Source organism: Eublepharis macularius, chromosome 3, assembly GCF_028583425.1.
Source record: "Eublepharis macularius isolate TG4126 chromosome 3, MPM_Emac_v1.0, whole genome shotgun sequence".
NCBI classification, from domain to species: Eukaryota; Metazoa; Chordata; class Lepidosauria; order Squamata; family Eublepharidae; genus Eublepharis; species Eublepharis macularius.
Window position 1 is genome coordinate 113,211,645 of NC_072792.1, and position 72,089 is coordinate 113,283,733.

Consider the following 72,089-nt stretch of genomic DNA (forward strand, 5'->3'; position numbering starts at 1 on the left):
TCTCAGCCAATTAGAGAAAGGCAACAAGAAGTTATTTGCTTACCTTCACCTTCTCCCCAGCAGGCATTTTCTACAGTGACTGAAACAGAAAGGTCCGGGTTTTATAGCATCTTCAAGACCAATTAGATTTCCAAGGTATGAGCTTTTGAGAGTAAAAGCTCCAGGTGGAGTTGTTGGGACTACTTGTGTGCCTGGGGTGCATATTTACTATTTTTTTACTGCAGCCCACCCTTTACCCTCCTCCATTTATATCTAGGATGTATATCATTGTCACATCTGCAAATGAGCAGACAGATTGAAATACCATAGACTGGACTGAATTAGGGCTGCAACCCAGTGTGGGACAGCTTGCTGGTACTGTTTTCTGCCTCCCCAATACATCTTGAATCTGGTGTTTTAAAGGCAGGAAGGCATTATTGATTGTTAAGATAATTTCTGCATAACTAATTATTTAATAAGTAGTGGGGAAGTGGGGAGTAGGGAAATTAACCTTGAAAGTTTGGAGATTAACTTTGATTATAGCAATCATGAAGTTGATGGGGCCAGATGATATGGTTACCAGCCTCCTGGTGAAGCCTGGAGGTCTACTGGAATCCAGGCTAAGGAAATCGGTTCCCCTGCTTTGGATGGCAGACTCTATGGCATTATATCCTGACTAGCAACAAATCCCGTTGTGGCAAAAAAATACAACGGGCTCTAGAAAGAGGAGGATGGGCAGGCAGGCATTTGCTCCTCCTCCGTCACTGATTCCAGCTAGTGAAGGAGGGGGGTGGACATTGTCATCTGTTTCACACCTGATCTACCTGATCTCAGCCATGTGAAGGTGGTGGTGGGCTTTGCTACCTGCTCCGTGGCTGATATATGCCAGGTAAAGGGGGCGGGGGAGGCATTGCCACCTGCTCTGAGCCTGATTCCATATACAGAAGTTATAGTTTAATCTAAAGTGCAAAAGTGCAAAAAATCTATTTACAACTTGTAAGATAAATACAAACCAATTTTGACCTAGAGTTCAGAAACAATTTACCCAGCAATTCAAAGCAAACAGAAGATATATTTATAACAACCGCACTGGTGAGACTAACTCATAATATCAAATGCAATATTTATGCATATAATAATGAGGACTTTGTTTTTGAAAAGTATTTTTTCTTCTTTCTTTCAGGTTGTTGGGTATATATAGAAAAGTTCAACCTCAAACTCCCTTCATGCAGGGGACATACAGAGTCAATTACGTTTGCAGTTTTCAAACTTGCATAATCATTTCTTTACACAGATGTAATCATATCATAGGTAGATGAGGTCAAGGATGGAATGGAGCCGACGGGCGTGAGCCAGCAGTATAATCCCGTTTTGTGTGAAAACACTTTGTCTCAGGCTCTTAGTACCATGACAATTTCTACAAAACAATGTACGTTTTTACAATCCATTTACAAAATATTTATACAGAATTGGGGGCCTTGTCAGGTCAAGTGACATGACGGATTGGTCAGGTGGCTACCTGAGGCAGTTTGGGGACTGTCACACCAAGTGGCACAGTGGGACAGCCAGACAGAGATCTGGAGCAGTTTGGGGCTTTTCCGGACAAGTGATCTAGCAAATCAGCAACAGCGGTCCAAGGCATTCAGAAGCTATATTAGAGTCCTGCCTGGCCAGAGGTTCATAACAAAACAGTCTTTTAAGTAACAGATTATAATTTTTTTTTTCAGGTGCAGGCATATTGTGCAGCCCAATCAGGGTCCTCATCTTGAGCAATCCTATTGTGTTCTGGACAAAAAGAAATGCAAAAATTAGCACCAGAGGGACCAGCTGGGCCTTTTGCCTCTTGCAGGCATACAGTTGAGTGGCAAGTGTGGAATGTTATGGGGCCAGCACCTGCCCTTTCTCCACCAGGTCTTCAGAGAGGACATTTGTACTGAGGCACTGGTAACTCCTTTGGGAGAGAGCTTCGGTAAAGGGAAGGTCTGCAGAACAGAGTTACTGCACTGATAAGCCCGTTGTGGCAAAAAAATACAATGAGCTCTAGAAAAAGGAGGATGGGCAGGCAGGCATTTGCTCCTCCTCCATCACTGATTCCAGCTAGTGAAGGAGGGGGGTGGGCATTGTCATCTGTTCCACACCTGATCTACCTGATCTCGGCCATGTGAAGGTGGTGGCGGGCTTTGCTACCTGCTCCATGGCTGATATATGCCAGGTAAAGGGGGGCATTGCCTCCTGTTCTGCACCTGACTACAGCTGGGTGAAGGTGGGCAGGCATTGCTGCCTTCTCTGAGCCTTTCCAGCTGGGTGAAGGGGGGTGGTCATAGCCACCTGGTCCTCACTGGGTGAAGTGAGGAACAGGCATTGCCTCCTGCTCCATGCCTGATCGTGACAGGTGAAGGTGGGCGGTGGGCTTTACTACCTGTTCTGCTCCTGATCCCAGCTGGGAAAAGTGTGTGCAGGCATTGCCACCTGCTCTGCTCCTTCCAGCAGATTGAAGGGGGGCAGGCATTGCTGCATGCTTGGCTCCTGTCTCCGGCAGGGTGAAGACAGGGTGGGCATTGCCACCTGCTCAGTGGCTTATTCCAGTAGGTTGAAGAGGGCGGGCATTGCCACCTTCTCTGCTCTTTATCCCTGCTGGGTGAAGGGAAGAATGGCATTGCCTCCTGCTCTGCACCTGATGCTAGCCAGGTGAAGGTGCGAGTGGGCATTGCCACCTGCTCTGCCACTAATAGCAGTTGGGTTAAGCCAGAGGAGGGCACTGCCACTTGCTCCACTCCTAATACCAGCTGAGTTAAGGTGGGGGATAGGCATTGCCACCTGCTCCGCTCCTAATACCAGCTAGGTTAAGTAAGGGGGACATTATCACCTGCTTCACTCCTGATCCCAGTCAGAAGAAGGAGGGTGGGCATTGCCATCTGCTCTGCTCTTGATCCCAGCTGGGTGAAGGGGGGTGGGCAATGCTACCTGCACTGCTCCCAATAACTGCTGGGTTAAGACAGTGGGTGGGCAAAGTCACCTGCTCTGCACCTGATCCCAGCTGGGTGAAGGGGGGTGGGAATTGCCAAGTGTTCCACTCGTAATACCAGCTGTGTTAAGGTTGGGGGACATTGCCACCTGCTCTGCTCCTAATATCAGTTGTGTTAAGGTGGGAGGGGAAATTCCACCTGCTCCGCCCCTAATACCAGCTGGATTAAGGCAGGGGCAGGCATTGCCACCTTCTCCACTTCTGATCCCAGCCAGGTGAAGGGGCCGGCATTGCCATCTGATGTGCTCTGGATCCCAGCTGGGTGAAGGGGGGATGGGTCACCTGCTCTGCTCCTAATCCCAGCTGGGTTAAGGGAGGGAATTGCCACCTGCTCCGCTCCTAAAACCTGCTGGGTTAAAGCAGTGGGTGGACAAAGCCACCTACTCTGCTTCTGATCCCAGCTGGGTGAAGGGGGGTGGGTATTTTCACCTGCTCTGCTCAGCTGGGTTAAGGGGCGGGGACACATTACCAAGTACATACATAGCACAGTGGTTAAGTGGTTTGGCTGTGAATCAGCACTCTACTGGTTCGAATCCCACTACTGCTATGAGCTCAGTAAGTGGCCTTGGATAAGCCATTCTTCTCAGCCCCAACTCCCCAGCTGCATTGTGGGGATAATAATAACACTACTTTGTGCACCGCTCTGGGTGGGGCACTAATCTGTCTAGAAGCTAGATATATAAGTGTAGCTGTTGTCATTGTCACTGTCACTGTCATTGTCATTGTCGTTGCTGTTGCTGTTGTTGTTGTTATTACATTTGGTATAAAACTATAGTATAAAGATAGCATCCTAACAGGTGCTTTTTTTGCCTCTTTTGACCCCATTTCCTTGGTCAGGTTTTTGCCTACTTTTCTGGCTTTTCTGCAGCTCTTCTTAAGCATTCTCACATACGTTTTTGGGATCAGTCTTTCTTTCTTTATAAAATCATGATGTACATTATTGCTTGTGTATACTTTTTATATGCTCCTAATGCGCCCTCTGCATCCTACATGCTGTACCTCAGGAACATTTTTCAGCTTGTGAGTAGAACTAGACACAACCTTTCATGTCTACTGTTTTGGAGTTATTTAGGGCCCACCTTTCCACTGTGGACCCATCACTGTTCAGGACTGTTTGTATGTTTTATTTCTGCACCTACACCTGTACACATAGCACATTTTGGAACATCTAAAATACTGCTACAACTAGAAAATCTGTAGCATCTTGCTGGCTATGGCACTGTATGATTTATAACTGTTTATGATATGGAGTGTGTACAAATGAATGTCTCTCTCTCTTTGTATTCTTTCTGGTGTGTGCCTTTGAGCAATTCCCTTATTTGTTTATTTAGTAGTAGTAAAACCACACTGACAAAGTTGAGACTTGAATCTTTAGTTCCCCACAATTTCCTAGAGTTAAAGAGAGAAAGCCCATTGCCTGTTCTCCCCCTCCCCTTCTCACTCAGCTGACCTTGTCATAAGATTACCGTGAATGTGAGTGCCACCCATGAGACCCTGGTATATATAGGAATAGAGCCCATTTTATACATTAACCTTTTTGGTGCTGGTATGCACTCCAGATATGTTCTGAGGGACATCTTCTAGGGACAGAGAGTGGACACAGGTAACATGATGCTGAAGAGTACCGCCTTCCCCCACTGACCTGTCAAGCAGCAACAGGTACTGGGGGCCCCCAGGCTGGCACCCCTATTCCCAGCAAAGCTATAAAGCAGAATTATTCTTGAGAGCCGTTGGGGTATGCAATCCTAAACAGGGTAAAATAGAACAATTTTCTAGGATTACATGTTTTTAAGATTGGTGCTCTTGATGTACTTCTAATATTGTTTATATGTATTGTGTTTATCTTCCATTGTTTCTAACTCTGTGAATATCTCATTCTATTGTGTTTTATATTATTGTTGTTACATGCCTTGGGTCCTGAGCTGATAAGAAGAAAGGCAGCAATGAATAAAACAATTCTTGCATTGATTCTACTGGTAATAGCCTACAGGCCAGGAGGGGAAAAGCCAGATACCAAAAATGTGTGAATGATAGAAAAAGAAGGGCTTAATGAGGCTTTAAAGGCAACCCAAGTTTTACCCCAAATTAGTAATTGCTTTCAAAAATAACTAATCTACCTGTTTTGACATGAACAGTGGAATGAGACAGCAACCAACTCATATGCATGGGTTTGGGGAGTGCATTTGCCACTTGTACTCCTAACTGTATTGATTTTTTAATGTATCCCCTGACATGTACACACTTCCACCTAGTCAGACTCAGCAAGAGGTCTTTCCCTCCCTAAAATTCTTTCTGTGGACATGCTTGTTCACATTAATTTATGCCTTCCTTTCTGTGAATTAAAAAAAAAGTGACAGAGTACAGTTTTTCCAGTTTATGAAAGGTAATCAGCAATCTTTGTGAATTTGATCCTTACATATGTAGTCCATGTGTTTGTGGCAGCAATGACTGTTTTGACTAAACTGTGGAGAATATTAGTTGTTCATCAAAGTAATTTCTAATAAAGGACCGTGCATTAATGGAATATCTTTGCCAGCACTATGTTCATGTGATTCTCAGGCTTGCCACTGATTGATCTGTTCATTAAGGTGCCCAAGACAACAGCATTCAGGAAAATAGGAGTATTCTTAAAGCAAATATGATTATAAGCCTTTCAAATTTGACTGTAAGCCTTTCAATTGCAACTCTGCTTCTATTTTAATGGTTCCCATTTTTCTGATGGAGAAATCCTGGAGGGAATATGAAGCAGTGGCATAAATGTTGCCCTCAACCTGATGCCTTTACAAATCACTGTTCATTTTCAAGTCCATGAAAGTCACTCCATCTCCATTGTTTCCCCCTTTTTATGCTTCAATAAGTAACATTTTGTGCTTTCAAAAGGCACAAGCACAAATGTCACGTGAAGAAAAAGACTTGGCACAATATTTCATGAATACATTTTGCTTGGCTATCACCTTCTCTTGCTTCAGTCCCCATCACGAGTGAAAAGCACTTGCTTGCATCTTGAGTAGCAAGCATATCAACAACACTTGTCACATGAAGCTGAATTTGCCTTCTGACCTTCCGTTGTTCTCTTCACTGCGCAGAACACAATTTGTTTTCACTAGCCAGAAACTTGCTTTTGTGGTTATGGCAAGGTTTGTGAAGGATTTTCAATGCAAATGACAATGTCTACTCTTTTCCAGACCCTTCCAAAAGAAAGCCATTCTGTTTCTTAATGACTGCAGGTTATTCTGAAACTACAAGGCAAAGCTTTATAGAAAAGTTAGAGCTAAATATATTTAAAGGGTTTAAATTAAACTTCTTTGGGAACTTGAAATATTTAATATCTTCAAAATAGCAAATTCAGAATGCAATGTTGAGAACAATTCTACAAACTATAAACACCTCAGATTACAGTATTCGTTCCCAGAAGCAGTGTCCCCAAATGTTTCAATCCCATAGTGATTTCCTCATTATTGTCAACATATAGCCTACTTAGAAACCAATTCTGTACAGCACCTGAAATTTTTAAGAAACTATTATCCCATGGAAAAATCAATTGAAATATCCAAGTATTATGTGGAAAGCTTTATGATATAGATTTAAGATATTGCAGCCACCTAGTGGCAAAAAGTGGAACTTTCAGGCAAAAGGGGAAATGATAATTTAAGATAGTTATCTAATTTGCATATATTCAAGTCCAGTAGCTCCTTAAAGACTGCATTCCAAGATATGAGCTTCCTTAAGTTCTTTGCTTTATTAAAATGTCTGTGTAGCTGCTAACATAAAAATGTTAGCACTTATGGTTGTTACTGAGATACTATACTGCTATACTAGCAAGAACTGGCTGTGCCCATCCAGAGCTCAAATGCAAGCAGGAATGAAAAGGATGGTTTTGAAATTAAAATATACAAATTGGGGGAAATTCTGCTGTCCCAGATGTATATGTCTTAGGCAACTTTTTATCAACTGTAGTACAAAACTGGAGATTCTGTGCCTGGGAACAGGTGGGACAAATGCAGCAAGTTATCCTAAACTTTGTTTCACCTCAGATCTTTTTAATTATTTCCATGGCTCATAATCTTACACATTTTTAACTAACAACCACAATATGCTATCAAACTTCCTTATCACAACCAAACATATCCCCATCCACCTTCATTTCTACCAGCAACTGCTGCTGCACCCTTTACCAGAAGAAACGCTTCACCCTCACAACATTTTCCAGTGACATTACCTACACTGGCATCCAATCTTTGATCAAACTCTAATATTCCAATGTAAAAACAGAAATCAATATAGATTTCTCCACAGCAGATGAAACTGTTCAAGCTCAAAAGGGCAAAGGCTGAAATATCCAATGTTAAATTTTTCAAACATTATTCATATGATAAAATAATATTTTTTGTATTTCACTAATGCCCATAAAGCCCATTATTACCTCTAGTTATAATGTATTAATATTATATAAACCATTTTAAATGTGGAAATGTAATGTAATGCTTGACCAGGGATTTTACTACTTTCACAAAGGTTATAAAAGAATGTATTGTTGAAGGCTTTCATGGCTGGAGAACGATGGTTGTTGTGAATTTTCCGGGCTGTATTGCCGTGGTCTTGGCATTGTAGTTCCTGACGTTTCACCAGCAGCTGTGGCTGGCATCTTCAGAGGTGTAGCACCAAAAGACAGAGATCTCTCAGTGTCACTTTGTGACAGATAGAAAGAAAAGATTGTTTTGGAGGTTGAACTGTAATGAAAGCCAGCATGGTTATCATACTTACAATTATTAATTTTTAGAAGCTGTCAACAATGTCTTTACTTTAAAAAAACAAACAAACAATGTCTTTACAAAATAATCCAGAAATAAATCTCTATCTCTTCAGCAAATTCACTGTGGAAAAGTTACAAGCTTTCTTTCTCCCCTCTCTCCCCTCCTCTTCTGTATTTGACCAGTTCAGATCATGCATCTGACGAAGAGAACTTGATTCTTGAAAGCTTATGCTACAATAAAATTAGTTAGTCTTAAAGGTGCTACTGGACTCTTTTTGATTAAGCTTTCTCACAGTTACTTACGCAAAGAAAACAAAAAAACAATCAAATGGATAATCAGGGTTAGACCCAGAGGTGTCTATTTGGATATTTCTGATCAGAAATGTTCTGTTTCATTTCTGACCGGAAAAACTCAAAATGAAACAAGGCACTCCCAAAATATCAGGATTCCCAAATTCGTCTCTCTTAAATTAAAGGCTTGTTTCTGGAAAACTGGTAAGAACTTTTCTTCGCCCTTGCCTGTGGATGTTTTTCTTGCCCAGGAAACTTGGGGGAGAAGAGAGACAAGCTTTCCTCCCCAATCTGATCCCAAGGCTGATTGTCCTGGCCAAAAGGAGGACTCAGAGGCATCTAGAAGAGAAATATAAACTGACTGGCTGCAGCCTGATGAGCCATTTCAGGGAGTGCTTCTCCTCGTGGACCTGCAGGGAAAGACTTGGAAATTGTAGGCTTGTTTGGTGTGAGAGCCAGTTGTGAGAGCCAGTTTGGTGTAGTGGTTAAGAGTATGGGACTCTAATCTGGAGAGCTGGGTTTGATTCCCCACTCCTCCACTTGAAGCCAGCTGGGTTACCTTGAGTCAGTCACAGCTCTTCCAGAGCTCTCTCAGCCCCACCCACCTCACAGGGTGTTCTGTTATGGGGATAATAATGACAGACTTTGTAAACCGCTCTGAGTGGGCATTAAGTTGTCCTGAAGGGCAGTATATAAATCAAACGTTATTATTATTGTTGTTGCTGCTGCTGCTACAGACCCTGGACTACAGACTGGTTTGATTAGGGTTGCCAACTTGCCAGGTCCCCTGGAGCCCAAATTGGGGGGTTGGGGGGCTGTAGGGGAAGCGTATGGAGGGAACTTACCTTTTCATTGAATCAGCCCTGTGCAGGAGCCTTTACTTCCTTGTTGTGCTGGGAATGACTTCATTCTTGGTGTGACAAGGACGTGATGGGAGTTATGTGCCAGGCTCCTGGACCCATCCACTGCACTTCCCCCTTGTCCCCAGTGGTGGTGGGAGGTGGAGGCTGGGAGTAGGGGATTCCTCACTCAGGGACTGGTAAACCTAGTTTTGATTCATTTTTATTATTATTAGATAGGTTTTCCCAGTTTTCTTTTTTCTTGGGGGCTTTAGTTAGGAAGGATATTTGTGTTCTCTGAAGTTGGAGGGGTAGGGCCTGGTGTTGATGTATCCTATTGAGGGATGCCTGGAGTAGAAAATGGAAAATGGGAAGATCTTTAGTAGAAAAAGAGGACTAGATTATTACTTTGTTTCTTTATAGCCCACCTTTCGTTCCCAAGCAGCCTTGCCTCCATCTTGTCAGGATTTAGTTTCAACTTTTTCACCATTAGCCATTTAATTACAGCAGTAAGGCACTGGTTCAGTATCTCTGCAGCATAACCAGGTTGTGTGGATAAAGAAAAACAGAGCTGGGTGTCATCAGCTTGTTTATGAAACCATGAATGAATTTTCATAAGGACTTTACACGGAAATAGAATAACACAGAAAATGACTAGCATGGGTAACACCAAGTCTTGTGGAACCCTTTAAGACAAGCCCCACACAGATGACAGTTAGTCTTTCACAAAAATCTTTTAAGTCTTGCCCATAAAGAATATTTAAAACCAATCCAGGACATATCCCTTAATCCCTGCTTCAGACACCTCAACAAGAAGGCACAGCCTTTGCATACATTCAGAAGGAGATCATCAACCACACCATTTCCAACCCAAACCCCCGCCTCAAACTGAACTGAAAGATGTCTAGAGCAGATGAGAGTTTCAGGTAAGTAGCTATTTTGGTCTGCAGTAGAATAGCTGGATATGAGTCCAGTGGCACTTTAAAGTATCTGAAAGAGCTTTGATTATCAAAAGCTTACACTTGGAAAATCCTGTTGGTTTCTAAGGTTCTGCTGGACTCAAATCCTAGAATGGATAAGTTATCCAGAAAGTGTTCTGCCACAGCTCTTTCTATCATGTTGCTCAGGATAGGCAAATTAGAGGTTGGGCAATAACTGGCAACGTGATTCTTCTCTAGCAATTGTCTTAAAGTGGTGGAGAGATGTGTTCCTCTTCCATATACACCCTTCCATTTTTGAGATAAAATGACAATTGCAATTCTGTAATCCTAGTACACTGGATTTCTGAGTTGCCCTGCACATGAACTTTAAGACAGAAAGCAGGCAACGTCTTATCCCTGCCAAGCAGTAAACAGTGCAGCCAATTTCTCTCATAGTGAAGTCCAAAGCAAAAACAACTATTTTTTTCAGCTTCTGTTCCACCAATGCCTGCCATAAGTCTTACCCCCAGGTTTCTCAGAAGTCCAATGACTGCACTCATCACTTTGCCCTAGCTATGGCCTTGAAAAGAAAGTTACAAAATAATGTGTTCTTTTAAACATGTATATGTTAATACCCTGGTGAAACATTTCAGGATCATAGTATGGTTTGCTATGAGGGACTATTATCGACAGTGGGACAGTGTAAAAAAAGAAAAGTCTAGTATCTGCAATATGATATATCACAAAATAAAAGACCAGATGCATATGTTGAAGTAGGACACACTGGATTCCAGCCCAAGAAACCCTTTGTAGACCAGATGTTCATGCAAACTATTATAATAAAAGATTACACTGATTGGCAAGTTTCCCTGGTCAGCAGGTTCATAAACTTGAAGAGATAACAGCATGCACAGAGTAGGGATAATGCAAAACCCACACACTGCTTCAGACTTTAGGGCCTAATTTTCAATTACATGTGTTAGAATTTGGGATGTAATGGGAAGGTAAAGTTTTGTCCAGTTGCCCCTGCTCACTTTAAATTTAAGTGTACATGAAACCAGGGTCTTTCTATGTGCTTGGGCAAAACTGCCTTTTACTTACAGAGTCTCTTTTGCCAAACTTGTACATACAGAATTGGATCTAGTGGTACATTCTGCTGACAGAATAGATTTCTGTCTATGGAATAGCACTTCTCTATCTTTCCCCTCCCCATCAGCAGTCCAAAATGCATGATGGGGGAGTCAGCAATAGGACAGAGAAACTGGGGGGGGGGAATCATCAGTGGATCTTCCACTGGATCTAAGTTATACTTTCTGGAACTAGGGTTGTCAGGTCCCTATACCCTTCCTCCATGGGGATGAGGGGGGGGGGACTTGGCACTTACTTCATGCTGATAGCCCGGCTGACCACTGGTGGGTCAGTGGGCAAGATGGCAAACCCTCGGGAGTTTGCCTGCCCCTGTCAGGCACCTGGGAACCCTATCTGGAGCTCAGTCTGCAGTTTTTGAGCAGATTACCATACTCAGTGTTTCGGTGTGACAGTGGGTCCCATCACTAGTAGTCAATTATAGATAGTCTGTAAAAATATGTCTACATTTTGCCCTCTGTAAACTGGACATGGACTGGACTCTTTGTTTACAACAGAGATCTGGGTTTTAAAATATTTGTAATATTGTCATAAATTTTGAAAATCGTAGAAAGCCACCATCTGATCATAGCTGACAGCATCACAAATATAGAATGTTTTACAGGAAAACATATAACTGATTGATAGATCATATTGCTCTCCAATGACTCCATATGGAAATAAATCTTGTTATTAAACAACAGATTGCTAAACTCATGAAGTTTTGTTTCCAGCATTAACACAGTTTTAAAAATAACAGTTTAACACATGTTCATAAGGATATATAAGTTAATGTAAATTAATTAATTCCCAATACAAATACAAAAAAAATTAAGGAAGTCATTCACAACTGACTTGCATAAATTCACCTTATACACCATTCACAGCAGAATAAAAGCTGTAATACTATGAGCACTTAGTTTGGGGAAAGTCCTCCTAAACTTAATGGGACATAATTACCTTTCCAGGCCTGATCAGGGCAAACCACATATAGAAGGATATGGTTTGCCCTGATCAGGCCTAGAAAAGTCATTATATTGTTTTGATTTGTTTTCATTGATTATGATTAGAGATGGGCATGAACCGCATTACAAACTTCAAAAGCCCACAAAATTGGAGATTGCGCAATCGCGATCCGGCGGTTCATGATTGTCCACGGCAAACAAACCAGCATTCGGGAGACACCTGGTTCGGTGCATTTGGTCACAGTTTGGGAAGCCAGACAGTCAGCTGCCATCAATCAATTCCCCTGGCAACGGAGCCGGGGGAATCCCTGGACTCTATCTGTGCTCCTTCTGTCGCCCTGGAAACCCGAATGGAAGCCCAGCTTACTTTGATCGGCAGGTCTTCCTTCCAACCATAGAGCTGCAAAGCAGTTACAAGTTGTGAGAAGACACCCGGGGGAGGGAGGGGGAGGGGGTGTTCTGTAGCCATGGGCACTCCAATCTCATCCCTGCAAACCCTAATAGGCAGCTCTGACGGCCAAACACAGACCTCCTGCATTTCTCATTGAGTCCTCAGCTTATAAATAGCAATGGGCTCCCAGGCTGGGTTTCACTTTCAGCAAGCAGTGGAGTGGGACAGAGCTGCTGCTTACTAGCCTTTGGGGAGAGAGAGACAGTATAATTGAGCTTGGATTTTGGGGATAGGCATGTATCTCTTCTGGTTCCAGGGCTGCTGCCTGGCTCTGGGGCCGAGCTCAGTGGACACCTTGGCTGAGGGCTCACATTGATTATTGATCAGTGCCTGATCTGTTCAGGCCTGTGGGAGTGGTGGGCTAGGGCTCTAGTCCCACTCTCCCTCTGGTGCCAGGGCTGCTGCCAGGCCCTGGGGCCAAGCTCGGTGAGCACCTCGGCTGAGGGTTCACATTAGTGCCTGATCTGTTCAGGTCTGTGGGAGTGGTGGGCTAGGGCTCTAGTCTCTCCCTCCCTCTGGTGCCAGGGTTGCTGCCAGGCCCTGGGGCCAAGCTCAGTGGGCACCTCGGCTGAGGGTTCACAGTGTCATCTCCTTTCTTCTCCTCAATTGTTGTTTGCTGGCACTATGAGGCTGCGAGTGGGGGACAAGAGTGGTCGTGGGGGAAGTGCAGAGATTGTCCTGCTTGCAGCACGGGAAGCAGTGCTGTGCAGGACTCTGGAGCAGCAGAGACTCCCGCTTCCCAAAAACAAAAGTTGCGGCTGTGGGGGAGGCCGAAGAGCTCTTGCTGACGGCGGCGGAGGAACTCCTGAAAATTGTGCGGGAGGAGGAGGCCGAGGGATCCTTGGAGGAATAGTTGGGGTTCGAGGAACCATCCAGCCCATCCCCATCCCAAACTACCAGTGGTGCTGTCCCTGCCATCTTCCATTGCCAGCTCCACGGCACATCCAGCAGCAACCCTTCATCCTCCCTCCCCTGGAACTGTTAGTGGGCCATGGTTCAACCTCAATGTTTGGAGGCAATTTTGGTCCCTTCCTACTGACCACCGCGTGGTGCGGTGCTGTGTGTGTGAGGGCCTGGTGAGCAGGGGCAATGACCCGAAGCACCTGTCATCGACGGCCATGACTCAGCACCTGAAGAGGCACCACCCGAGCCTGTGGTCTCCGTCCTCGGCCAGAGAAACATCTGTCGGGGGGAGACTGAGGGCCACCAGCTCGTCTGATCCAGGATCGATGAGAGGGTCTCTGGAATGCACCCCGAGCAAGAAACCTTGCCCCGAGGGTGCGGCTGGTGGGAGCGGAAGGGTCAGGCAGGCCGCCCTGGGGGAAGTTGTTCCATCGGGGTCGGGGGTAGCTCTGCTGAAAAGGGGGAGGTCAGGGGCTCATGAGGTGGGCGTTCGTGTGGTGGCCCAGACGATTGCCCTGCAAGGCTTCCCCCTATCAGTTATGGAGGGTGTTGGCTTCCAACTGCTGCTCCAGCACTTTGCCCCATGGTTCTCCATGCCGTCACGGCGCACCGTTGGGCATCGAGTCGTGCCTACCCTGTACGAGACAGTGTGAGACATGGTGCGCAGAGAGCTGTAGGCCACCAAAGGCAGAAGGGTGCACTTCACGGCTGAACTGTGGAGCGGCTGCCATCACGGGTACCTTGCCATCACTGCCCTCTGGTGGCAACCAGAGGACCTCCGCCTCCCCAGGCCAAGATCTGACAGCCATAAAAAGGTTCCCAGCTTGACACCGGTCTACAGGGCAGTTCTTCTTCAGGCCCGGGGGATGGACGAGGTCCACACCAGGAAGAACATCACCGCCACCATAAAGGCGGCTCTGAGGGAGTGGACATCCGGGGTGGAAGGGTTTGTCCATGGCTTCATGGTGACTGACGCGGGAGCCAACATGTTGGCAGCCCTGAAAGAGGTATCCCTCCCGGGTTTGGTGTGCATGGCACACAAGCTGCATCTCGTGATGCAGGATGTGCTCGGGCTGGGGAGCAAGCAAAGGGTCAGCTGGGACGAGGGAACTTTGTGGACGGGCAATCTGCTGGACAGCTGCCATCACATCTCTTCCCACTTCTCCCGCAGCATAAACTCTTCCCGTGAGCTGTTCCAGAGGCAGGGGGAGGGAGGGGACCCCGAGCACCAGCTCTTCCAGGACCTGCCCACCTGCTGGAACTCCACCTACGACATGATATGTTGTCTGGTGGAGCAGAAGGGTGCGTTGCAAGACATCCTGTCCTCTTCGGATGTGCTGAGGAGGGGAGAGGAGTTGAGCCTCAGCTCCATGGACTGGAGAGTCCTTCCTCAGATGTCCCGGATAATGAAACCCTTCAAGGATGCCACTGAGCTCTTGTGCTCCTAACAGGCCAGCCTGGGTCAGGTCCTCCCTCTGATCCACGGCCTCGATCGGTTTCTGGCCCAGGAGCTCCAGCACAAGCAAGAGCTGCTCCCCAGGGTCCGGGACTTTGTCTGGAGGATCCAGGCCTGCGTTGCTGAACACCTGCATCCTCTACACCGCGAGGCGCTATACCAACTGGCCTCCCTCTGTGACCCCCGCATCAAGGGCAGCATCGCCGCGCAGGCGGGTCAGATGCAGCACTGGAAAAAGGAGCTCCGCAGAGTGGTGCTCCTTTTCCAGAGACAGAGGGCAGGAGAGAAGGAACCGGGCAGTGGTGAGGGGCAAGAGGTGGAGGAGTAGGGTGGGCGGGGGAGGAGGTGGAAAGAGAGTCACGCCAGGGAAGAGCCACCCCAACAGCCACATTCAATCTCTGGGCCTCATCGGTGGGCTGCATGGTTGGCCGCTGCATGGCAGGCGCGTCCCTCTCAGTGGAGGACTCAGCGGGGGCCATGGTGCATGAGTACCTTGCTCAGCCCACCGAGCCCCCCCCCATGCCAACCCATTACAGTATTGGGCTAGGAAATCTGACTGATAGCCAGACCTGTCCATCATCGCTACCAACATCCTGTCCTGCCCTCCCACCAGGATGCAGAGCGAGCGGGTGTTCTCCCACCTGGGAGACCTCCTCTGTCCCCACCACGCACGTCTGCACCCAGACCTGTTGGACATGTTGACATTCATCAAGGTCAACCTCAACCTACTGGGGCACCCTCCTGTGGACCTGGACCTACCCGGGCTCTGAGTCACCCTGGGGTTGTAGCCGGCCCAGTTTGTCCACAGCAGGCTCAAGCCTCCCTCAGTTTTCGGGGTGCTTCCATGGCTAGTGACCCTTTGCCCTCGTCTCCCAGACAAGTTCCCGTTCCCTCTTTCAACCTCTCCCTCTCCGGATGCTGCCCAAACAACCCCTCCCCACAACTTGTCCTGCCCATCCCAGCCTTCCTGTGAAAGTAGGAAGGTGGGTGTTTTCTGATGCTCGGGTTTTTGGGCACCTAGGGCAGCTCTGGAGCTGCGGCACATATGCTTGCACAGCATGGAGCCCACTATCCTAGGCTCCTGATGTCCACTCTGAGCATGGTGGGAATGGGCCCCTTGACTCATCTCCTGTCCATGAAGGAGGGGAGGGGAGTGATGTTGGCAACAGACTCCACTGCAACACAGGAGGGGCGGACAAGCCTCTGCCACAGCAGCCTGCGCAATTCAACACTGTGGCTGTTTGGGGTCTCCTGGTTGTCCTCTCTCAGACAAGTTCCTGTTCCCTCTTCACACCTCTCCCTCTCTGGATCTGCTCAGATGCCTCCCAACCTCTCCTGTTTTTCCCATCCCATCCTTTCCGCGAAGGCAGGAAGGTGTGGTGCTGCCAGCTGATGCTGCTTTTGGCCATGAGGAACAGCTCTGCTGCTGTTACCGATGTTAAAGTGGCACTGCATGGTACCCACCCTTTCATGGCACCTGCTGTCCCCTCTGAGCAGGGGGAATGGGTCCCTCCCACCCTTTCCACCAAGGTAGGAAGGTGGGTGCTGTCTGCTGCCGCCACTTAGGACCCCAGGGGCAGCTCAGAAGCTTTTTCTGAGTTTGACAGGTTTGAGCTGCACAGTGCACCCCTATCCATGTGCACCTGCTGTCTTCTCTGTGCATGGGGGAAATGGGACCCACGACCAGTCACGTGTCCTTTCCGCAAAGGCAGGAAGGTGGTTGAGGTCTGCCGCTGCTGCTTTTGGGCATGAGGAGTAGCTCAGGAGCTGTTGCTGGTGTTAGTGTGGCGACACACGGTACCCCTTCTTTCCATGGGCACCTGCTGCCCCCTCTGAGCAGGGGGGAATGGGTCCCTCACCCTCACACCCTTTCCGTGAAGGCAGAATGGTGGGTGCTGTATGATGCTTCAGCTTTGGGCCACGAGGGACAGATCAACTACTGTTGCACATAAGAGTGTACATCACGGTGGCCCCTGCCAACAGCAGCAGCTGTCCTCTCTCTGCAGGGGTGAATGGGTAATGCCACTATGACCAGTCATGTCCTTTCCAAGAAGGCAGGAAGGTGTAGTGCTGCAAGCTGATGCCACTTTCTGCCACAAGGAGCAGCTCTGCTGCTGTTGCTGGTGTTAGTGTGGCACCGCACGGTACCCCCCTTTCCATGGGCACCTGCTGCCCCCTCTGAGCAGAGGGGAATGGGTCCCTCACTCCCACACCCTTTCCGTGAAGGCCAGATGGTGGGTGCTGTATGATGCTTCGGCTTTGGGCCACAAGGGACAGATCAACAGCTGTTGTGCATAAAATTGCATGTCACGGTGGCCCCTGCCAACAGCAGTGGCGGTCCCCTCTGGGCAGGGGTGAATGGGTAATGCCGCCATGACCAGTCATGTCCTTTCTGCGAAGGCAGGAAGGTGAGTGATGCTGGTGACATCCTCCACTGTGACACAGGGGGAGCGGACAAGCCTCTGCCACAGCAGTCTGCGCACTCCTTCAGGGTGGATGTGGGGTCCTTCTGTCCCGGTCCTGCTGTGCAATGCGGCCAGGAAGCCTTGGGCTTGGCCCTCCTCTCCCACACAAGTACACAGTCCATCTTCTCACGTCGCCCTCTCCGGAACACTCAGTCTCCTCCCAATGACCTCTCCAGTCCTGTCCTATTTCATCCTTTCCTCAAAGGCAAGAAGGTGGTTGATGCTGGCTGCTACCGCAGAGTTCCTCAGTGGGATCCTTGGAGGAGGCCTTGTGGCTGTTGGGATCTTCCGACTTCACAGACCCTCTCTTGGCAAATTTTTAAAAACCCAAGAATTACAATAAATGAACATTTTAACTTTGTTGCGTGGAGGGAATTACTTCTTTGGCATTTAAAACATCTAAAATTGGTTTCCAGATCTCATCGTATTCAAATAAAGGGACTGCCATATGCATGTTCCCCAAAAACGGATTATGCATAATCCTACCCATTAGATATTGCTCCCAAATTTTCTGATACCTTTTTTTTAGCAATGGGCCTTTAAGGGATTTCCAATTCCCAGCAATGACCAGACTATCAGAGGCAACTAATATTGAGACAAGAGTTCTGGTATTCCTATCTAACACAGAGTTGGGCCAAAAATCCAATAGAAGAAATTCTGGGGAGTATGGCAATGAAAGACCCATCATGTTAAATATCTCTTTGTGAACCACTCTCCAAAATTCCTGAACATAGTGGCATTCCCACCACATATGTAGGGTCGTGCCTTCCTGCTTGCAAGATCTCCAACACAGAGGGCTCAACAACCTGTTCATCTGATTCAATTTATGTGGTGTTAAATACCAATTGGACAGTAGCTTGTAAAATTGGAGTTTAATATTCCAACAACTAGATTTGTTGGAAGGGGAATTCCATATATGTTTCCAATCAGATTCCGAGATAACCCGTTTTAAAGAATCAGACCATTTTTTTTTGGTATGGCAGAGGGTCTTTATGTAACACCCTTAATAATAATTTGTAAAGGGTTGAAATCCTACCCTGTTTACCATCTTTCCCGTTCGAAATAACTTCCTCAAAAGGAGTTAGGGGCCGAAGCAAATCCTTGGACCTGATCAGCTTGGTGAACAGGTGTTTCAGCTGAAGATATCTAAACCAAGATATCCCAATTCCGAACCTTTCTTCTACTATAGATTTTTCCAGAATTTTCCCGTTTTCAATCCAGTTAGTAATCAACAATATCCCAGAGTTTTTCCATTCCCTAAACTCACTTAAATCCTTTCCTGGAAGGAACCACTCTTGGTTAATGAAAGATGTTAGGAGAGAGATACCTGGAGCTAAGATTTTCCTATATTTATCCCAGGTTTTCAGCATGTTATCTAATAGGGAGTTGGAAGAAGTCATAACTGGCCTGTTTTTCGCTGAGGACCAGATGGTTACTGGTAAGGAAAGTGGTGAAGAAAAGAAACTTTCTACAGAGATCGACAATGGAAAATGTTCGTTGCAGTTCGCGACCTCGGGATCATTGTCAGCACCGAACCATGAACCGCAGAATCATTAAATTTTTTTGGTTCGTGCCCATGTCTAATTATGTTTACATTTGAATATAATAAATATATATCTTATTCATTTGTATAATGTTAGGATGGCAGGATATTAGAAATAACACCATCCCTTCTCTCCACATGTGTGCTGGGGAATGGATATTCACTATATATGGAAGGTTGTATTTTACATAACCGATGGATACATATAGTATATTGTTAACAAGTAATTGCTTAAGGATTTTCTATAGAACAAAATTATATTAATTAAATTCAATTGGAATTTTTTAACGTATTTTTTTCTTTTTATCTTTAGGTTGTATTCTGTTTCCAGTCAAGCCTTTTTATTTTATATAATAAACAGGTGTATACCAATTTATCACTGAACACTGAAGAAGGCTGTAGAGGTCAAAATGTGTATGGTCTGTTGATTACAGAATTTGTTTAGGACATCTGAAAGTGATTTATTTGATATCCTTATGAGTATTGTTATTATCCTGTTCATTATTTTTTCAGCATAAGAGGAGATTTTGAGGTGTTATATGTAGAGATGGGCATGAACCGCAATAAGAACTAAAAAAACCCATGAACAGCCCAATCTGCTGTTCGCGAAGAAGCTGTTCATGAGGCCCCATTCTAAATGAACAGGTGGTTGTTGCAAGCCTCGTTCATTGCTGTTCATCAAGCCAGACAGTCTGGCACCTGCAATCAATTCCCATGGCAACTCAGGCAGGGATTGTCTGAACTCTGTCTGAACTCCTGCTGTTGCCCTGGAAACCCCAATCTAAGCCCAATTTAGCTTGATAGGCAGGTCTCCCTTCCAAGTGTGGACTAGAGCTCCAAATTTGTTACAAAAGGAAAAGACAAGGGGGGAGGAGGGCTCCCAGCTCTGGCTTTCAGGGAGAGACAGCTGCTGTTAGAGAGACAGGGTAAGTGCATTGGAGCTTGAATATTCTTTGTGTGGTGGGATTGGGATCTACCTCTTCAGGTTCCAGGGCTGCTGCCAGGCTCTGGGCCAAGCAATTATTTATTATTGGTACCTTTCCTACTGCCTGCTCAGGTAGGGTTTCTGGGAGTGGTGCGGTAGGGATCTACCCCTTCAAGTTCCAGGGCTGCTGCCAGGCTCTGGGGCCAAGCTACTATTTATTTTTGGTACATTTCTTTTTTTTTCCCAAAAAATTTATTAGGTGAGAATATTAATACATACAACTTTCAAATAACATCTCAATATCATTTCCCCCCCCTTTCCCTCCCCCCTTTTTCAGGACTTCCAACAGCTTTCCAACCCTATATCTTAATCTATTCTTAATCTATCCCCTTTTTCTATAATTCATTATATCATGTTTACATTCTGCTTTGTTAAGCTAAGCTCTATCTGTTAGCTTCAGATCTATTATTATTAACTTAAAATCTGTTATCTATTACTATCTGTTAACTTCAGATATATTTAAATTTAAGCTAACAATTAAATAAAATATCTACTTTATTAATTTTACCAATATCTATTAACTCCAAATCCACTTAAATTTAAGCTAACAATTAGCTAATACTTCACTCCATATGGTAAAGATTCTATCTCTTCCAATAAAAAGAAACCCATTCTAATAATTTTTGAATTGCCATAGTTCCCCTTTCACGTCCCACTTCTTTTCTAAATATGTTTTCAGTCTTCCCCAATCAGTAAAGAATTCTGCCAGATTCTGATCTCTCAGCTTTCTTGTCATTTTATCCATTTCTGCCATGTACAGCAATTTATATATCCAGTCTTCAATAGTTGGTATTTCTTGCACCTTCCATTTCTGCGCATATAAAAGTCTTGCTGCCATCGTCATGTAGAATAGTAATGTCCTGTATTGCATAGGAACATCTTCCATACTTAAATTCAGTAGCAATAGCTGTGGGTTCTTCTTTATTTGGGTCTGCAAAATCTCTTTTATTACTTCTAAAATATCTCCCCAGTACTGTCTAGCTACATCACACATCCACCACATATGATACAATGATCCTTCATGCTTATTACATTTGCAGCATTTATCTGACATATTTGCATTTCCAAGCACAATTTTCTTAGGCGTTAAATACCATCTATAAATCATCTTATAGACATTCTCTTTAATACTGGTACAAGTTGAAATCTTCAACGTAGTTTTCCATAAATATTCCCATGGCTCCATTGTTATTTCTTTGTGACAGTTAATTGCCCACTTCACCATCTGTAATTTGACTGTCTCATCCTCTGTATACCTCTTCAAAAGTATTTTATAAATTTTAGATATCTTCTTTTTACTTTCTTGTAGTATAGTCTCTTCCAACTCTGAGTTTTTCCATTTGATTCCTCCTTTTGAACAATCTGAGTTGTAAAGGTCTCTAATCTGTCTATATTGGAACCATCCATAACAGGAGGATAACTCTTCCTCTGTTTTGATTCTTATCGTTTTTTGTTCCATAATCAATATCTCTTTATATGGTAAACATTGTTCTTCATTATAGATAGCTCTCGGATCGATCACTTCAAACGGTACCACCCAAGAGGGGATACCTTCACTCAGATATTTTTTATATTTTTTCCAGACCATGAAGAGGCTCCTTCTAATATAATGGTGCAAAAACATAGAGTCAGCTTTTATTTTATCCTGCCACAAATAGGCATGCCATCCAAACAACTTCTTACAACCTTCCAATGTTAAAAGTTTGCGGTCCTTCAGTGACATCCACTCTTTTAGCCAAACAAAACATATTGCTTCATGATATAATCTAAGATTCGGCAACTGCAGTCCACCTCTTTTTTTAGCATCACACAGAACTTTCATTTTTACTCAAGGTTTCTTGCCTGCCCACACAAAGTCAGAGATCTTCCTCTGCCATTTTTCAAATTGTTTGGTATCTCTAATAATTGGAATTGTTTGTAATAGGAACATAATCTGTGGTAACACATTCATCTTAACTGCCGCTATTCTTCCCAGCCATGACAGATTTAATTTATTCCATTTAATCAAGTCTCTATCAATCTGTTGCCATAGCTTTTCATAGTTGTTCTTAAATAAATCAATATTTTTCACAGTTATCTCAATTCCAAGATATTTAACTTTATGTGTTGTGTTTATTGATTGTGTTACTTCACAATCAATAAGTTCCATTAACTCTTGTTGCTTTTGTTTAGTCATATTCTTGCATAGTATCTTTGATTTCTTCTTATTAACATAAAATACAGCCAGATCTCCGAACTCTTTTATCTTATCAAGCAACTTTGGCATGTTTTGTATTGGATCTTCCACTATAACCATCACATCATCCGCAAAAGCTCTAACCTTGTAGGTAAATTCTTTAATCTTTATGCCTCTTATAGTATCATCTTCTCATATTTGAATCAATAACAATTCCAAAATCAAGATGAACAACAATGGAGATAATGGGCACCCCTGTCTTGTACCTTTTCTTATTTCCAATTTTTTTGTTAAATTGTCATTTACTACAATTGCCGCACATTGGTCTCTGTATATTGCTTTTACTGCTTGAATAAAATCTTTTCCCATTTGCAGCCTCTCCATTGTGGCAAACATAAAATTCCAATTCAAATTATCAAAAGCTTTTTCTGCATCCACAAAGAAGAAACCAACTTCCTTTTCACAATGTTTATCGTAGTATTCTATAGCATTTACTACAGATCTCAAATTGTCTCTAATTTGCCTGTTTAGAAGGAACCCTGCCTGCTCTTCTGCAATAAACTCGACTAACCAGTCCTTTAATCTCTCCGCCAAAATTTTTGCAAAAATTTTGTAAACATTATTTAACAATGAAATAGGACGATAGTTCTTGACATTGCTTAAATCTTGATTTTCTTTTGGTACATTTCCTGATGCCTGCTCAGGAAGAGTTTCTGGGAGTGGTGCAGTAGGGATCTTGATGGCTGGAGGAGAGCCTGCTGGCCCCCATGAACAACGAATAATGAACATATTCATGACAGGATCATGTTCGTCAGTGTTTGTTGTTTGTGGGTGGCAATGAACAACGAACACCATGTTCGTTTTTTTTCCTGTTCATGACCATGTCTAGTTATATGTAAAGCTATTTTTAATCTTCTGTCCTATATTTCATTAAAATTGTTGTGGTTTTTGTTCACTTGTTTTGTTTTTCTCAAGCTTTTGGTTCCCTCCTGCATTGAATATAACATGAAAATCATACAACACACATATAAAGAAAAATCAAATGTATTCTATATACAGATTTTGTATGTGTTCACTGTAACTTGTGAACAGGGCTACCATTACAATTGCTTGTGCAAATGTCAGAACATGCTTATTTCCATTTTGTATCAGGAGAGCAGTGAAAAAGACAGGGTACAGATGCTGAGTACTTATATTTGCATATAAGAATCATTCAGTGCATGCACATAGTTTAGGCAAACAGTTTATACACCAGGGTAGTATGGTGGTGTGTAAAGCTAGTATCTGGGTGTCCCAGGTTCAAGTTTCCATTCTGGCTTTCTGAGTATTCTTGAGCTGGTCTGACAAAGTCTAATCTACCTCAGGGGGTTATTTATTTGTTTATGTTCACCTTTGTCACTGAGACTCAAGTCAGATTACTGAGTACTGTTTTCTTGGGGGCTTTAGTTAGGAAGGAAGTATATTTGTGTTCTCTGAAGTTGGAGGGTTAGGGCCTGGTGTTGATGTATTCTATTGTGGGACGCCTGGAGTAGAAAATGGAAAATGGGAAGATCTTTAGTAGAAAAAGAGGACTAGATTATTACTTTGTTTCTTTATAGCCCACCTTTCATTCCCAAGCAGCCTTGCCTCCATCTTGTCAGGATTTAGTTTCAACTTTTTCACCATTAGCCATTTAATTACAGCAGTAAGGCACTGGTTCAGTATCTCTGCAGCATAACCAGGTCGTGTGGATAAAGAAAAACAGAGCTGGGTGTCATCAGCTTGTTTACGAAACCATGAATGAATTTTCATAAGGACTTTACACGGAAATAGAATAACATAGAAAATGACTAGTACAACATCCCCAGAAGCCAGGGTGCTCTGAAGGACTGAGAAATAGGGTTGCCACCCCTCCCTCTGTACTGGTAGGCCTCCCACTGATTACCATTGTTGCCTGCCATAAAAATAAAAATGCTACCACCCTTTTGTTCCAGTACATTACTTCTCTGGACAGTTGAGAACTGACAATGAATAGCTCTAGGAATCATTGGTTTTACCATAGAGTTTCTGGCGATTCCTTAAAGATACCCAAAAAGAGTCCAGTAGCACCTTTAAGACTAACCAATTTTATTTTAGCATAAGTTTTCGAGAATCAAGTTCTCTTCGTCAGATGCCTGATACAGAGACTGGTCAAACACAGAAGAGCAGAGGGAAGAGGCAATTAGGGGGGGAGGGGGAGGGAGCAATCAAAACATTCCTTTGCTAGTATATGTAAACATCTCCTTTTGGTGTGTGTATCAGTTGGCTTCAAAGGAGTTTGCCCTGTTAGTTTGTAGAAACCAAACAGCTAGACCATCCAATTCCAATGCAGTATGGGCCTTCGATAATCACAGCTCTCCCTGCCAGATGCATCTGACAAAGAGATCTGTGGTTCCCGAAAGCCCACGCCAGGGACCACTGAGCTCCCCCAGACCCCACCTCTGTAAAGGAAATCTGTTACCTGTGGTAATGTGATAACCATTCATAGTCCCTATTCAGTCCCAGCTTGACAGAGTCAAATTTGCATATGAATTCCAGTTCAGCAGCCTCCCATTGGATTTTGTTTTTGAAAGGTTTCTGTTGAACTACAGTGACCTTTAAGTCTTTGATGGAATGTCCTGGTAGGTTGAAGTGTTCTCCCACTGGTTTCTGGACGTTTCCATTTCTAATGTCAGATTTGTGTCCATTTATTCTTTTGCGTAGAGGTTGGCTGGTTTGTCCAATGTACAGAGCAGAAGGACATTGTTGGCACATGAGGGCATATATCAGATTGGAGGATGAGCAGCTGTAAGAGCCAGAGACAGTGTAGTTGATGCCATTGGGTCCTGTAATTGTATTCCCTGGGTAGATATAGGGGCAGAGCTGGCATCTGGGTCTGTTGCAGGGCCTGGTACCTGTGCTGGTGACTCTGCTGGCTGATTCATGGTTGTGAGTGAGAAGTCGTTTAAGGTTGGGGGGCTGTCTGTAGGCAAGGAAAGGTCTTCCACCCAGGGCTTCTGAGAGAGAGGTATCATTTTCCAGGATGGGTTGTAGCTCACTGATGATACGTTGGATGGGTTTGAGCTGGGAGCTATAGGTGACAACCAGTGGTGTTCTGTTGTTAGTTCCTTTAGGTTTGTCCTGGAGTAGGCTGTTTCTGGGTACTAGTCTGGCCCTGTTGATTTGTTTCTTCACTTCATTTGGTGGGTACTGTAGTCCCAAAAATGCTTGTTGTAAATCTCTTAAGTGTGAGTCTCGGTCGAGAGCATTGGAGCAGATACGGTTGTAACGTAAGGCTTGGCTGTAGACAATAGACCGAGTGGTATGTTTAGGGTGGTAGCTGGAGGCATGTAGATAAGAGTATCGGTCTGTTGGTTTCCGGTATAAAGTGGTATTTATTCGTCCATTATGTAGTTGTACAGTGGTGTCCAGGAAGTGTACCTGTTGTGTAGAGTGGTCCAGGCTTAGGTTGATAGTAGGGTGAAAGTTATTGAAGTCTTGATGAAATCTCTCAAGAGCTTCCTTCCCATGGGTCCAAATGATGAAGATGTCATCCAGGAATCTTAAGTATAGTAGTGGTTCCAGTGGATGGGAGCTGAGGAAGCGTTGTTCCAAGTCCGCCATGAATATGTTAGCATATTGTGGTGCCATGCGTGTGCCCATGGCTGTGCCATTAATCTGTAGATATAAGTTGTCACCAAATTCGAAGTAATTGTGAGTGAGTACGAAGTGACAAAGTTCAGTGGCGAGGTGTGCTGTGGTTTTGTCCAGGATAATATTCCATATGGCTTGCAGTCCATCCGCATGTGGGATATTGGTGTATAAAGCCTCCACGGGAAGAGTCTTCAATATTTTATTGAGTTCTCTTTTATATTGAAGACTCTTCCCGTGGACATACAAGAATGCATCCATACGGACACACCCCAGGAACCACGGCCAGGAAAATTCTACCTACTACCCAAAATCCATAAGCCGGGTAACCCAGGATGCCCCATTGTCTCATGAAGAGACACTATCACAGTAGGAGTCTCAGGATACATGGACTCTATCCTCAGGCCCTATGCCACCAGCACACCAAGCTATTTACGGGACACCACTGACTTCCTCAGGAAAATACAGTCCATTGACAACCTACCTGATGACACCATCCTAGCAACCATGGATGTGGAGGCTTTATACACCAATATCCCACATGCGGATGGACTGCAAGCCATACGGAATATTATCCTGGACAAAACCACAGCACACCTCGCCACTGAACTTTGTCACTTCGTACTCACTCACAATTACTTCGAATTTGGTGACAACTTATATCTACAGATTAATGGCACAGCCATGGGCACACGCATGGCACCACAATATGCTAACATATTCATGGCGGACTTGGAACAACGCTTCCTCAGCTCCCATCCACTGGAACCACTACTATACTTAAGATTCCTGGATGACATCTTCATCATTTGGACCCATGGGAAGGAAGCTCTTGAGAGATTTCATCAAGACTTCAATAACTTTCACCCTACTATCAACCTAAGCCTGGACCACTCTACACAACAGGTACACTTCCTGGACACCACTGTACAACTACATAATGGACGAATAAATACCACTTTATACCGGAAACCAACAGACCGATACTCTTATCTACATGCCTCCAGCTACCACCCTAAACATACCACTCGGTCTATTGTCTACAGCCAAGCCTTACGTTACAACCGTATCTGCTCCAATGCTCTCGACCGAGACTCACACTTAAGAGATTTACAACAAGCATTTTTGGGACTACAGTACCCACCAAATGAAGTGAAGAAACAAATCAACAGGGCCAGACTAGTACCCAGAAACAGCCTACTCCAGGACAAACCTAAAGGAACTAACAACAGAACACCACTGGTTGTCACCTATAGCTCCCAGCTCAAACCCATCCAACGTATCATCAGTGAGCTACAACCCATCCTGGAAAATGATACCTCTCTCTCAGAAGCCCTGGGTGGAAGACCTTTCCTTGCCTACAGACAGCCCCCCAACCTTAAACGACTTCTCACTCACAACCATGAATCAGCCAGCAGAGTCACCAGCACAGGTACCAGGCCCTGCAACAGACCCAGATGCCAGCTCTGCCCCTATATCTACCCAGGGAATACAATTACAGGACCCAATGGCATCAACTACACTGTCTCTGGCTCTTACAGCTGCTCATCCTCCAATCTGATATATGCCCTCATGTGCCAACAATGTCCTTCTGCTCTGTACATTGGACAAACCAGCCAACCTCTACGCAAAAGAATAAATGGACACAAATCTGACATTAGAAATGGAAACGTCCAGAAACCAGTGGGAGAACACTTCAACCTACCAGGACATTCCATCAAAGACTTAAAGGTCACTGTAGTTCAACAGAAACCTTTCAAAAACAAAATCCAACGGGAGGCTGCTGAACTGGAATTCATATGCAAATTTGACTCTGTCAAGCTGGGACTGAATAGGGACTATGAATGGTTATCATATTACCACAGGTAACAGATTTCCTTTACAGAGGTGGGGTCTGGGGGAGCTCAGTGGTCCCTGGCGTGGGCTTTCGGGAACCACAGATCTCTTTGTCAGATGCATCTGGCAGGGAGAGCTGTGATTATCGAAGGCCCATACTGCATTGGAATTGGATGGTCTAGCTGTTTGGTTTCTACAAACTAACAGGGCAAACTCCTTTGAAGCCAACTGATACACACACCAAAAGGAGATGTTTACATATACTAGCAAAGGAATGTTTTGATTGCTCCCTCCCCCTCCCCCCCTAATTGCCTCTTCCCTCTGCTCTTCTGTGTTTGACCAGTCTCTGTATCAGGCATCTGACGAAGAGAACTTGATTCTCGAAAGCTTATGCTAAAATAAAATTGGTTAGTCTTAAAGGTGCTACTGGACTCTTTTTGATTTTGCTACCACAGACTAACACGGCTAACTTCTCTGCTTAAAGATACCCGTTGTCACTTCCAGGCTGTACCTAAAAGTGACATAGTCGGCAATGTCACATTATAGCCCCATGATCTCTTTCTTTCTAAGTTTCAGCCAGTTCAGATCCCTTCAGTGCATATTTGAAGTTAGAAATTTTTGTTCCGATTTCCATCTCCCTACACTTGCCAAATTGTCATTCTCTCACCCAATTTAGAGTGATGCTCATGGAGTTTTTCACAATCCACCTTGGTTTTCACCATCCTGAACATTTTGTATCATCTGCAAACTTGATCACTACACTGCTCACCTCTAATTTCTTATCATACATGAACAGATTAAATAATACCTTGTTACCTTGTTAAAAGCCACTTGGAAGCATAAGTATATAATATCTACATGAGCATTCTTATCTACAAGCTTGTTAACCTTATCAGAAAACTCTAAAAGGTTGGTGAGGCAGGACTTCCTTTTGCATTTCCCATCAGTGGACTTTGTTTTTCTATGTGCTTAATAATACTATTTTAATAACAGCTTGTACTAATTTACTTGAGACATGTTAGGTTAACATTTTCTAATATCATTGGGATACCATCAATCAGAGATATTCTGGACATTTCAGAATTGGGACTGTGAGACACTGCTTTACAGCAATTTGGGTCCTAACCTGTAAGATAGGTTTAAGAAAGTGGTAATGGAGGACTGCTGCTCAGCTCCTTGGATCTTTCAGGGTTCCATCTGATCATCCATGCTCTCCATTATCTACATGAAGCCATTGGGAGAGGTCATTTGAAGATTTAAGATGGGTGTCACCAATACGCAGATGACACAGCTCTATCTTGCACTTCTAGCAGATCTCAGGAAGGCTGGAGAAACCCTCAATCAGTAGCTGAAGGCAGTTTTGGTTAGATTTTGTGTGTGTGTGTGTAATAATAAACAGAAACTAAGTTATGATAAGATTGACATACTACTGTGGAGCTATAGGACTGGCCCAGGATTTAAAGTGTTTCTTATTGTAGAGGAGTTGCACTCCACCTGAAAAACAGGTCTATAGCTTGGAGGTACTGCTGTTTTAAAACAAATCTCTCTCTCTCACACCCATTTTCATAATAGTTGTTTAATTTGGCTTGTATTAATGTTAATCCAATGAAAAACTTTTCATTTTAAGAACTCTTATTGACTCTCATTTTGGGAGGTGCTATGCTGAATCTGAACCTTAGTATATACTGGTTCAAGATCCCAAAACATTGTTTTAAATATTCCACAATACACGTGTTTGTTCTGTGCCAGCTAGGGGACTTTATGTATATAGGGATTTGGGTAATATATCTTAACCTACTCCCAGCCTAAACCATGTGGCACTCTGAAAAACACTGGATAGTGTCCCCCACTGGCTTTCTATCTTCATGGCTAGTTTATTTGCTTTAAGTATTGAGTGGTAAAAAAGGTGCTTACCTGAACTTGCACAATCGTGTTCTAAGAAGAAATTTGCAGTACTCAAACTGTGTTACCCCCCCCCCCCGAAACTGCACTTTATTGTTTGCCTCGCCTGTTGACCCTTGCTTCTCCTCAAACTTTGCTGCTAAGCTCCCATACAAAACTCCCCTGTTAGTTTGGCCTGTTTGCATTCTCCAGGAATTAGTATCTAACTTCTTAGAGACTTGACCTCTGATTAACTCTGCTTACAGATTTGTCCTGTGCCTTCTACTCCATGTGTCATGTAAGAGAAAGCTCTATCAGATGACCAACCTCAGTCAGCACAAGCCCCTCTCATTAGGACCATGTACTTAAGCTGAGAATTGAAAGCAAGCTTTACATGCACAATTTAAACCTCACACAGCTCAGGACACGGGTAAAAGGCATACACATTTATCTCTTCTTCACTTCTTGCACTAGTTCTACTAATTATTTGGGGGGCTTGGAGAGTGCTACAAAGTTGGTAATTTCTTCCAAGATCAAATTGCATAGGCTCAATTCAGATGCAACAAACAAACATTGGTTTACTACTCTTCCACTCACATGTCATTTGGATATTGGCAGTTTCCTGTTTCATTAAACAATGCAATTTATTGTGATGTTTGAACTAAACAAGCTGTAGTTTTTTCTCTCGTCTACAAATGAAGGTTCCAAACTATGGTTTAATCCTAGCTTGTATAAACACAAGAGAACAAACTGCGGTTTTTCATTTCAGTCAGGTTGGATATCATGAAAAAAATGTCATTTCTCAAGAACGAAGATTTCAGTGTATAAATCAGATGTGAGAGAAGGGCAGTGGGAGAAAGAAGGGAAGAGAAACTGCTGATCTGAGAACCTGTGGTTTATTATAGGAATGAACAAACTACACTAGATTTTAGAACATTCTTAATTTTTTCTATCAATATAGTGCCTATTTTTTAAAAAATAATAGGTATGCTGTACAATATTCAAACAGGGGAAAACAAAAGAGAATCAATTGCTTTTTCTTCCTAGTTCTACCTCAGATTCTGGAAATGTCTGATGATCTGGTCTCCTACAATGACAACAAACTAATATGCATTAGGAGAAGTAAAGGCACTTTTTGGACAAAGCAACTAGCAAAGAAGAATGAACAAATTGAAAAGAACATGATGTTGCTGTTTTATTTTACTTCTTCCAATTGAACAAAACCTACTATAGTTTGTAGATGAGGAAGCAGTAATTCTTTTGAAATATTTTGAAAATAAAATAATCATTTATAAAGGTCTGCAACATTATCTTTATTCAAGAAATTAAGGGAGAAAGATAAATGAAAAGAGAGGCAAGACTTTTTGCAGGCATCATAATGCTTCCCAGCATAAATAGCAATGTTTTGGGAAGCTGATTTATTATCTAGTCACTATGCTTCCAAGATTTAAATTATGTGGTCATGAAACCATTGAAAGAGGATTGGTCAAAAAGATTTTGTACTCAAACAGGATTGGTCCTGAGTAGAGGTGGGCACAGACCAAAAAATGGACCAAAATTTTACACGGACCGGGACAGTTTGGTGTTCATGCGCCAGCAGGTCATGGGACATGCCTTTTTTCAAGGATGCGATGAACTTTGGCTGGTCCATTGGTCTGTTGGTCCATGAAACCAGACATCTCGGCACCGAGCAATCAATTCCCTAGGCAATGTAGGAGCCGCCTGTAGACCTTCTGCTGTCCTTGAAACCCACCAATCTTACCCTGAAAACCTAGATAGGCAGCTTTGGCTGCCAACAAGAGAGCTCTCATTATTCTCTATGGGAGCGTTTAGTATATAAAACACAGCACGGAGCCAGGGTTTCACTTTCCAGTTGGTTACTAGCTAAAAGGAACTGCTTGTTGTGGGAGTTTCTTTTGGATTGCACCAGAGGGAGGCTTGGGACTTGTGTTGCAGCAAGGCTCTGGATGGGAGCAAGCTTATTGGGTTTCCTTGGCTGAGGGTTCATTCTTGTTTCTCCTTTTTTCCCTTTCAATTCTTATTTGCTTGTGAGGTGGTGGGCTAGCCTAGGACTGTGCCCCAACTGAGTTTCAGAGCTGCAATCAGGCTCTGGGTGCACTTTTATTAGTCTCCTTGAGGGCTCATTTTTCCCCTTTCAGTCCTTATTTGATTGTGGAGTGTCGGTCTATTCTAGAGCTTTGCCAATTGCTGCAAGCCAATGCAAGTCAATTGGCATTTGTGGCTCCTGTTCTATGTACTGGAAATTTCCTGGGGGTGGCTGATTTAGGAGTCTGTAACTCAAACCTCTGAAATACAATCTTGGCCAAACTTGGAAGCTGACTGGAGGAGAGCCTGCTGAAGACATGCTGTGAATTTGGCATCTCTGTGTGTGAAGGGGGTGGTGCTAGGTCCCGCAGAAGTGACAGACCATGGACCAACAAACCAGTCCACGAACTGGGGCAGGTCCGTGAATGGTTCGTGGTCCATGGTATGTGAAATGCGATGGAACATGGACCAATGGTCCATGGCTTTTTCCCGGTCCATGCTCATGTCTAGTTCTGAGGCAAAATGGGCTTATAGAAGACTTGATCATTGTAACAAAACCTTTTACTTGAAATTGTTAGGAATTGGTCAAAAACGTTTTTTTCTTTAGGCTGAAACTTTTTTATACATTTACACCTTCTTTCTTGATTTTCTCTCCTGCTCCAGTTTGTACTGAAATATCATGCTGAATTCACTAAGTTAAGCCATTGCTACTTGGAAAATTCTTAAATTTACCCACCGTTCCCAGTGGACAACACCACATAGGCATATTATCTTGAAAATCTCTCTGTCAGCAGAAAACACTTTTCACTTCAAGAAATATAAATATTTGGCATATGCAAAGCTTAAGAATGAAATGTTATTGAGCCAAGGAACAACCCTCAGTTTTATTTTCAATCCCTCTGCCACCATTATCCACTCTGTTTCCTGGCTTTCATCATGTGGCACACCCAATCCACTTTTGACGAATGCCTTCTCCTTTTCATATTTGCAAGTATTCAAGGTCCAAGAAAGCCTAATTTATAACATGGAGGAGGTTGCAAATTTCTGGCACATGCAATTGTACAGATGTTATTCCTTAAGGAAGACTATCTTGATTGCCTGTGTGAATAATGGCCTTGGAGCTGGCAGAGAGCCAAGAGTTCTCTCATAGCTGAATGTATAAAAGTACTCTCCTACTGAAAGAAGGCCCCCAGTAGAATAATATATTATTACGCATGATTCAAATTACAGGATCTGCGGCAGGGAACTAGTGGCTGAATAAGGACAGGCACGCCCAGAATACTGATGATGGCATGATGGAATCCATCATGCATTGAAAGAGCCATCATTTTAGCATTTAAATCCCCTGTGTTTTTTTCCAAGTGACAATATGGATGATTATACAGAAGACATATCATAAACTAATGAGAACGGTTTGTGGTCTCTTATATGCACACACACAAACACACAATGAAGTCTGGTTCCTGATATATTTTTTGGTTTGAAATAAAATTGTTTCTTAGTGAGTTTTGATGCCTGCAAGCTATAATTTAATAAGACAATATTGAATTTGCCTCTTATCTGATCCTGTTCCAGCTATTAGGATACTGTAGAACAAAACTTGTTCATTCAATAATGTGGTTTGAAATCTCTACATTCCACAGTATTCTGGCTGTTTTTAAGACACTTGCACAACAAATTACTTTACCCACAAAAAACTAAACCCACATGTTTGACACATTGTTGGCTCGCCAAGAGTACTCCTTTATAAAGAAGCACTGTTCATGAAACAATGCATAAAAAGGAAGGGAGGGGGAAAGAAACAAGTGAGATATTTAGAACCATTGCCTCTTTGCAAAAAAGTCTCCTCCAGGCAATAAGCTATTGTTTCAGGGATTAATATGCAAGTGTTAAACACAAAAAACTATAACCAACTACAGAGTCTATATACCCCTTTGCTCAAAATGCTTCAAATCCCCGAGCAAGCTCTTGTCTTAACTTCCTTTCATAGACGCTCTTGTATTCAGTTATTCTAGCAAAAGGGATGCTAATCAGGTGCATTGTGCAGGAGGTAGAAGGAGTAGGAATGAAATTTGTTCAGAAATGACCTCAATCCTATTCATTATTAAAATGACATCTTGGCTGGAAAGTGGCAGAGAATGAAACCACACCGAACTTTGCTCAGATGTGACAGATGCTGGTAAGAGAAAGCGCGGCATGTAAAGAGATTTTTCAGTAAGAGAAGTCTGGAAGCATTTAAAGAATTGCTTATGTCACAATTGCTACCAACGATGTAGACATGTTAAGCTCCAGCTACCTTTTAGCTTATATTACCTACAGAAGCCTTGAAAGAGTATTATAAGGGACAAAACTGGGATGTGGGAGAAATGCATACAAGACAAAGCATTTTTTAAAAAAAGATATGACACTTATTAGTGCAAAAAACTATTTGAAACAGCTTTGAGAGACAAGAAAATGAAACCGTGCCCATGATTATTAACACCTCCCTCTAGAAACAACAGTTTTAAAAAAAACGCACTGCATCTGTGAAAATGAAGCCACCATTTTGCATAGTGATTCAAATTATGCTAGCAGAATAATTAATTGAGCAACCTAAACTCAAGGAGGAGGGGAAGAAAAGGATACATTAAATAAAGTTCATTACTGCATGATGTAAATGAGTTTCTCACCAGTGACGTCACTGATTGGCTGAGATGTGGAGCTGGCTTCGAACAGTGCAGCATGGCCGGATTGGCTGCTGGCTCTTCTGGTTACTGCCTGCTTGGGCAGCGCTTGAACCAGACCCTTTGCTGCTTTTCTTGTTGTCGGAGGAAGCAAATCTTGTTCAGCCCAGCTGTGTCTCCATAGTAGTGGCACCCTAAGAGATTTTCTCTCCTGCTTCCCAGAGCTCATCTGTAAGGCGGTCGCTGCTGTGAAATACCAGCCTTTGGCACGGAGCCCAGACTACGTTGTGAGATCCGTCTATAATACAGAAAAGACATTTTTTTAATAGCAGTTCTTTCACCAAATTACATCCTAAGAAGGATTAATAACCCCGGATTGCAGCTGGTTTGTGTACTTTGAAATTATGTCACTTGAAACTTTCTGAAAGACATGAGATGACCTACAGGAAAGGAGAAGAGCTCTCTTTGCAAAAAAAGACAGTGATTTAAAAAGCAAGCAAGCAAGCACGCAAGACGCTTCTTTGTTTACCTCGGTTTCACAATTCTTCCTTTCACTCTAAGGACTGTGGCCGATTTCTTGGCACAGTTCCATCCCTTCGGATAATTCTTTTTCATTAAAAAAGCTAAATTGCCAGTTTTCTATTTGCATCCATGTAATTTGTCTATTTAAGATAAGGAGTCTTAATTAGTATTCTGGTTATGTATGCAAACTGGAACAGGGCTGTGATATCAAATCAAACTACCCTCCCCCCCAAAAAAACCCTGTAGGGCAAGAGAAAGCATGGGGGGGGGCGGAATCTGTACAGCTTTTACTGTTCAGCTGGCTGACTCATGGAGGGGTGGGGGGAAGGAATGCAGTGATATCAACTTTGCCAGACAATGGAGTACCTACAGGCTTTCCCCTAGACAAGTCTTTTATAACCAGTCAGTATTATTTGCTGCAGATAGTGGCCAATCAGTAAGCTCCTCTCTGCAGCAGTGACACAATAGGTGCAACTGGCCACACTGTCCTCCTAGCCCATGACAGCAGTTCAGGTTCATTTACTGTGCACGGGAATATGCGTCTGTCTTTCACATTTCAATTAAAAAAAATCAGTAGAGGCACCCCCCTTTGTTTTTAATATAATTTTATCAGCCTAATTACTGTGTATGAGCTGCAGCACTACTGTTCTGAAAGCAGCGCGTTGACTTTGTGTTATAAAACTGTGCATGAACATGTCAGTTTATTTTAAAAAATAAAATCCATCCGTTGCTTATGAATGATTCTTCTTCCTCCCTCTTCCCTCCCCCCCACACTGATGCTGCCTTCCCTTCTCCTGCTCCAATTCCTGAACTAAATGGATTAAGAATACATGAAAAAATAGAACCTGCTTTCAAAGTATTTTATTCATTAATATATTTTGCCAATCTTCCTAGTTGTTCCCTTACTCCTTCCCCCATTTTTAATTGTAGCCACTCACTGAGAATCTGGAAACCAAATATGCTTTGAGTCAGCAAAGGAAGGACAGGTAGGACGGATGTCCAAGTACTGCCTTACATGTTCCTAAATTAGATCCTCGGAATGTGTCTGCTTACCTGCAATCTTAGTCCCACATTTCTTAATATAAGTGTGATTATCGTCAAACATGCACAAATAATATGCATCTTACATGCTTGCTTATTAACAGCTTCCCTTGTAGCAGCCCTGGAAACTACTCAGCTAGCCAAAAGATTAAATCATCACTTTTTAACTATTAGTTCAGTATAATTTTTTCACATTTGGAGTGAGTGCAAGTTAGAAGAGCTGTCATGCTAATTTTTGTGGATTTATGCATGGGATTTACATATTCATGAAGACAGTAGCTGTTATGACCACTAACAGAGTAGAATGAAAAAAGGCATGATTCTCTAGCATACTGAGCATATGTGTACATGCATACACACGTTCATAGCTAGGGAGGAAACAAGGCAGCAGTTGGTAACAAAGGCAATATCATCTTGCTCATATTGCAGATGAACATCTATGTGTATTGTCGAAGGCTTTCACAACAACCATCAAACATCTATGTGTTTCTATGTGTTTTCTATGTGTTGGTTTGTATGTAAATATATAGAACATAGGTGTAAGGCATGTCTGTTAGGTCTTTAATGAATAGTAGGATTTTTAAAAAAAAGATCTATTTTCTTCACATTTTTGCTATTATCCATTTTGCAGCTTGTTAAATTATATTTCACTAGGGATACAAAATGTTAATCAATAGGCTTATTTTCCCAGTAAAATGTGAACAATTTTAAGGCTTGTTTGCAAGGGTAATTATATGTTGCCATTTTATGTTGGGTTAGTACCATAGCACAGATGGTTATAAACTTGCTTTTTCATGTTTCCTGAATCTACATTGAGTAATTGATGTTCACTGAGTAACTGGAGTTAAATTTCTTCATTTGCCTTTCAGGAGGTAAAATTCAGTTCATAGGAAGATCATTGTTCCTTTGTTCAGTATCACTATTTCTCTCTTGTTTTTCATAAACAAGACATGCCCCTGGGCATTCTATTTCAATTAGTAACAGGAATTATTCAATCTGAAAGTATCTCTCTTACTCTAAAAAAAAACATTTTTAACTTATTAACAGTGTCATTATTAGTGGTCCACTAGCTGTGATGCTTTTACTTTATTAACAAAATAGTTAAAAAATGAAGAATGAAAATAAACATATTTATTTATATGCTTTATTTTGTTTAAAAATACCTCCCATTTTCTGACCCCAAAAGCTCCAAAAAATATTTAAAACAGAATACCACTACTCTGGAAAAACAACAACAGACACAGCCAATACTGAGGGATTGTTTTGTTGCCACTAACTACTGATAGATGCTCTTTGAAACACCAGTTTTTGCCCAATTTCTTATTTATTTATTTATTTTAAAATATTTGTATTCCTCCTCCTCCTCCATCCAACTTAGGTCCTTAAAGTGTTGAACAATCAGAACATTAGGACTGAGGTCATTTCTGAACACATGAACATGGAGGATGCCCAATGAGAGTTAGTGAGGGAAACTACCCTTGTCCTTGCTACTGACTGTACTGATCTCACACTATGTAATCTGCCTTGAGTCTCAATGAGAAAGGCAGACTATAAATGACATAGATAAATAAATAAATAAATAATAAAATGGCAAGCAAGACAAAAAGTCTTCCCTAATGCCAATGACAGAAGACTATCCCTAAGAAGAAAGTTACTTTGTTTTGGTGCAGCAACGAAGAAGGCCTTTTCTTGTGTTGCTATCTCAGGTGACACTTTAGGTGCCTCAGATCACAGGAACACCTGAAGCAGGTGTTCTGTCCTGCTGTCCTGTCTGAAGATGACTGAAGTAATTTGGTAGGTTCCTATGGGATTAGAGTGACCCATATAATAATAAGATAAAAGCTTTCCTGACATTATTCTCAGGAGACCATTCTATAGTATTGGGACCACAAGGGTGAAGGCTTGAGACTGAGCAGTGACTTGGCTTATCATGTGCCCACTTATGATAGGCAATCTCCTGGTCATTTGCTCTGTTTGAGAAAAATAAAGAAAAAAGGTTCTAGCCTAGGCACTGGTATGTCACTTCTCTAGGAATCTCTAGAAACTGACTATGAAATCTATCCCATGCCCCAGAATTGGTGACATTTATTACAGGACTATGCAGAACATCACAGGAGGACCCTAGGACTGTCTATAATGGGAAGGGGGAGGAGTTAAGTTAGTATACTTGAGACTTTCACATGGTATAGGTATCTGAATATTTCCAGATTCAACACAGGTGCTGAGTGTGGAAAAGGGCATGCAAAAGCTTGGAAATCAAGTTGATGCAAGGAACCCTAAGAGGCAAGAAAACAGGGGGAAAAATGCCAACCCTTAGAAGGCAAATCAAGTGATATCAGAGAATACTGAGGACAATGTTTTGAGTTCAGCTGAAAATGAGAGAATATTGGAGGTGAGGTTTGTCTCCTTGGAAAATGATAGGGTGCTAAAAGAGCCAGTTTGGTTAAGTGGTTAAGAGCACAGGACTCTAATCTGGAGAGCCAGGTTTGATTTCCCACTCCTCCACATGAAGCCAGATGGGTGACCTTGGGTTAGTCACAGTTAGAGATGGGCACCATCTGCATGAGAGTGAGAGTGAGAGTGAGAGTGAGAGTGAGAGTGAGAGTGAGAGTGAGAGTGAGAGTGAGAGTGAGAGTGAGAGTGAGAGTGAGAGTGAGAGTGAGAGTGAGAGTGAGAGTGAGAGTGAGAGTGGGGAAGGGGGAAGGGGGAAGGAATAGAGAGATGAAGGAGATGAAGGAGAGAAGGAAGAGTGAGCAAGGAGGAGGCAAGGAGGGTGGAAGCCGTGGACGGCTGGAAGTAGGAGGATGCCGCTGGAACCCTGACAGGTTGAGCAGGTACGCAAGTGGTAGAGAGGGAGCAAGGGAGATGTATACCTCCCCTCCTTCCACAGAGCGGAGACCTGGGCAGTCCCTGTCCACAGTCAAGGACCGCAGTTCAGGCACACCGATGTCCTGTGCAGCTATGCCCCTGGCAAAGCCTGACAATAACTGAATGTTTTTGAAAAAAAAATTCTGCAATCTAATGGGGGGGAAAGCATTTGCCTTATGTAATTTTTAAAACAAGGATAGGACAGGGTTGTTACCTATTTGCTTTCCAGCAAGCAAGCATGGCAGGGGTCTGCCATTTTTATTTTCCTTTTCAAATAACTCCTGTCTACCACTCAGTTCTTGCTACAAGATATTTATTTACTTTATTTATACCTTGCTTTCTTTCCAACAGGGACCCAAAACAACTTACATCATTCTTATCTCCTCCATTTTATCCTCACAACAACACTGTAAGGTAGATTAGGTTGAGAGGGTGTGACTGGCCCAAGGTCATCCAGTGAGTATCATGCTGAGGTTCAAACCTAGGCCTTAATCTTTCCTGCCTTGAAATGCTTTTTCTTCTATCTTCATTGTTGTGTTATGTGCTATCAAATAGCCTCTGACCTATGGTGATCGTATGAATGACAGTCCTCCATAATGTCCTATCATTAATAGACTTGCTCAGAGTTACCTCTTATTTTATGTTTTTCCCAATGTTCTACTTCTCTAAAAGTTCTAATCTTTCTGTTCTTATTTCAATGACTTTGTTGTGAAATCAACTGACCTTTTATATAAGCCTCACATGATTCCTAAACCGACTAGGAAATGAACATCTGTAGTGTCATTGACTTCAAAGAAGACTTTAAATTCTTTCTTAATATATTTCAAAATCTCCCTACTTATAATAAGGATTTATTTAATCTCTAGTTAGTTTAATCTCTAGTTTTGTTAATACTTGCAAACTCAATTTACACAATTACAGGATCTCCATATATGACTCAGCCTAGAAGTTCATTTGCCAGTATATGAGAAACTAGTAAGAAATCTGTCTGAGAAAAAGTACAACGTGGATAAGAAAAGAAGGTGTAATCTCTTGCTGTTGGATAATAATGTCTATACATATTTATAACTGTCTTAATTTCTGAAATGTAGCTGGAACCACATTATGTGTTTTCCCTTAAGAAGTATCAAGTTACAGATTGAATACCCTATTTAGAACTCCTGCTATTAAAGTTTCAACCTCAAGCCAATCTACTGTTTTCTCAATGAAATCTTGGCAAAATTCAACTTAGTTTTATTAGGAACATATATAGTACATAGATTAATTTTTATATTTTCTAACCATTGTTTTATTATACATTGGGATCCTATAATATCTCTTCATCCCTTATTTGGAATGTTTCTGATGGCTATTAGTACCGCTTTTGTTTTATGAGAAATTGCAGCATAAAAATATTTTTGTTTATTTCTTTATTTTATTTTTATTTATACCCTGCACTCCCCATAAACGGGGTCAGGACGGCTTACAACATAAAATATACATTAAAACATCATAAAAATATAAAACTAATTTACCAAATCCAGGCACCTTTGAATATTTCATATATGCATTTCTTGTATAAATAATATATCTATATCTATATATCTTTATTTTTCTTTATTTTCTTTATTTTTCTCCAACAGAGCAAATATAATATATCTATATATCTTGTTCAATATTTTAGCTACTTGATCCCTTTTAAAGGGACTATTAAGACCATTTATATTTATCAATACAATTTTAATAAATCTGGCACGCTATAGTAGACTGAAGCCATTTATAAGTGAAATTTAATAAAGTTATTGTTGTAGGATTGACTTTTGGCTTTGGGGGGTATTTTTATAAATCTGAGTAGTTCAAACATTTTTTTACTTCTATAATATTCCTATTATGATTGATCAAGAGGCAAAAAGGAAAGCTCCATTTATAATTAATTTAATCTTTAGCTAATTTTTGGTTAAAAAACCTTAACTCTGCATTTCCTGAGGATATAATCAGGGAGAACTTGGACTTCTTGGCCTCCTGCAACCAGGTATGGGGTGTTTCTAAGTGTGTCAATAACTGTATTCCTTGTTTATCTTCCTCTCTAAACATCACTGTAATGTTCCTGGATATTTTTATTAGTTTATTTATGACCTGTGTATTTTTATTAGTTTATTTATACTGAAAGCTTTATCTACTATGATTATTGCTAGAGTCAACCTCCAACCATCCCATGAATAAATCTCCAAGATATTCCTTGAAGTTTTTGGCTTTAGAATCTTCTAACGAACCTCAGATACATACACTTATTTTCCTAATCCTGTTTTCCAGTTCTAGGCCATCTGACAGTTCTTTTACCTCTTTCTCTGACTTATTGAAATCTTTTTCTAAAATTCTAAAAGTACTCTCTCTTTTTTATTTTTCCTCCTTTATTTTCTGTTGTTGGCGTATTTCCTTTACTGCTTTGGTTATGGCTATTATTTCTCCATCATTTTTTTGAATTTTTTCTTCTATCTTGAAATTTAGTCCATTATCTGCTCCATGGCTTCTTTTTCAATATATCTTTCCTAAGATACCTGATCATTTTTTCTGCTCTTCCAAATTCATTTTAAGTAAACTTTTATATTTCTTCAGTAGGTAACCATTGCACTTCCTTTCATTATTTCTGCCTTCTTTCTTGTAATTCTTTCTTTCTTTTTAGAGGCACTGAGAAGGATCTAATATCATTGCTACCTGACAAAGACTTATATAATAATACCTATAAACTATGTAAATTTTAAAGACAATGGGCTTCACAATTGACTTTATGATAATATATTCTCATTAATTGTTCAGGAATATTAATTATTGTGCAAACTTTAACAATTACCTACTTTTAGTGTCTCAATATTCAGTTAATAGCAAAGAGAAGACAAGAGAGAAAGGACGAAGCTTTAGTCACGTTTTTTCACAACCACAGCAAGTAACTGCAGCCTTCCCTTTCACATTCTTTTTAAAAAAAACAGTATTTGGAGCTGTTCTTGGCTTTGCTGCAAAATTTATGTGCAGCCTCATATGTGGTTTTGCAAACTGAGCCGAGTGGCTCTGTGGAGCCCTTTGAGGAAGGAAAAACAGTTTGGAGACTGCTTCTGCCCATGCTCACTAGTTATGAGGTGAAAAGGACATGAATGAATTTGAAAGGCCCCAAACTCCCATTGAACATCTACTTCAAAGTCCTCATGCCGTTGCTTAACAAACACAAGGACTTCATAATGCATAAGGAGACTATTAGTATTAACAGATAAGCAGGTACCAGGGATGAGTGTTTTTGTGTTCAGGTTTGTTACCACTTTTAAATTCAGAGGCTGTAGAAAGGATTTCTGTTTCTATATAAGCAAGACCTGTGTGAATGCAGGGGGCAGGCAAGAAAAAGGCAGATCACTATTTTTGTCAGAACTGTGGCTAGATAATGTCCTTACTCCAGACTACCTTCTGCAATCAGACAAAAGCCCGTTGTTTGTAAAAGTTTACTGAAGAAAGAATGCATTATAGTCCACGAGCCTGAATACAATATTCAGGATGGTACATGTGAATTGTTACCAATGACAGGCAAAGCATAAGGTACAAAGTAACAGATCTCAGCAGGCCCAACCTCCCCCGCATAGTTCTCAGAGTTCTCAAAACAATCCCTTTGAAGCTTGGAAAGCGAACGTCCTTCGAGGCTGGAACAGCGGTAGCCAAAACATTCCTCTTCTGGAGATAGCTGCATGGGAACGTCCTGGCACCTGGGACGAAAGCACTCATAATACTGAAAGGATTAAAATGGAGTCTCTTTGGTACTAGTATATATGAACATAGCATAACATATTCTGAACATGACATTCTGCCCCCTCTAAGATGCCCCTTCCCCAGGTCTATGGGGATAACGCTTATGGAATGCTCTGACAAGCCTAGGAGCATGTACATGGACAGAGTTCACCCACTCATCAAACCCAGAGTCAAAGTCCTTCCATCGGATGAGGTAAAAGAGCTGGTTTCGTTTTATTTTAGAGTCCAAAATTTGCTGCACTTCGTAATGGGTCTGATCATCAATTAAAGTTGGAATAGGAGGGGCATGGGTGTGCCATTGGTTTGCTGGAGGAGCTCGTTTCAGCAAGCTGACATGGAAAGTATCATGAACGTAGCGAAGATTTTTTGGCAAATCTAGGGCAACAGTCACTTTGTTGATTATTTTACGAATAGGAAAAGGTCCTAAAAATTTTAGAGCTAATTTGAGGCTGGTTTGGGCTACTTTCAGATTCTTTGTGGAAAGATAGACAAGATCACCAGGTTGTAAATCCCACTCAGCCGCACGGTGGCGGTCGGCGTATTTTTTGTAATCCTGTTTGGCTTTGTCAAGGTGTTTTTTAATTTGAGTCCATTGTTGAGCCGCTTCCCCCCACCATTCTGTGACGTCTTGGGATGCTGTAGTTGGAGGAGGTAGCGCATCAAACGGGAAGGGTTTGAAGTGAAAGCCATAGACGACTTTGAAAGGAGTCTCCCCTGTGGAGGCGTGCACACTGTTATTGTAGGAGAATTCTGCCAGTGGGAGTAAATCGACCCAGTTGTCTTGCTGGAAATTAATATAACAGCGGAGGAATTGTTCTAGTATTTGATTAGTTTTTTTCTGACTGTCCGTCGGTTTGCGGATGATGGCTTGAACTTAAACCTTGTTCAATACCCAGCATATGTAAAAGCTCCCGCCAGAAGTTGGCAACGAATTGTCCGCCGCGATCCGAAATCACCTTTGATGGAAAAGAATGTATTTTTACAATGTGCTTTAGAAAGATATCAGCTAGTTTTCTAGCAGAAGGTATAGTGGTGCAAGGTATAAAATGAGCTTGCTTGGAGAACAAATCCACTACGACTAAAATACAGTTGTGCCCCTTGGAGGGAGGTAAATCAGTAATGAAGTCCATAGATATTATTTCCCACGGCCTGCTTGGCGTTTCCAAAGGCTGCAATAGTCCCGGTGGTTTGCCTTTGTGGGATTTGGCACTGAGACAAATGGGGCAAGACGCTACGTATTGGGAAATGTCTTTGCGCATGCCCGGCCACCAAAATTGACGTTGCACTAAATGAAGCGTTTTTAAGTACTCATAGTGCCCTGCCATTGGGGCATCGTGACAGCGTTGTAAAACTTCTTTTCTTAAACTTTTGGGTACATAGAAGCGGTCTCCCCAAAGCCATTCCCCTTGATTGGATTGTTGCAGTTTGTCTTTGGGCACGTCCCCCCCCCTCTTTTTCCACTTCAGCTTTCAGTTTTTGTCTCCACCCCTGATCGGGTTGAGGTGGTTGGGTTGTGTGGCTGCGTGTGGTTACCACACACCCTAATTGCGTAGGCGAAAAGATGGTGTCAATTGTCTCCTCCCTTTTGCTTTTGTGTTGGGGCATGCGTGATAGAGCGTCGGCCAGAAAGTTAGTTTTGCCTGGTAGAAAGTTTAACGTGAAATTGAATTTGGAAAAGTATTCCGCCCACCGCAGTTGCTTAGCATTTAGTCTGCGGGGGCTGCGTAGGGCCTCTAAATTCTTATGGTCCGTCCAAACTTCGAAAGGATGACGGGCTCCTTCTAACCAATGTCTCCAGGTAGTGAGAGCTGCTTTTACAGCAAAAGCCTCCTTTTCCCAAACATTCCAGTTCCTTTCCGCTTCAGAAAACTTTCTGGAAAGGAAGGCACAGGGCTTGAGCTTCCCGTCCTCCCCCTGCTGCAATAGTACGCCTCCAATTGCGGTGTCGCTGGCGTCGACCTGTACTACAAAGGGGCAGTTGTCATCGGGGTGTTGTAGAACGGGTTCTGAAACAAACTGTGTTTTAAGGTGGTTGAATGCTGTTTGGCATTCTCGTGTCCAAGGCAATTTTGCACTTGGTTTTTTGGCTTGGTCTCCCTTGTCTTTGGTTTTTAACAGTTCGGTTAGAGGGAGTCTAATTTGAGCAAAGTTTGCAATGAATTCTCTATAAAAGTTGGCAAAGCCCAAAAAGGATTGCAGTTCTTTGCGGGTAGCGGGGGTTTGCCAATTTTGTACTGCTTGTATTTTGCCTGGGTCCATTTTCAAGCCATCTTGAGAGATGCAGTAGCCTAAGTAAGTGAGTTCTGTTTTGTGGAACTCACATTTAGACAGCTTGATGGGCAGTTTGTTACACATTAGGATGGTCAAGACTTTTTTCACGAGTTCCACGTGTTCCTCTTCGGTTTCCGAATAGATTAACACATCATCTAGGTACACCACTACGCCTTTGTATAGAAATTCATATAGTACTTCATTGATCATGGACATGAAAACCGAGGGGGCCCCAGCCAGGCCAAATGGCATAACTAAGTACTCATACTGGCCGAGGGGCGTATTAAAAGCGGTTTTCCATTCGTCCCCGGCTTTGATACGAACATGGAAATAAGCATCTTTCAAGTCCAATTTCGTAAAGATCTTACCTTGAGCCACGACGTTGAGTAGATCTCTGATGAGCGGGATGGGATAGGCGTTACTGGAAGATACAGCGTTAAGTCCCCGAAAGTCTGTGCACAGTCTTAAGCCCCCATCTTTCTTTTTGACGAAGAGTACTGGCACAGCATGCGGACTGTTGGCAGGTCGAATAAATCCTCTTTGAAGATTGGTGTCGATGAACTTGCGGAGTTCTTCCCTTTCGTTAGGGCTCATGGGATATAGGCGACCCTTGGGCAGGGTGGCACCTGGTAAAATTTCTACAGCACAGTCCGTCCTCCTATGAGGAGGTAAAGCATTCGCTTCTTCTTCTGTGAAAGCTTGAGTGTAAGCTCTGTATTGCTTGGGTATTTGGTTGATTTCTTCCTGGGTGAGGAGAGCAGGCTCAGTGATGGTAGGGTTGTTGCCCCAATTTTGGTTCCAACGATGACTTTTACAAGCCTCATGGGTGAACGTGATGCTTCCCTCTGCCCAGTTGATGTAGGGGTTGTGATTGCACAACCATCAGCTTCCCAGGATCAAGGGGTATTTGGCAGTGGCACTAATAACGAATGATCTTACTTCCCAATGTTGTTCCATGCCGGTTATGACCGGAGTGGTTTCGGTAGTGACTGGATTCATGTTAGTGCCATCCATTTGCTCAAAAATGACAGGCGTTTCCAATTCTTTCACTGGAAGTACTAATCCATTCACTAGGGCTGGTGCAATAATGTCTCTGGAGCAGCCCGAGTCTATTAGCGCTTGCACGCGGATGTGCATTTTCCTGTCAGGATTCACTAAAGTTACTGGTATGAAGAGTATGGACCCTTGGGGTCTGTTCGAAATAGGAACTGACTGATGTTTGATCTACCGTTTGGGTCCTTTTACGACAGATCCATTTCGTTTCCCGAGGTGGGACTCTCTGGATTCTCTTCCCCGGTTAGGGTTGTTGGATCGTATTCCATGACTTCTTCCAGCTCTAGTCCTCTTTCGGGAGGGTTTCTCCGGGGAGCTCCTCTACCTCTCGCTGTTCTGGGAGCTGGAGTTGGGCGCTGTGGCGCCGGGTAGGCTGCGGGGGCTGGGCGTCTCAGTTGGAGCGGAGGTCTTTGCACAGGCCGGTACGGGCATTGCGCCGCAAAATGACCACTTTGGCCACACTGCAGGCACAACCCTTGTTGCCATCTAGCATCTCTCGCTCCGCGAGTAGCATATCCAGTCCCTCTGCCTCCTCTGACCAGAACTGAGGAGCGCCTTTGTCCCGTATGTTGTTGTTGTTCCACTAAACGAACTTCTAACATGCGGTTTTCTACTTCACAAGTAAAGTGGGAGGATTAGTAAAGTGGGAGGATTATCTTGCATTAGGGCTCTATCCAACAGTCTAGGGTTTAAGCCCTGCTTGAACAAAATTATCTTGGTCGATTCCTCACACCTTGGGCATTTAGCGGCCAGTTGTCGGAATTTTGTAACATAGTCTCTAGCCGACATACTGCCTTGCCTAATCGACTGTAATTCAGTCCGAGCTCTAGTTTCTTCTAGAGGGTCTTCATATTGGGCTCGGAGTGCATCCACCAGCCCTTGAAGAGTATTTAATTCGGGGGCCCCAATATCATAAAGTCCTACATACCAGTCGGCAGCTTTGCCTTGGAGTCTCGATCCAAGGTGTTCGATCTGGCTGGCCTCACTCCCGAAAAGATGTCCCCATCGATTAAAGAACTGCACCGCTTGCACAAGAAAGAATACCAGTTTAGACGGGTCTCCATCAAAGGTCGCTTCCAATTTCACCCAGCCCATGGGAAGTTCTTGCCTGGGAGCTAGCGCTGGCATCGGATAAATGTCGAGCGGGGCGAGTTGCAATGGAGGCTGCTGTGGGGCGGGCGGTGGTAGTAACGGAGGTTGTTGCGGTTTGGGTGGTGGAAGCAACGGAGGTTGCTGAGGCCGAGGTGGAGGTTGTCGCGGAGAAGGTACCCCCCGGAATCGGCTGCGGAGGGCCTCTGGGCAAGGGTTGTAGCGGAGCTGGCTGAAAAGGCGTTGGCTGAACCGGTGGCGTATTTCAAGGCGCCGGCAATCTGGGCGCTGGTAACAGAGGAGCTGGAATTGGACCTTGGGGTACCGGTTGTAACGGGGATGGATGAGGAGACGTAGGCTGAAGAGGTACAGAAGTTCCTCCCGGGATCGGCTGATGTGGCGTTAGGGTCCCCCTCAGTCCCGGTGTTTGGAGTGGCCGGGGAGTGGTGCCTCTTCCAATCCCACTCGTCCCCGGGATGAGTCGCGGCGTATCCCCCCTCGGTAGGACTGGTGGCTCACTCTCTTGGGTTGTGGGTGGAGGCGCTACAGGGGACACGGGCCCCGTAGGACATTCCGGCTCCCCACCTCCTCTGTCGGTTCCGTTGTCATCTGGTGCGACTGGTTCCTCTGGGCAGGGGTCTTCTGGACAAGGATCCTCTGGACAAGGTTCTTCCCCGGTATCAGGCTCAGGATCTCCAGTTTCCGGAGGCTGTTGCGGCCAGGGCTGGATTGGGCCCTCGGGACGGGGCACAAGGCTTTGTAGGGTAGACAAACTTTGGCTGATGTCTGGTAGACCAGCTGGCGGTTCTCGTCCACTGTCCCCCACTACGAGTACGGATAGCAGGTGGACGGCGTGAGCTAAACTTTCTTCCATGCTTGCTAGTCTGGTCTCCAAGACTTGTACTCTATCTGGATTCTCCTCCTCCTGTTCAGTATAACCAGTAGCTTGCGAGGTGGGCACATATTCAGCATGTGGCCTCGGTTGACCAGGCAGGGTTTCTTCCATGCCTTGTTCTTCTTGAGATCTTGCAGCTAAGATCCCTTTCACCAAACCAGTGATTGCTGATATCCCAGAGTCAATTGCAATTGTTCTGCTTTGAAGCTGCACCCACTGGTGCTCACTTACGTCCTGTTGCCCCGACCACGGGGTGACTTCTGAATAATCCCAGCTTAGGACGCCACGGCAGGACGTCTCCCACTCCGTTTGTTCGGTCGTCCTGTTCCAGTAGAGCCACGGTTGGCTGCTGGCATGCTCGGGTATCGATTCCAAACTTTGTTGACTGTCCACCTGTGCTTGCGTGAACATCGTACTAGCTCTCCGTTCCCTCGTCTCCCTTGGTCTCGCGCCCCACTGCGTCGGGGTGGGTACGGAAAACAGTGGTTCGGCTGTAGTTCTTGGCCGAGTATCTGCACTGCTGGGAGCGAGAGTGTAGAGCGTAGTAACAGAAGAGCCATTGCCTCTTGGTACAGGTCTTTGAGGTTCCAGTCCTTGAGAGCCGGGGGAGGCATACAGGTCAAACAAAGGGTCCCTGACCGGGACAGCTTTGGAGTCCGTCTGATCCGGCTTAGGCATTGGAAAAAGTGTGATTGGTAACAAAATGTCAGAACTGTGGCTAGATAATGTCCTTACTCTAGACTACCTTCTGCAATCAGACAAAAGCCCGTTGTTTGTAAAAGTTTACTGAAGAAAGAATGCATTATAGTCCACGAGCCTGAATACAATATTCAGGATGGTACATGTGAATTGTTACCAATGACAGGCAAAGCATAAGGTACAAAGTAACAGATCTCAGCAGGCCCAACCTCCCCCCCATAGTTCTCAGAGTTCTCAAAACAATCCCTTTGAAGCTTGGAAAGCGAACGTCCTTCAAGGCTGGAACAGCGGTAGCCAAAACATTCCTCTTCTGGAGATAGCTGCATGGGAATGTCCTGGCACCTGGGACGAAAGCACTCATAATACTGAAAGGATTGAAATGGAGTCTCTTTGGTACTAGCATACATGAACATAGCATAACATACTCTGAACATGACAATTTTCAGGTCCCTGCGTTAAAACTGCCACAAGAAATGGAATTCCCCACACACATTCTTATAAGTTCAATTGGGAGAAAAACAACAAGTGCTTGGCTTCTATCAGCTCTTCTACAAGCAAAAATGGGAGAACAGATCCTTTTGACCACCCAGAAGACATGGTGGGAATCATGGTATGCACATGGGCAAAAGCTGCACAGGACAGTGCCTGCGATGAGAAAGAGCTGGTAGAATTCATCCCAGGGAATGTGGGCTACTATGAAAGGGCAAAATGATTTTTTTGCTTTAGAAAGATGATCATACAATATTCAAAGCTTTTTTCCCATTTAGAAACACCAATGAAAAGTAAGTTGCAGCGGAGAGCAGGAAAAAGCTGATCAGCTTTAGGTACGAATCCAAAATCCTCGTGCATAATTTGGCCCTTAATTGATGTGAGCCCATGAAAATGCACCGATTAGATAAGCCAGACTGCCATAATATAGATAAAGTTTTCGCAGTACAATGAATGTATGGATTACCACACAGACACTTTGAAAATATTTGTCAGTACAGCACCTCAGTGTCTCACTCCTGAACATTTGTTTTGGGGGCTTTATTTGCTCCTTGGCAACAAACATCTGTCTGGTTGCCTGAACAGTATAGCCACATTTGGCATGACATCCACTTAATTACTGGCATTATTTCCCAACATCACCTTATTAAATGGAAAAATAGAAGACACCTTTCTTATATAATTATATAATGATGGTTTCCCACTTTTATTTTTAATTATTGTTAATTGATTCCAACTTCACCTCTTAAGCCTGCAGCTGAAAGCTGGGAAAGAAGAGGTCAATCCATTCCTAATGAATGCACATTGAAAGCAACATATGAGGATTTAGCTGTATGATGCCCATAGGAAGCAGCAGGAAACATTCAAAGATTTAGCAGCTTACTATTGATGGTAGGACACAGAACACTTGATATTCTACCTAATCTTCCATCCAGGGCACATATCAGGTTGATAAGAAGTTGAAAGCAAGGCATACTGGTCTTGGTCTTCAGGATAAAGGTAGAAAAACAACCTACCACAGTCATCCTTCAACCTTCTTGACTGAGTGAAGATATCACTTTACACCATTAGCACATGCTTCCATGCTGTTGCTTTTCAGAAGGGTGTACCTGCAGGATTACCTGTGGTATGACAGTCTGATACCATATTTACTCAAAACGAAGATAAACCTAAATATGACAGCCCCTGTATATAACTATAACTTGTATACAATGACCCTCTCTTTTTTCCTGGAATACCTGGGGGGTGGGAATAGTCTTGCACATGAATAAATACTGTGTAGCATGGAGCTGCCCTAGAGCTCCAACTACATTTTCTGTATTTCCTTTCCCATACATCCAGGTATGAGAATTCTATCCAACTTTCAAATATAACCACAGGACGAACTTCAGTAATAAAGAAAGAGATTTAAGAAATATCAGGTTTAATCCTAAAATCAGAGAGCTTACTCAGGGAAATGTTCTACTTCCTCCTGTCTCCCCTTCCTCGGTGTTACTCACAAAGTTGTTCTTAGAACAACATGTGGGGCTACTAGGAAGTCTATTACTTAGCTAATTCTGCAGAACGTCTTACTTCCTGGAGTGTGGAACATTAGCATCAAGGACTTTAGGCAATGATGTTTTTTCAGGATACCTGAGCACCAAAGACATACAAAAGTTCATCCCAGAAGCCTCTAGTAATGCCTATTTTACTGCTACAATCACGGGCACAGCCAGGACAGACAAGGCCCTGGAAATGGACAGACAAGGCCCTGAAAATGGACAAGTGGTAAATGCCATGTAAAAACTGGATTCAGGTGCCTACTGTACTCTTTAAAATGTCCGTAATCATGAAAAGGACACATATGACCTTTTAGAATATTATATTGTTAGGTTCCTTAATTTACAGCACAATCCTGAGGCCTACCAGGCACCAGCACCTGCACACCCGAGTCACTGCAGCAGCACTAATTCTCTCCCTAAGGACTTTCGTGGGAGAGCTGCACTGATAGAAGAAGCCTAGCAAGGTGCAGTGAGGAAAGAATGCTCTGTTGTTGCCTGGGAAACACCAGCAGAATCAACCAATTGCAGGGCAGCTGCAGTTGATAACTCCATGAGTGGCAGAGAAAGGCTTGGCCCATCCATGGGACAGTACATGTTTCCCATTGCCAGCTGCCAATGTTACTTGACTGGCCTACAGAGAGTGGGTGCACAGGGCAGGAAGACCTCCGTGATCAGGCTTGCTGCACTTAAACAGAGATGCCTGCCTTGAGAGGAACCCTTCTCTGGCTGGGTAGCACTGAGGGTGCAGACAGGGCACCTGCCTACCTACTCGCCCAAGCACCATTCCTGACAAGAGCCAGGCTGCTGCCTGAAACACTGCTTGCTTGCATATCCCCCCTGCTGCCATTCAAAGAAACATGAACCCCCTCCTTGAAAAGTGAGACCAGAAAGGTGGTGGGACCAGGCGAGAGTCACACCTACAGCCCCCAGCACTCAGGATCAGCCCTCCAAGTCTCAGAGAAACAGCTCCTTAGAGGTGAGTGGGGTGGTGGGTTCTGCAACAAATGATGGGGATACCCATTAGAAACCGTGAGAGAGGCTGGAAAGCCCATTGGATGTGATGAGAGTGACAAATGCCCATCGACTTGTGACATCTCCATTGACACGCATGGGGGATGATACCCCTCACAGTGGAATGATAGCCTGCAGGATGAGAGAAACTGCTCGAGAGGCCATCATCCCATCTCCTGCACCAGATTCCCACAGCCCATCTCTTCCTCCACAAACAGCAAAAGGGAGGGTGGTCTGGCCTCCCAGGGGAGGAGCCCCAGAGATCCCAGGACATAGCTCCACATTCTCCCCCTCATGGCATCAACCTCATTCTTCATATGCAGCAGTCTTCTGCCTGGCTTATCAGATGCCAGTAGCACTGTCTGTCAGAGAATGAGAGTTCTCCATGGTGCCCCCCACCACCAGACACACATGGGCAACACTCCAAGTCCCACCCTGCTGTCTGCAGTGAAATAAAGGGGGAAGGGAAGCTGGGTGGGGCCAGAGGCTCCCAAGATCCACTAGGCACCTGTTCTTTTTGGCAGCAGAGCCACACAAAGGCACAGAGGCACCTGGAGCCTCTTCAGGGCCACCCCATCCAACCCAGCCCAGAGCCAGAAAGGCTCTGCCTGTGAAAGGGCAGCCCTACAGGGAAGCAATCAGACAAGGAGGCAGTTATACAGACATTATTGAACTTTATTGAACAGCCAAAAGTGTAGAGGCTGTCTGGGTGCATGTTGCCAACTTCCCTTGGCCAGTAAGGAAGCTGGGCCTGTTAGTGCAGCAGTTGGGACCAGGAGAGGTTTTCTCCCAGGCTGCTTTCTCCGAGTTGACTCATGGACTGCTTGGGGAACCGCTCCTGGGGCTGGCTCAGATTGCAGTCGAGAAGGATTACTGGAGGCTGGGTCAGCCATGCTCCTCATTCTCCCTGATGGGTTGTGACTGGCCTGAAAGGAAAACAGACATACATGTGGCAAGGGGCCTGGCCTCAGGCCATGGCTGGGTCTGCCACATACTGGGAGGGTGTCCATGGCCAGAGGCGGTGGCAATGGCTCCATGGTCACATGTGCTGCCAGCAATCAGATGAGGGATGTCCCTCCAGTATTCCTCATCTGTATCTGGCTGTTCCCATGGCAGCTTGGAGTTCTGATCTTTTAAGGGAGACAGTTAAAGGGTTGTGCGCCCACCACCGCATGGGAGTTATGAGAAGAAGTATGCAATCACACTGACCCTTAGCTGCACTTTATCCTCTGCCTGAGGGGGGAGACCGACCGAGGGAGTCTGAATGGAGCCCTGACATGGGTTGCTGGAAGCCCCCCCAAAAAAACAGCTGTGTTGAATGTGCCTCCCTGGGTGACTACCTCTGGGGGAGGCATGGGCTATACCAACTCACAGGCCACGCTCTCCCCAGCAAACCTCAACCATGGAGGTTGGCATCTATGGAGGTGCAGGTGAGCGGAGAGGCCAGTGTGAGTGAGCAAGCTGGAGCAACCACTTCCCCAACTCCTCCTTACCTGTCCGTGCACCCTCCCCCCCCAGCCAGGATTCAGGAGACAGGCAACCTGCAAGGGAACTTGGGTGATATTGTTAGTTGGCTCTCCTCCCATAAATGAATGCAAGGAAACCCCGAATTTTGCAACAGTCTCCTTGCACACTCTTTCCCCACCACCACAAGCACCGTCTCCTACACTGCGCTCCAAGTCCCCACAGCAGGTAGCTCCTAGACAGAGCCTCTGGCCACCTCTCGACTTACCTGTGGTGATGGGTGCCTTGGCCAGTGGTTATTTAGGGTGCCCAGGGATCTGATTGGGTGCAGGGAGGGGGGCTTGGCTGCTGCAAGGGTGCGAGCAGATTGGTCCCTGTGGTAGTTGGCATCCTGTACTTTATCAGGCCACCTGGGCAGGGCCAGACACGGGGGGAGCAACTTTTTTCATACAATGGGTACCTATGGGTTATTTTGGCATAACTTTCCACAACTTCTGGGGGTGTTCCCATGTCAAAAATGGCTTAGGGAACCAACTAACTCACCCACCTCCTGGCCCATCCCCTGTCCACTGCTCAGGGACTTACACTGCACTTATGCCTGTGCCCAGCCACTGCAGCCGAGAGCTGGCAAAGGGCCAGAGTGGAGCAGCACTGTGGCCAGGTGCCATCGTAGGAGGGGTTACACCCATGTAAATCCAGGATATGACATTGTAACTTGTAATCAGCAACCTGAGCACGTTTGCCTACCCCCTCAGGATTGTGCTGCCCAAACATTATATGGGTATTTAGAATATTATATAGGCAAATTCCTTTGAGAATATTATATGGACAGGTTCCTTAATTTTATAATTAGTAGTTGACTCTGTTCACCCAAATAAGCATATATGCACGGGTTATAACATTGATTTATCTAATTCTCAATCTGGTGTAATCTGAAGATATTTAAATGTAGAGATTGGAGCTGTGAGTGGAAAAGCTCTAGTTTTGCAGAAAAATCTGCAATAAAAGAATAACCTTGGTTTCTGCCAATAAATGGCAGGGGCAAAGGGCAAGGCCCTTTATCCTGGGCTGTTTTTGCCTTTGAGGGAGGACTTATCAGGGCCAGGCCTGGCAGTAACCATTGGACAACTTCCTACCATGTGACTTGCATGAATCATCCAATCCTTGCAGCTTATTCCTGTTCAGCAGCAGCCACCCCACAAAAAGCCACCAAGATGCTTGTACACTAATGGTTAGCCTGTGGCCAGAGTTCAAAGGCTTAGAAATAAAGCACAATATATTCGATAATGCCACCATGGTTCACAGTGTAGTGCACTCTGTTTCCAATCACCTTCCAATGTGCACGAGCAAAGCCTTCATGTGTGCTCATGATGCATGTAGTCCTATCCCGGAGGGGCGGTTCAGCCAGCTTGAGGCAGAGTTTCTCTTTCAGGCTGTCCCATCCCTTTGCCTTAGTGTACACTATATGCAAGCAAAGCCTTTATGCTTCCCTAGCAGACAGAGACCGTTTCCACACTGCCTTATTTTAGCATCACTTTAGCGCAATTCTGCCATTTTATTTGCATTTGTCCACACTATTTCGCAATTCTGCTATGCACATTCTGTTAACATCCCACTGTTCTGCCGCTTTAACTGCTAAAGCTCTTGTTCCATTTTTTCCATGTTGTGACAGGAATTTACTGCTATTTTCCCCATGCATGAAAACACATGAAACCGCTTTCTCCCAAGTACTGCCACAAATGGTTATTCGGCCACTCCCACTGTTGCTGACTCTCAAGGTCAAAAGACATAAAATGCATGTGCAAGTGTCAGATCCTGCAATGATCCCTGGGAATTGTAGTTAAAAAACCCATCAGCTCAATGTGATTCTCAGCTGGGGAGGGAGGGGGGAGTTTCACACACACACTCTTTCAAAAATCCTCTGAGAACTTGGGATGGGGTGGGAGGTGGGGAACGATGTAACAAGAAACAGGAAAAAAAGCCGAGGTGTTTTGAAAAAGAGACAGAGACAGAGCAGAGAGACAGACCCGCTCCCGGCAGGAAATTGCAGCTCAGATTCCCACCACCCCACCCCCATCTCTGAGCTGCAAGCCAGCTTATTGGATTTTTGAAAGAGAATCAGTTTCTCTTTGAGACTGATTCTTTTACGGACGCGTAAAATATTTTCCAATTATTTGGTCGTTTGATCAATCATTCACTTACCTGATATTTTTCTACTGTTTTTTTAAAAAAAATTATTTCAGTAGGGCATTATTGTGCAAAACAATTGAGAAGAAAAGTGGCGGGCAAAGAGGCACCCTATCATGTGAGTGATGGGTGGAGGTCTGAACTACTTAAAGTTCAATGAAAGGTCGATATAACGCTATTCTACTTTTAAGAAAGCAAAAAAGAGGGGGGTTACTTTGTTTTCCTCAGTGCTGATGTAACTGAATCCTCCAGAGGAAATGGCGCTCTTTTGAACAGTGTGAGAACAGAGCGAAGCGTGACAGAAGTGAGATATTCCTGATGGTGTGGACATGATCGCTAAAAAGCAGCATTGGGAATGGTGCAATGTAAGTCGTAAAATAAGGCAGTGTGGAAACAGCTAGAGAGCAAAATAGCATGCACAAACAATACTTAACATTTTCTTAGAATTAGAAAACGTTCCTATCTTGAGTATATAGTTCAGTGACAGGCAAGCACGAAGCAATCTACCACAACTTTGCACATTCAAGCTATTGTGCTTCTTGGATGGTGAGCTGATCCACTGCGCTCTTCCATTACTGCACTTTAGTCTTAAAGCAATCAAAATACAAGAAAGTTTAATCAATGAATAACAGCATAAAGTTGCTCTGTTCAACTTTCAGGCTGAACAAGAGAGGAACGGAAAGATGAAAACACAGTCTTCTATCTGGGCGAAAGGGACTTCCTAAAAGCTCTTAGCAGTCTCTGTCCCTTTTGGGTATTATTTAGCAGCAAGGTATGAGGTAGTAAGCCATTGTCCTGCTTCAGCCAGATCCATTAGCATAACCAAGAGTGCCCTATGCTGGGACCCTGATGGTTCCCTTTCTTCAACCACCTCTTATCTGTCAGCTATTCATTTGCAGCTGTGTTCCTGTACATGGACAAAGAACAGTCACCATAACTGAAATTTGGTAATAAATTCTTGGGCGGAATGAATTTCTTCAGAAATTTTTCTTAAATTTTGCCATATTGAAGTCAATTGTATTATGATTTGATTGTTCTTAAAGACTACCACATTTTCTTACCTTAAAATAACCATGCAATAGGAAGCTTTTAAAGATTTTTAAATTAAAATTCAAGCCCCTCCAAGGCCTTAGTTCAGAGATGCTTGAAGTATACATGGGAGAAAGGATGTCAAGTAAAGAACCTTGGAGGTCATTTATATAATTTGTGGGCTTCAGCTGAAGTACTCTTCACCATTCATATACAATATGCATTTTAAATTCGAACTTAAATTAGGCACATACAAGTGGGATAAATGCTATTAATAGGTTAGAGAGAGATCCATAATGTAGCAACTGTGACACTGAGGCCAGCAACATCTCCATTTGAAATATGAGTTTTATGGTTATATGTAGACATGGGCACGAATGGGGGGGAAAACGAACATGCTGTTCATAGTTTGTTGCCGTCGATGAACACGAACAGTGAACAGTAACAAACATGTCCCATTAATGACCATGTTCGGTGTTCATAGTTCGTGGGGGCCAGAACGGCCCCGATTGGACGTAGAGAGCCCATCTTCACAGGAAGTGTTCAGCAGGCTCCCCTCCAGCCCTCACCCAAGTTTGGTCAAGATTGCAATACGGATCATGGACTTATACATTCCCAAATCCGACGCCTCCAGGAAACTCACATTCGATACAATTGAAGCCATCTGTTGACTTTGGCCCCATTTAAAAGTGGAGGGCTCGAAGGCATGCCACCTCCCCTCTAGGGGGCGGGGGGTCTGGCCACTCACCAGCAGCACCCCCCATGTGCCCGCCCACCCACCCACCAGGCCTCAGACCACTGCACTGTACTTTCCTGTGCAGACAGGGATGTGGGTGGTGAGTGCGGTCGCTGGGCCTGGTGGGCTTGGGGAGGCAGTGGCAGGCTACTTCCCCTCTCGGGGGTGGGGGTCTGGATGCTTGTCAGTGGCACCTCCCATGTGCCCACCCGCCCACCAGGCCTCAGAGTACTTTACTGTACTTTCCTGCGCAGACAAGGACGTGGGTGATGAGTGTGGCCACTGGGCCTGGTAGGCTCGGGGAGGCGGTGGTGGGCTGCCTCTCCTCTAGGGGGCAGGGGGTCTGGCCACTCACCGACAGCACCTCCGATGTGCCCGGCCACCCACCAGGTCACAGATTATTGTATGGTACTTTCCTGCACAGACAGTGACGTGGGTGATGAGTGCGGCCACCAGGCCTGGTAGGATCGGGTAGGGGGTGGGGGTCTGGATGCTCACTGGTCAAACCCCCATGTGCCCCATCATTCACCAGACCTCAGAGTACTGTACTATACTTTCCGGCGCAGACAGGGACGTGGGTGATGGGTGCGGCCAACGGGCCTGGTGGGCTCGAGGAGGCAGTGGCAGTCAGCCTCCCCTATAGGTGGTGGGGGGTCTTGCCGGTTGACAGCACCACCTCATGTGCCTGCCTGCCCACCAAGCCTCAGAGTGCGGCCACCAGGCCTGGTAGGATCGGGTAGGGGGTGGGGGTCTGGATGCTCACTGGTCAAACCCCCATGTGCCCCATCATTCACCAGACCTCAGAGTACTGTACTATACTTTCCGGCGCAGACAGGGACATGGGTGATATGTGCGGCTGCCGGGCCTGGTGGGCTCGGGGAGGTGGTGGTGGGCTGCCTCCCCTCTAGGGGGCGGGGGGTCTAGCTGCTCACCTGCAGCACACCCCCATGTGCCTGCTCACCCACCAGGCCTCAGACCACTGCGCTGTACTTTCCTGCGCAGACAGGGACGTGGGTGATGTGTGCGGCTGCCGGGCCTGGTGGGTTCAGGGAGGCGGTGGTGGGCTGCCTCCCCTCTAGGGGGTGGGGGGTCTGGCCACTTGCTGGTGACACCCCCATGTGCCCACCCACCAGTCCTCAGAGCACTGCACTGTACGTTCCTGTGCAGCCAGGGATGTGGGTGATAAGTGCGTCCGCCGAGCCTGACAAGCTCAGGAAGGCAGTGGTGGGCCCCCTTCCCTTTATGGGGAGGGGGGTCTGGCCACTGATGGCTGACATCACCCACCTTCCTGCTTTTGGGGACAGGAAGGGATGGACAGGAAAGGTCGTTTTGAGGGGTCAGAGTGTTCCAGAGAGGGAGAGGTCAAAAGAGGGACCGGGAACTGGGAAGATCCCAACAGTTGCGAGGCTTCATCCAAGGATCCCACTGAGGTACTCAGCAGTGGCAGCTAACATCACCCACCTTCCTGCCTTTGCAGAAAGGATGGGAGGGACAGGATGGGAGAGTTTGTTGGGAGGGGTCAGAGTATTCCAGAGAGGGAGAGGTCAGACCGGGAATTGGGAAGATCCCAACAGTTGTGCGGCCTCATCTGAGGATCCCACTGAGGTACTCAGCGGCGGCAGCTAATATCACCCACCTTCCTGCCTTTGTGGAAGGGACATGACTGTTAGCATTGGGACCCATTCCCCCCTCCCCAAAGGGGACAGCCGGTTCCATTGAGATGGCCCACCATACCACACAATTTCATGCACAACAGCAACTGAGCTGTTCCTCATACCCAGAAGCCACCACAGCCGACATCACCCACCTTCCTGCCTTCACAGAAAGGATGGGATGGACAGGACAGAAGAGGTCATTGGGAAGGGTCAGAGTGGTTCCTGAGAGGGCAAGGTTCAAAGAGGGATGGGGAGCTTGACAGGGAGAGGAAGACAAAAAGGACCCCAATATTCACCATGTCAGATTGTGTAGACTGCTCTGGCAGAGGCTTGTCCACCCCTCCTGTGTCAAAGTGGAGGCTGTTGCCAGCATCACTCACCTTCCTGCCTTCATGGAAAGGATGAGATGGACAGGACAGGCAAAGTTGTTGGGAGGGGTCGGAGCGGTTTCAGGGAGGGAGAGGTCGAAAGGGGGACCGGGTACTTGTCTGGGAGAAGAGGAGAGAGGCTTCCTAGCTGCATTGCGTAGCAGGACCAGGACGGAGGACCCCAACATCCACCCTGAAGGAGTGCACAGACTGCTGCTAGAGAGGCTTGTGTGCCCCTCCTTTGTTGAACTGGAGGCTGACACCAACATCACTCACCTTCCTGCCTTCACGGAAAGGAAGTGAGTCGTGGGACCTATTCCCCCCCCCCCATGCTCAGGGGCAACAGCAGGTGCCCATGGATAGGGGTGCACCGTGAAGCTCAACTGTATCAGCAAAAGCTTTTGAGCTGCCCCTCGTGCCCAAAAGCAGCAGTAGCACAGCACCCATCTTCCTGCCTTCACAAAAAGGGTGGGAGAGACCCATTCCCCCCTGCTCTGAGGGGACAGCAGGTGCCATGGAAAGAGGTGTACCGTGTGGTACAACCCTATCAACAACAGCAGCAGAGGGGTCCCTCGTGGCCAAAAGCAGCGGCAGCTGACATCACCCACCTTCCTGCCTTCGTGGAAAGGATGGGATGTGCAGGACAGGAGAGGTCATTGGGAGGGGTCGTACTGGTTCCATCCAGAGGGGGAGAGGTTGAAAGAGGGAACATCCAGGACCTTGTTGGGGAGAGAAGGACAAAGGGTTGTTTGTCACAGCCGCATTGCAGATCAGGCCTGAGAAGGCCCAAAGGTGGCGGCAGTGACGTGGTAGTCCCCCGTGTCTAAAGGCGGAGGCAGCTGACATGACCCACCTTTCTATCTTCACGGACAGGATGGGATAGGCAGGACAGGAGAGGTCGTTGTGAAGGGTCATTCCAGTTCCATCCACAGAGGGCGAGGATGAAAAAGGGACCATCCGGTAACTTGTCAGTGAGAGGACGCAATGGGCAGAACAAGTTGTGGGGAAGGGTCCTATTGGTGCCATCCAGATAGGGAGAGGTTGAAAGAGGAAATGGGAACTTGTCTGGGAGAGGAGAACAATGAGTTACCAGCCATGGAAGCAGCCCCAAGAACCGAGGATGGCTGGAGCCCACCGCACAGGACCTTGGCCTAGAACCACAGTAGACTTGGGGTGGCTCAGAGCCTTGGTTGGTCCAGGTCCAAGTAGGGATACCCAAGTAGGTTTAGGTTGATTGTGATGAAGGTCAACATGTCCAACAGGTCTGGGTGCAGACATGTGCGGCAGGGACGGAAAAGGCCTCCCAGGTGGGAGAACACCCACTTGCTCTGCATGCTGGTGGGAGGGCAGGACAGGATGTTAGTTGCCACAATGGACAGGTCTGGCCATAAGTCAGATTTACTCACCCAATACTCCAAGGGGTTGGAGGGGGGGCTCGGTGGAATCCACAAGGCACTCTCACACCATAGCCCCCGCCAAGTCCTCCACTGTGAGAGGTGCTCCCACTGTGCTGCAGCTGACCACACAGCCCACTGACAAGGTCCAGAGATCAAGTGGGGCTGTTTGAGTGGGTCCCTCATGGCATGGCTCTCTTACCAACTCCTCCCCCCTCCTCCTCCTCCTCCTTCTTCACTGCCCGCCCCTCACCCCTGCCAGGTTCCCTCCATCCTGCCTTCTCTTTCTGGAAACAGAGCACCGCTGTGTGGAGCTCCTTTTTCCAGCGCTGCATCTGACCCGCCCAAATGGCGATGCTGCCCTTCATCCGGGGGTCATAGAGGGAGGCCATTTGGTAAGGCACCTCATGGTGCAGAGGATGCAAGCGGTCAGCCACACATGCCTGGATCCTCCTCACAAAGTCCCGGACCCTGGGGAAGAGCTCTTTCTCGTGCTCAAGCTCCTTGGCCAGGAACTGGTCGAGCCCGTAGATAGGAGGATGACCTGACACAGCCTGGCTTTGTACAAGCACAAGAGATTGGTGGGCACCTTAAAGGGTTCCAGCATCCAGGACATCTGGGCAAGGACTCTCCATTCCATGGAGCTGAGGTTCAACTCCTCTCCTCTCCTCAGAACGTCTGTGGATGACAGGATGTCCTGCAACGGGCCCCTCTGCTCCACTAGATGACATATCTTGTAGTAGGTGGAGTTCCAGTGGGTGGGCAGGTCCTGAAAGAGTTGGTGCTCGGGGTCCCCCCTCCCCCTGCCTCTGGAACAGCTCACGGGAAGAGTTGATGCTGCGGGAGAAGTGGAAAGCGATGTGGTGACAGCTGTCCAGCAGATTGCACATCCACTATGTTCCCCCGTCCCAGCTGTCCCTCGGCTTGCTCCCCAGCCCGAGCATGTCCCTCATCACCAGGTGGAGCTTGTGCGCCATGCACACCAGGCCAGGGAGGGATGCCTCTTTCAGGGCTGCCAACATGTTGTTTCCCGCATCCATCACCATGAAGCCATGGACAAATCCTTCCCCCCCCCCAGCCATCCACTCCCTCCATGCAACCTTTACGGTGGTGCTGATGTTCTTCCCAGTATGGACCTCATTCATCCCTTGGGCCTGGAGAACAACTGCCCTGTATCCCGGTGTCAAGCATGGCACCTTTTCCCGGGTGCCAGTTCTTGGCATGGGGCAGCGGAGGTCCTCTGATTGCCACCAGTGGGCGGTGATGGCAAGGTACTCATGATGGCAGCCATTCCAGAGGTCAGCCATGAAGTGTACTGTATGGCCTTTGGCAGCCGACAACTCCCTGAGCACCGTGTCTCGCACAGACTGGTAGAGGGCAGGCAAGACTCGACACCCAATGGTGCATCGTGATGGCATGGAGAACCATGGGGCAAAGTGCTAAAGGAGTTTTTGGAAGCCCACACCCTCCACAACGGATAGGGGGAATCCTTGCAAGGCAATCGTCTCTGCCATGACACGAATGCCCACCTCCTGAGCCCTCAACCTCACCCTTTTCAACCGCAGTATCACCGACCCCAATAGAACAACCTCCCCAAGGGCAGCCTGCCTGAACGTTCCGCTCCCACCAGCAGCACCCTTGGGGCAAGGCTTCTTGCTTGGGGTGGATTCCAGTGGCCCTCCCACTGATCCCAGCTCAGAGGAGCTGGTAGCCCTCTGTCGCCCCCCATGGGATGTTTCGCTGGCCGAGGATGGAGACCACAGGCTTGGGTGGCACGTCTTCAGGTGCCTAGTCAGGACTGTCGATGACAGGTGCTTCGGATCATTGCCCCTGCACACCATGTCATCACAGACATGGCACCGCACCACACAGGTGTCATTCAGAAGGGCTTGAAAGTGCCTCCATACAGAGAGTTTCAACCGTGGCCCACTAACTGTTCTAGGGGAGGGAGGATGAAGGGTTACTGGGTGCACCGCGGAGCTGGCAATGGAAGATGGAGTGAGGGGTATATTGCAGGCAGGGACATCACCGGGAGTTTGGGATGGGGACAATTTAAAGAGTTCCTCTTCCCCTGGTGGCGAGAACTCTTCAGCCTCTTCCACAGCCCCCACAGGTGATTTTTGGGGAGCAGGAGTCTCTGCTGCTGCAGAGCCCTGCCCAGTACTGCTTCCTGTGAAGCAACCAGGAAAATCTTTACACTTCCCCCCATGACCACCCTTGACCCCCGACTGAAGCCTCATTGTGCCAGCAAACAAGAATTAAGTAGGAAAGAAAAGGAGAGAACACTGTGAGCCCTCAGCTGAGGTGCCCACTAAGCTTGGCCCCAGGGTCTGGCAGCAGCGCTAGAACCAGGGGGAGGGGGTAGAGCCCTAGCCCAGCACTCCCAGAAACCTGACCAGATCAGGCACTAATAATCAGGGTGAGCCCTCAGCCGAGGTCCCCACTGAGCTTGGCTCCAGGGCCTGGCAGCAGCCCTGGAACCAGACGGAGGGGATAGAGCCCTAACCCAGCACTCCCAGAAACCTGACCAGATCAGGCACTGATAATAATAATAATAATCAGGGTGATCTCTCAGCCGAGATGCCCACTGAGCTTGGTCCCAGGGCCTGGCAGCAGCCCTGGAACCAGAGGGGATAGATCCCTATCCCACCACACACAAAAAAAATCCCAGCTCCAATGCATTCTCTCTGTCTCTCTCCCAAAAGGCTAGCAACAGCTCTGTCCCACTCCACTGCCTGCTGAAACTGAAAGCCAGAACTGGGAGCACAGTGCTCTTTTATAACCAGAGGTCTTATAGAGAAAACCAGGAGGTCTGTGGTTGGCAGTCAGAACTGCCTAACAGGGTTTGCAGGGATGAGATTGGAGTGCCCATGGTTACAAAACATCACCCCACCCTCCCTCCTGGTGTCTTCCCCCATGTAGCCAATTAGGAGCTCCACACTTGGAAGGAAGACCTGCCCATCAAGCTAAGCTGGGCTTAGATTGGGGTTTCCAGGGCGACAGAAGGAGTGCAGACAGAGTTCAGGCAGTCCCTGCCTCCATTGCCAAGGGAATTGATTGAAGGTGCCTGACTGGCTTCACGAACAGTAGACAAACACAATGAACCAGGCTTGCGATGACCACTTGTTCGTTTACAATGGGGCCTTATGAACGTCTTGTTTGTGAACAGAAGAACTGGATGTTCGTGGTTTTTTTTGTGTTTGTAATGCTGTTCGTGCCCATGTCTAGTTATATGTAAACTATGATTATAAGGAAAAGTGACTGTCAGGCACTTGAAAGAGGCTCTTATTTGGACCTCTGACCTCAGAAGTATCAGGGCTACTATGCAGAACTAGCATTTTATAGAAAGTTTGATCAAAACACTACCATAAGACTCTTATGACTTTGGCCACCATTTCCTGTGCTTTAGAAATTGGTTTTTTTCTTTTGAAGGTCCCAGTTTTATGTATTTCTTTTATTTAAAATTTTTATTAGGTGAGTACAAATGACAAATATAATTTCCAATTAAAAACCTAAATAACAATTTTCCCCCACCCTTTCCCCCCCTTTTCAAAGACTTCCAACAGCTTTCCAACCCATATCTTATTCTATAATTTACTTATGTGTTCACTCTATAAGTTATTGTCTCCTAATCCCTTAATAAACTAAGTAATATCCATTAAAATCAAATCCATTTAAAACATTAACCTTAACAATAATTAAAACTTCACTTTAACTGGTAAAGATCCCTATCCTTAACAGTTTCCCCAATTAGTAGCTTTCAAATTGCCATAATTTCCCCTTTACGTCCCACTTTTTCTCCAAATACTCCTTCAATTTCCCCCAGTCCTTAAAAAAAAATCCTCAGAATTCTGGTCTCTCAGCCTTCTTGTCATTTTGTCCATTTCTGCCATTTACAGCAACTTTTGTATCCATTCTTCAATAGATGGTATTTCTTGCACTTTCCATTACTGCACATATAGTATTCTTGACGCTGTTGTCATGTAAAATAACAATGTTCTATGTTGCCTAGGAACATCTTCCATATTTAAGTTCAGTAGCAAGAGTTCTGGGTTCTTTATTATTGAAATCTGCAGAATCTAATTTATCATTTCTAATATATCTCCCCAGTACTGCCTAGCAACCTCACAAGTCCACCACATATGATAAAATGATCCTTCATGGTTTTTACATTTCCAGCACTTATCAGACATCTTGGCATTTCCATAAGCTATTTTCTTTGGCGTCAAATACCACCTATAAATCATCTTAAAAACGTTTTCCTTGATGCTGGTACAAGTTGAAATCTTCAATGTATTTTTCCACAAATACTCCCATGCCTCCATTGTTATATCTTCACACTTTGTAATTTCCATCAGTTCTTGTTGTTTTTGTTTGGTCATATTCTTACATAGTATCTTTGATTTTTTCTTATTCATGTAGAATCCAGCTAGGTCTCCAAATTCCATTATTTTATCTAACAGCTTTGACATATTTTGTATTGGATCTTCAACAATAACCATCACGTCATCCGCAAAAGCTCTAACATTGTAGGAAAACTCTTTAATCTTTATGCCTCTTATAGCATCATCTTCTCGAATCTGAATCAGTAACATTTCCAAAATCAAGATAAACAACAACGGGGACAATGGGCAACCTTGCCTTGTACCCTTTCTAATGTCCAATTTTTTTGTTAACTCATTGTTTACTACTATTGCTGTGCATTGGTCTTTATAAATTGCTCTTACCGCTTAAATAAAATCTTTTCCCATTTGCAGTTTTTCCATTGTGGCGAACATAAAACTCCAATTGAAATTGTCAAAAGCTTTCTCTGCGTCCACAAAAAAGAAACCAACTTCTTTCTCATAGTGTTTGTCATAATATTCTATCGCATTTAGGACAGTTCTCAGGTTATCTTTAATTTGTCTATTTGGAAGGAAACCTGCTTGTTCTTCTGCAATAAATTCCACAAGCCCCTCCTTTAATCTCTCCGCCAAAATTTTTGCAAAAATTTTATAGTCATTGTTCAACAACGAAATAGGTCGGTAGTTTTTAACATTGCCTAAGTCCTGATCATCCTTTGGTATCAATCATATAATGGCCTCATTCCAAGATTCTGGAACCTTTTGCCCTCTTAGGATTTCATTCATTACCACCATCAAAAAAGGTACCAATTCATTTGCTAATGACTTATAAAATTTGGCCGTGATTCCATCTGGACCTAGTGCCTTGCCTAATTTAGTCAGCTGAATAGCTTCTTTTATCTCTGTCTCTGTAATTTCCGCATTCAGTTTTTCCTTCCATCTTTCCGATATCGATGGCAGTTTAATTTTATCTAAATATTGTTCAATAGCATCCACATTTACTTCTTTCCTTTAATACAATTTTGCATAAAATTTAAAAAATGCTCTGCTAATCGCTGGTTGATCCATCAATATCATTCCATTTTCTTGAATTTTAGTTATCACCTTTTTTTCTCTTTTCTTTTTCAACTGCCATGCTAAATATTTCCCAGGTTTATTTACCCCTTCAAATGTCTTTTGATTTAATTTCTTCAACTCCCATTCCAACTCTTTGTTCTCCATCGTATTCAGTTGTTCTTGCAAGATTTTAATTTCTTGATATAGTTTCTTTTTCCCTGGTCTTTTCTTCAATTGTACCTCCTTGTTTCTTATATTTTCCACAATTTCTTTCTTTTTTTCCTCTTTTTTCTTTTTATCCCTTGCATTCAAGTCCATTAATAATCCTCTAATAACTGCTTTATAAGTATCCCAAACTTTGTAAGTTGGAATGGTGTTGTTCAAATTGTACTGTATAAAGAATTTGGTCTCCTTTTGTAACAATTCTAAATTACCCTCTTGCTGCAGCAAACTCTCATTTATTCTCCATCCTCTTCTTTTGGTGTATTTCCCAAACTTCCACATAATTGGATTGTGATCTGGGCCTCTTTTTGGCATTATCTCCACATCTTTTGTCCATACAACCAAGACCTTAGAGGCCCAGATCATATCAATTCTTGACAGTGTCAAGTGTCTTGGCGAATAATACGTATATTGCCTTGCTTTTCAATTGTTCCTTCTCCAAACATCTTCTAACGCAGTTTTATGTATTTCAATGGAGCCAACTTTCATTTGTCCATCAGTGAAGCAGTGACCGATGTAGAATGGGCCAGATGTGCAAATACCCTGTAGTTCTGTGAGGAACTGAAACTTGTATGCAGGAAAAATGTATTGGCAATCCTTACAGGTATAAAAAGAAGCCTGAAAACATCATCCAATAGTCTATGACTCCCAAATGCTACCAGAATAGTTTCATATAAACATTATGAGGCAATGCTATGTCCTTGAATCTCACACTAAGAATCAGAACTGTTCTGCATAGAAAACTGCTAAAATTCAACAAAGACCAAATTAATTTGCTTTTGTAAAGTAGAAGTTGGATATTCGTTCTTGCTAAAGCCAGTTTGTGGTGATACTACATTTTTTATTTCAATATAATGTTGGTCAATAGCTCTCTATCGCTGTGATTCTGATACAGCTACAAGTCTCAGGCGATTTTTATAGGTCATGTAAACACCAAACTCATATAAAGAACACTTTTTAAAAAATAAAAATGAGACTTCACAACCCTTTCTTTAATGTGGAGACACTGAAGAAAGGAAGAAATAAGCAAAAAGAGAAATGAGGATTATTGTGCAAATCGCTAAAAGACTTTTCAGAATTCCTGCCAATGTTTATGTTGCCAGAAGAAACACTATATAACCCAGGAAAATGCTTGTGAGTATGCTCTTGAGTGTAGAAGGCATTACCAATATTCATGTTTAAAACTTTTCTTGATATACATTAACACTGAATTAGCATTGCATATAAAGATTTTCAGCTTCCACCCATAGTGGTTTGGGAGCTGTTTTTCTAAATAAGGAGGCAAGCTGGGAAACTGGGCTCTCCACCAGTCAAGGACAAGGAGCAAGCAAATCTTACAAGCATGCTCATTCCCTCTAATAACACTTGCCTTTAGGAGCTGCTCATTGCCCATGCTGGTATTTTAGAAAAACTGAAGGGCACCACAGAATACTGAGGCCGTGGAAAGATGCAAGATGTTCCACTGCTGCATGCTGGTATTTTGGCAAGGTAGGAACAGCTGGCCACTTTTAAGGGCCAAACAGGAATGTTTGGAGTCTGGACTCTTTCAATTGTCTGAGGAGGTTTTTAAATGCCTGCTTCACTTTACCATTTTGTTGGGGTGGTATACTCTAATTAGGCCTGGTTAAGACTGAGTAGGGCCTTCTGGGATTGTCTGGAAAAGTGCGGGCTTTTGTTTAAGTTAAAGGACTATGGTCAGAGATTGGAGGGTAAGGTGACCTGGTAACCCTCCCCTCCCTCCATGCTGGAAAACACTAGCGTTTGAATGGTGAAGCCCTAACCCTGAGGGGACCCCATTGCCAACCTTCCCCAGACTGGTAAGGCATGTGAGGCCCAGTCAGGAAGTCTCTCCTCATCATAATGTGTCAGAGTGCTCACCATAGTCTCTTAACTTAAACAAAAGCACTCACCTTCTTCAATATCTTTGTGCTTGCGCTTTGCGTGCGTGCAGTCCTGTGACAACACATCATCACACAGGGGCAGGACATGCTCTCGTGCTTTGCAGCCAGTCAATTTGGTCCCAAAAAGAGACCCAAGTTGACCTGATGTGAAGCACATGAGCACTCCTGGGGTGGAACAATGAAGTTTCTCCTGGGACTGCACTCAGAAAACCTATTCCCCAACCTTCCCCCCCCCCGGGTTGCCAATCCCCCGCCTGGGGGGATTACCATTGAAAACTGGATGGGATTGCCCATTTAACTCTGCCATGTTTCTGGTAGCCCAGTAGGAAGGTGCCTGCACTGAGGGTTGGATATTAATAAGGCTCAGATCAGTTCAATAAATAAATTTCAGCTGAACCCAATTTTGTGTGTGGCATCTTTATCTGGAGGATGGTGGGGAAAGAATTAAAGCCAGAATTGGCTTTAGAATTGAAATAGCAGATCCCTCATCCCTGGAAAGGCAATCAGACTTTTACTCCATAGCAGCAATTAGGATTATATTTCTAATAAACACCACAAACAACTTTAATAGCTTGAATGGTTTTTCTCTTACATAAGTGAAAGTAACTTAAACCAGCTGAATCTGAGAAAACAATGGAGTGCCACAATGTCTGAACTTGGCTTTATACCAGTGGCTGTAGACTGTTGGTAACTGAGGACACCAAGTGGAACATGATTCACTGCAATATTGTTAAGAGTCTGAATACCTTCTTCATGTCAAGGGGCTGGATCCAAGCAGCTTTTCTGCTGAAGAAAAAGGAGGGGAGCTCCTCGCTAACTACCCAAGAGATTGTGGGCTCTCTATGCACAAAAGCCATGTTGGATGGGTGCTGTATTAAGGAGAGGGGATGTGTAAGTTTGAAAAAGCTGGCTGGATCCAACCCAAGAGCAAGCGCCAGCTGGGAGAAAATCGTTGCAGCAGCCTCTTGTGGTCAGCACTGCTATTCTTTGTTGGGCAGTGGCTGTGACCGACTATTTCCCTCCCTCTCTCCCCTGGTGCCAGCTGCAGCTGGGGGTTGCTTGTCACAACTTTATAGTGGTTTTGAGGTACTGAAGCAGATCCACTCTTGTGAGTTGTGCAGACTGGGTGCATTACCCCTCCACTTTGGGGGGACCTCTTAAGTGATTTGGGGGAAGCCAAAGGGCACATGCCTGGCCTAGCTGTTGCAGGCTTTACCATGGGTGGCAGGGCTCACCAAGGCCATGCCTGGATGGGTGTACACCCCTTGCCATCCCACGGTGCCCAGCAGGTGTGCTGGAGAGGTGACCATCAAGTGGCAAGGGGCCAACCATACAATGGATCTATTGTCCTATGCCTTGCCAATGCTTTGATGGCTGTAATCAATAAAGTGGTGGCCTATTTTCATCCAAAGATGATGTGTCGTATATTCCTTGCCCAGGGTAACAGCCTCACAATTGCCTATATGGATGCAACTCTGCACAGGATTGTACTGCAAAACTAGGCTTCCTAGTTGCCCATTAGAGGTGGGCAATCTCCCAGGGATTTGCTCCATTTCCCACAAATTGCTGGCAATTGGTGGAAGGTGGCAATGCCCCCGGAGATCATCCGCCACCGGCAAGCAACCCAGGAAAGTGCATACTGGATGCACTCATGGCGGGGTACGATGACATCACTTCCTGAAGTGATGCCAACATGCCAGCAGTGGGCATGCTCCCACACTTAGCTGGGGCCCAAATGGTTTAATATTAGACCAGCACAAAGTGCAGGAGCACACCCATGGCTAATGTGATGATGTCAATTACAAGATGTGACATCATCACACATCTCTGGGAACACAAAGTGCACACAAGAAGATCAGAACAGGTAAGCCCTGGGGCCCCCTCCCCTGCTAGGAGGGTATAGGGACCTGGGCACTCTATGCAAAACCCATAGAAGGTGTTGGGCCCACCTCTGCACTTACCTAAGGGACAGGGTAAAAGCCGGAACGAGACGGAACAGGCCGGAACGGGCACTAAAGAAATGCCAGTGCCACAAAAAAGAGGGAGATGCGTTAGAGACACTCCAGAACAATATTTTAGAAATGAAAACTCTGGACTGGCACCCTTTAATTAACCCATTCCATGCCAAAAAGCTCCTGGAACAGCACAAAACAGCCCGGAACGGGCACTAAAGAAATGCCAGTGCCACAAAAAACAGTGGGATGTGTTAGAGACACTCCAGAACAATATTTTAGAAATGAAAACTCTGGACTGGCACCCTTCAATTAACCCTTTCTATGCCAATATGCTCACAGAACAGCACAAAACAGACTGCAGTTTTCTGCAGACTCGGGACTGAAAGCACACCCAGACCATGTTTTTCGCTTCCGTCCACCCCAACAATTATCTGTTGGTAGCCTGGGACTTAGCCTCAGGTGAAGAGGAGTTACCTGGCTGGATGCTCCAAGTAACGTTTCTATCTCTATTTGGGACACAGCCACAGATGATGACCAATGATGAGGCAAGTGAGGCAAAGACGAACCGAGGGAGACAGGCAGCAATAGTCCTTGGCTTCACTGTGGTGCTGCCTCCTGCTGCTGGCTTGTACTTGCATATTAGCCCATTATCTGTTGGATCTCCTCCAGATGAGGCAGTGTTGATGGAAGAGGGATGGGACCAATAGTGAAGAACCATTTTCCATGGCTTCTTTGGCAACCCTGTCCACCCCCATTGCCAAGTCATAAAGATGATCCATTTCAGTCTGATTGTTGCCCTCACCATGGCAGACTAAGAGCATTTGTTGCCCTGATGAATGCCCTACACTGATCCTCTTATTTGGAAACTGCATCCTTGTTTGTTTTCCTGTACTTCTTAGTGCCTTTTGATATCATTGACAATGCCATCCTGGGACAGCACAGCATTCATATTTGCTAACACTGTGACCTGGAACCACGTATGTGGGACACAGGGAAGTTTATATCCCAAACATCTGTCTGCCATGCAGCCACAAAGAGGTAGGTAGATAACATGCACAAATGATGTCTTCTTCACCCACTGGTTTATAAAGTGTGGGTTGGTGAACCCCAAAAAATGGAGCCAGGGCATCCATTGTAGATGTCAGCACTCAGAAGTCAAGGATTGGTGGGGGGGTTACCTCCCCCTGTCACATATGTGGAAGAGAACAGCTTCTCACATATGTGAAGGCGGGGCGGGGCGGGGGGCATCGGGGGGAGCGGCGCAGCCGCGACCCCCGGGGGCCCCCGGCCCGCCGGAGGCGGGGCGGGGGGCGTCGGGGGGAGCGGCGCAGCCGCGACCCCCGGGGGCCTGGCTGTCTTGGTCTTGGTCTTGGTCTTGGTCTTCGTCTTGGTCTTCGTCTTGGTCTTCGTCTTGGTCTTCGTCAGTACAAAATAAACGGAATGGATGTTTTTGTTGCACTCTCCAAACCAGAAGACAGACTCCTCCTAAGAGTTTAATGGCTTCTTTCATTAACAAACGCTAGTCTTTTTCATTAAGTGAGGTATCTAAATATAAATGTTTATTTAAATAAAACAGAAAAATAGAACAGATGAACACAACACGAATTAAGTTTCCTAACATTTCTTAATGAAATCTAACTCAGTCAGATTAACGATGAAATGCATTCAAGGTACCGTAGCACATATTACAAGGGTAACTTTGCTGCCTAGATCTTATGAGATTTCTTTTGGCTAAAACCCTGATCTGCTATTTGGATTACCGTTTTTATATATTATCTTATGCAGAAATCTAAGATCTTTTCATATGATAACATAGATAAATATCAAACCAATCATAATTTAATTCTTTTTAACTATTTCCAATCATGTGACATTCTACCTAGCCAAAAGTACCACTATGCCCAGCTGCAAGATAAGAGAGATGGATAGTAAAAATGACAGGAAAAGTTACATGACCAGATCATCCTGGGCCTCTGCTAACAATTACAGAACATTTATCTGATACTGTTCACTATTTTTGATTGGCTGTCAAACAGAAAGAAGCACCAGTTATACACCATACTAGAAAAAGAACTACAGTGAAGTTCATACAGCGTTATTTAGAATGCATATGTTTCACGAAGTATGTGTTCTAAACCATAATCAGCAGTCTACTGGTTTGAATCCCACTACTGACATGAGCTCAGTAGGTGGCCTTGGGTCAGCCACTCCTCTCAGCCCCAGCTCCATTGTGGGGATAAGAATAACACTAACTTGTTCACTGCTCTGGGTGAGGCACTAATATGTGTAGAAGAGCGGTATATAAGCACAGTTATTATTATTATTTATATTTCCATGACACCATCCCTTGACCTGTGAAGTTAAGTATTTTGATCAATATGAAAGTGATACAAAATATAAATGCATTGCATAATGTGTGAGTGTACATATACAAACTTTAAAAATTGTATTGGATAATACCGCAAAGCATGATTACTGAGAAAGCTGCTTTCACTGCTTTCAGTGTGGAGAGCTGCTTGTAGATCAAAACAACCTGGCGAGCTGTCTTCATGCAGAGTGCACTTGATTCTCTTGGCTTTCAA